Source organism: Pseudophryne corroboree, chromosome 11 (assembly GCF_028390025.1).
Source record: "Pseudophryne corroboree isolate aPseCor3 chromosome 11, aPseCor3.hap2, whole genome shotgun sequence".
Taxonomy (NCBI): domain Eukaryota; kingdom Metazoa; phylum Chordata; class Amphibia; order Anura; family Myobatrachidae; genus Pseudophryne; species Pseudophryne corroboree.
Window position 1 is genome coordinate 234,569,647 of NC_086454.1, and position 72,089 is coordinate 234,641,735.

Genomic DNA, 72,089 nt, shown 5'->3' on the forward strand with positions numbered 1-72,089 from the left:
CACAAAGAGTTCCTTTCTTTATTTTGGATCAGGTAAGTTCCCTGGGCCTGTGTTGGTGCCTGTTTTGTTTATTGGTCTGTATGTTGTTTTTGACTGTCATATTTGCTCTCTTGTAGGAGTTTTTTTTTGGGTGACGTAACCCTAGTTGATTTTGTATCTTTGGTGTGCTGTATAACACAAAGAGTTCCTTTCTTTATTTTGGATCAGGTAAGTTCCCTGGGCCTGTGTTGGTGCCTGTTTTGTTTATTGGTCTGTATGTTGTTTTTGACTGTCATATTTGCTCTCTTGTAGGAGTTTTTTTTTGGGTGACGTAACCCTAGTTGATTTTGTATCTTTGGTGTGCTGTATAACACAAAGAGTTCCTTTCTTTATTTTGGATCAGGTAAGTTCCCTGGGCCTGTGTTGGTGCCTGTTTTGTTTATTGGTCTGTATGTTGTTTTTGACTGTCATATTTGCTCTCTTGTAGGAGTTTTTTTTTGGGTGACGTAACCCTAGTTGATTTTGTATCTTTGGTGTGCTGTATAACACAAAGAGTTCCTTTCTTTATTTTGGATCAGGTAAGTTCCCTGGGCCTGTGTTGGTGCCTGTTTTGTTTATTGGTCTGTATGTTGTTTTTGACTGTCATATTTGCTCTCTTGTAGGAGTTTTTTTTTGGGTGACGTAACCCTAGTTGATTTTGTATCTTTGGTGTGCTGTATAACACAAAGAGTTCCTTTCTTTATTTTGGATCAGGTAAGTTCCCTGGGCCTGTGTTGGTGCCTGTTTGTGTTTGTTCAAAGTGTTTTGATTATGTTTGTTTTCCATCTTGATAATAAATGTTATGTTTTGTACCGGGATTGATCAGCAAAGTAGTGTTGTTCTTGGCTGGGCTAGCTACTAAAGGGCTAACTTTTTATTTTTGTAATTTAAATTTTTTTAACCAATTATTCTTAATTTTGTAGTAGTTGTTTGTGATGTGTTTGATGTTCTGTTTTTTTAAATAATAGTATTTTTAACAATTACAATTTAACATATGTAGCTTTCATTATAATAATGTTTTTTTTTTTTTTTGTTTTTTTTTATAATATTCTTTTTGGTCCTGAATTGAACCCAGAAAAAAATGTCTTACGCTCCTGCAGTAAGTTGACACACCCTTTTTGTAATAATTTTTTGTTTGCATATTTTTTGGACTTTGTTTTTGTCTTATTCATTTTTGTTTTTTTTGTTTTTATAAAAGTGTGTGATGTCTATATTTATCGCAGCAGAAGCCCTACCTCCCCAACCCACGCCAGCACTCCCACCCCAACCGCCAGCCCCACAACCACAACCGGCTCCTCATCAACCAAGGCAACGGAGGCGTGCTAGGCCACCAATTTTCCGACCCCGTGTCCTACTTTTTGGGATGCCAGATGATGTGGTTGTACGTAGATACAGGCTGCCACCACATCTAATCCTAGACACTCTCTCCATAATAGAGAGTGATCTGGAGTCTGAAATTCGGTATCCTACAGCAATACCACCATTGACACAATTCCTTGCTGTGTTACATTTTTTGGCAACAGGGTCTTACCAGCATGTGGTTGGAGACCTGGTTGGCATGTCGCAGGGCCAGTTCAGTAAGGTCCTGCGGCGTGTCTGCCAGGCTTTCCTCAAGCGTGTGAAGCAATTTATTGCTATGCCTTTGGATGTTGGTGCCCTAGATGTGGTGAAGCGGCAATTTGCGGAAGGTGGTAGTCGCTTCCCACATGTTATTGGGGTTGTGGATGGCACACATGTAGCTATTCAGCCACCAAAACATAATGAAGAAATTTATAGAAACAGGAAACTGTTTCATTCTCTGAATGTAATGGTTGTTTGTGGGCCATCCCTCCAGATCCTTTCCCTGAACGCTAAGTTTACTGGAAGTTCCCATGATGCGTATGTCATTAGACAATCAGGGATATGGCACAGATTAAGATCAAGTCAACGAGCAGACATGTGGTTATTGGGTGAGTTGTAGCACATATTTTGTTCAAAATTTTGTATATTTTTCCAAATTGACTATTTCTAATTATTTTTTTTGCCTCAAACAGGAGACCGTGGATATCCTTGCACCCCCTGGCTCATGACTCCTTACCGTAATCCCAGGCCAGGACCACAGACGGCATTTAACTCCACGCTTACTGCCACTAGGCAGCTGGTGGAGCGCACAATTGGGGTCCTTAAAGGGCGGTTTCGTGTGCTCCACCGCACTGGTGGCGACATCATGTATTCGCCGGAGATGGCAAGTAAAATAGTGGTCCTGTGCGCTATACTCCACAATATCGCGGTAAGGAATAGCGTAGAGCTTCCTCAGACAGAGGAATTGCCTGATGAGGAGCCAGGGGTTGTCCGACACTTCGGTGGGGGGAGTGTTACAAGGAGGGGGAGCCAAGTCAGGGCAAGCATTGTTGCTGAATTTTTCAGGTATAGTGTTTTTTTTTACTCTATTGTTACCAAAATAAAAGCACAGTATGCATCATTTTGTATTTAAATGTAGAAATTGTGTTTGCTATTGTAAGGTCATTGTGTAATGCTTTTTGTGTGTTTGAATCTGTTTTTTTTTTTATCTTCAAAAAACAATAACACGTTAAGCTGACAATTTAATTTTGTGTCAAACAATACTGTGATGTTGCTAAATAGTGTCCTTATTTTTTTACTATTCTAACATCATGATTATTTAAACAAAAACACAAACAAATGAAACTGAATGTTGCCCACTTTGTGAATGTCCAGCTGAAAGACCACACAAACTGAGGTGAGTACTCAGATATGTTTATACATTGATCTAAAACTGTGTGCGTGTCTGTGTTTTTTTGTTTTTAAAATTATGGTTGTGTTTTGCTTAAAATTTGCTTATGCGAATGCGTAGATCCGCTCGTGCGAAATAACACTCTGCTCTTCACAGCATTGCAAAGATCAATAAAGTTATTATAAATGACATATGACAGCATAGATTGTGGACCAATCACATGCTAACAGACATTATAAATATATGCCCAAATAAGGAAAACGCCATTGCCATGATGCGTGCGGCACCTTTCACCAGGCGGGAGCTCCGCGTCCTGGTTGCGGTGATGGACCGCCGCGTAGGCCGCGTTGGGCGATTCATCCCCAATCGTGTTAAGCGCGAGGCCTACGCGGAGGTCTGTCGCCTGCTGCGGTCTCGCGTCCGCAGCAGGCGGACCATCATCCAGTTAGAGCGGAGATGGAGTGATCTCCGAAGGAGGACTCCAGAGCTGTTGGCGGAGATCCGCCAGCAAATCCGCACTATGCATGCACGCAGTAAGTAACATTACATAAGATTATTAGCATAAATAGTGCAAATTTTCACTAAGTGGTAGGCTAATTGCAACACTGAGTGAACATTTTGAAAAAATAGGACAGTGTGTGTGGTTAGGGCAAACATTACTGACTGTAGCAAAGTGTCCCTAAACAAGCGCATGTTTTACATAATTAGTAACCAGGCAGGAAACTGTACCAAAACACTTGATCAGTGCTGTCTATATAATAAGGTAGCTTGAATAGTGATCTGGTGATGTTGGCTAGACAAATCAATATGTCTCAATGGAATAGATACAGGAATGACCGACAAAATTTTTAAATTTCATAATTTTGTTTGCAGTGGGCAACATGAAGAGGTTTGAATAATTATTTTGTAAAAATTCTTACAAAAACTTTCTTTTACATGGAACCGAACAGTGAAAATTACAATTGATTAGTATGTAATTTAACATGCCAATTGAAATATATTTTACCAATCATTCTAGGACGACCACAACGGCAAGCACCACATGATGCACCAGCTCAGCACCCTTCCCCTTCTCACTCCCCCTCCACTTCCCAGTCCCCCTCCCCTTCTCACTCCCCCTCCCCTTCTCACTCCCCCTCCCCTTCTCACTCCCCCTCCCCTTCTCACTCCCCCTCAGCTTCCCAATCCCCCTCAGCTTCCCAATCACCCTCAGCTTCACAATCCACCTCAGCTTCCCAGTCACCCTCAGCTTCCCAGGCCCCCTCAGCTTCCCAGGCCCACTCCACTTTCCACTCCCCTTCTCAGCCAACCTCTCCTTCTCTTTCTGTGACCCCTTCTCCTCCTTCCCATACCCCTTCTCCTTCTACTTCCAACTCACCTTCTCAGCCCCCCTCACCCTCTATTGGCCTAACATTTTCACCGCCCCCCTCGCCCTCTCAATCAGACCCACCCTCTGAAATTACATCCCCAATCCAACCTCCTTCCCCCATCCAGCCTCCTTCCCCCATCCAGCCTCCTTCCCCAATCCCTCCTCCTTCCCCCATCCAGCCGCCTTCCCCCATCCAGCCGCCATCCCCACCCAGTGAATGGGCAGAGGAAGCCCCTGAAGACAGTTCAGGGAGTCTTCATGTTGCCGAGGAAAGTAAGTGTTTTAACATTTTGTTAAAAATGATTACCTACTTACACTTACAATGACAAAACATGCAGTGTTGTACTGTTGGAATTCTTGTACCAAGGAAAATTAATTGTGTTTTTCTTCATGGTGTACATGTTGCATTTACATTTATTTGAGTGTCATTATATGTCCAGTGTTTATGTGTGCCATGTTTTGTGTGTCCACTCTAGGTCGACACTCATTAGGTCAACAGGGTTGGCAGGACAACAGGGTTTATATGTGTTAGGTTTTCTGGGAAACAGTTAGACCTGAGTGGAGTTTAGTATGTTGTTGTTCTTTTACACTTGTGCCTGTGTATTCTTAATATTTACACTTACAAATCACATGCTTCACTTTGTTAGGCAGCCTAACGACCCAATGATTTGTGGTGTGAAAGTTACACTCACAAAATGATTATTGGATAAAGTCAAACCTGTTTGACCTTATTTAGTAAGGGCAGCTTTCATGGAGTGTGGGCATGCTAGGATATGTTGTCCTTCTGAAGATGTTGATATGCAGTGTGATGATGCAGGACCAACACCCTTAAAAAAAAAAAAACAATAAAAAAAAAACCAAATGGGAATGAATGCCAACATGGTGTAACATTGACGAAGATGGTAGTTATCTTTAACATGGGATGTCGGCCATAGCAACCAATAAGATTATACTTAAAAAATTGGGAACCACTTCTACAATATAATATTCATATTTTTGCTTGTTTGCTATGGGCAACGTTCCATCTTAAATATAACTCACATAGTAGTAAATGTAACCCATGGTCTGGAACACTTTAAAATCTTAAAAAAAGGCTGAGCAGGCTTGTGTGTTGTTCTGCTAATGATTGTACCATAAAACAGGCAGGATGTAGTAACTTTGCCATTAAAGCAGGCCTGTCCAAACTGCGGCCCTACAACTGTTGAGAAACTACACATCCCAGCATGCCCTGACACAGCTTTGGCATTCCCTGACCACAAAACTGTGTCAAGGCATGCTGGTATATGTAGTTTCACAACAGCTGGAGTCCAGCAGTTTGGACATGCCTGCATTTAAGTGTGCTTTGCGCCTTGCTTGGCTAATAAGTAATGTAATTAAGTTATTAATGTTTGTGTTGCATCTTAATTTCAGATGTTGCAGTTGGAGATCCCACAAGTTTTGGAGGCATTCTTTACACCATGCGCCAACACCTGCAAGGATTAATGCATTGTGTTGACAATTTGCAAAAATATGCATGATATTGTTTATTTTCAGAAAAAAAAACCTGATTTATTTTAAAAAATAAAATAAAAAAAGTTGATTAAAGTTAACCGGGTGTTGTGTTTATTAATGCAAAAAAGGATCAGCTGATTGGCAGGCAGAAATTGTTTGCAAAAAACATTACACACATCTTGCGTTAGATTATTAACCAAAAAAACAGGAGATTATTGTGTTAAGAAACATGTAAACACCTTCATTCACAAACAACACCTTTAAAAACAAACAAAGGGAAAAAAACAAAAAAAAAAAAACACTTTTACATGTTGATGGGCAATTATGGCAACAAAGTGTTAATCTGGTTTGTTTTGCAGACTTAATTGTTTAGGAACATTATCAATCATTACACTAATTGGATTCGTTATTGAAAAGGGCTTGTTGACTTTAAAAGGAATGGTGTAATTTCACTTAATAGCTTTAAAAAAACATTTTTGAGCGTTTTTCCTTAAAAGTGTGCACTTTTACGGTAAAATGTGTAAATCTACTAAAACTTAGTATTTTTACGATTAAGTATGTGTTATTGCGATGGATTCGCAATGCTGCGATGGTTTCGCATTACTGCGATGTCATTTGGCGTACGCCCACTTTGTGTAATACTGCGTACGAATGTGCAAAAATACGTTGGGGGCGGAGGTTCGCATATTTACTACATTAACGCAACTTTGCGAATATGTTGTGCGACCGAAAAACTTAGCGATCAACTCGGAATGAGGGCCTATATCTTATATGATCCTAAATAAAGGTTAATTTTTATTGTCTCATTTTTTCATAAAGAGTGCCCAGCACAGAGTCTTTCTTTTTTCCTCCTCTTTTCAATGTAAACCCACTGACTCTGGGAGTACCGCCGACGGCATATTTACACATCAGTGTTACATTTCCGATGTCGGTCACGGACACATTTCCTCATAATAAGGTCTTGTCTGTTATCATTTACCAGTGCGGAACACCCTCTTTTTCTTTTTGCATTAAATATTTTATGCAATTCAGAATATAATGTGTTTAATGTCTTCATAGTGTCTCCGAATTAATATAACTTTTAATTTTTCTTTCTTATTTTTTTGGTATCATTTTTTCTTGTAAATTATTGAAAAATGTGACTGAATTCTCTTTGGATACGTTCCCCTCAACTCACTCGGGACGATTCAGTTAGCTGTGAGAGAAGTGTGCCATGGTGTGGAAAAGTCAGCAACGACACCTTATCTCACCTCCTTCACAGCCAAATCTTGCCTTAGGGCGATAACACAGGCTCCGTTTTCCCCGGATGGCAAAAAGCCGGACAAACGTTGTCCGGCTTTTTGCCATCCGGCAGAGTCTTTCACACACAACGGCTTTGGGCAGTGTGTAATGCTGTGCGCATGCACAGTAGCAGCGGCTAAAAAAAAGTTGTGTGTGAAAGCACCCCTTCACACAGACGGTTCACTGACTACAAAGACGGCACGGCCCCGGCCCGGCAGCTGGACATTCCATTGGTTATTTCCGTCTGCAACCCGGCAGCTGTGCCGTGTGAAAGGACACATTGCTCTGAATGTGTCTCAGCAGCACGGCCGCGTCAAAAAGCCGTCAGGGATTTTGCCATGCGGCAGGAGCTGGCGCGTGTGTTACAGCCCGTAGGCTCACTGTTTTTTATCCATAACCTCACTGGGCATATAACCACACTTACACACTCAGATTTGTGGGGTGACTCTAATTAAATTGATCCCTAAAATTGTTATAAAGAAGGAGAAAAGTGGATAAAAGCAGAGTAAGACCGTAGATGTTATTATCAACTTTCCTTAATTTCTTACATACAGTAGTACAAATACTGTATAATGTTTCCCTGCCACTTCTTGGTCACATATTCCTCAGAGGCAGCTATGTTCTCAGCCTGCAGATTTCATACCTTTTCCTACTGTATCTAAGCAAAACTTTCATCCTCCCCACACTGCATTACTTTCCATTACCATCTCTGCTCTCATTTACCTTGCTAGACCTCACTGCCGCCCTTCTCACTTTTGAGAGCATTTATTAATAAAGACAACAGTCAAAATGTATTTCAAAAATAGATTTATTAAGAGTTTTACAAGTAAAATGTTAATTTTTACTCTGCTTTATAAAGCAGGGAATCCTGAACCAAGACCCCAAATTCTTACAAATTTTACCTGTAAGAGGGACAATATGGTGATCGCCCTATGACTTACAAAGAGTCATGTTCTAACAAACTTGTCCTATAAGGGGAACAATATGGTGTAAGCCTATGACTCGCAAAGTGTCATCCTTTGGCACTCAGGAGAAGAAACCCCTCTGTGAAGAAAACCACTAGGGACCCATGGTTGAAGGACTGCCCATCCCTCAGGCCACCCACCCCAAATCTGCTATTTTTCCTGGCCTGTGGAGAATGCACCTGCTAGTGTGCACTGACAGAGACAGTAAAAAGGTGGGAAGAAAGAAAAGAGCAGCAGAGACGGGGAGGGACGTATGGCCCTCATTCCGAGTTGTTCGCTCGCTAGCTGCTTTTAGCAGCTTTACTAACTCTAGGCCGCCGCCTCTGGGAGTGTATCTTAGCAGAATAGCGAACGAAAGATTAGCAGAACTGCTACTAAATAATTCCTTGCAGTTTCTGAGTAGCTCCAGACCTACTCCTAGACTGCGATCACCTCAGTCCGTTTAGTTCCTGGTTTGACGTCACAAACACGCCCTGCGTTCCCCCGTTTCTCCAGCCACTCCTGCGTTTTTACCTGGCACGCCTGCGTTTTTTAGCACACTCCCTGAAAACGGACAGTTTCCGCCCAGAAACACCCACTTCCTGTCAATCACACTACGATCACTCGAGCGATGGATAAACGTTGCTCGAGCTTGTGTAAATCTACAAAGTTTTGTGTGAAAGTACTTAGCGCATGCGCATTTTTGCAGTTTTTTCACTTGATCGCTGCACTGCGAAAATCGTCAGCGAGCGAATAACTCGGTATGACCACCATAGAGATGGATACAAGGGAAAGCAGAGGAAGGAGAGATTGGGGAACATGTGGAGAGAGATACGGAGAAGAGGCTACATTTAGAAAGAGTGATAACCCCTTTAGCACTTATGCTAAAGGGGGTTATCACTGTGACCCTATATTAGCAAGCAGGTCACTGCTGTTTCTAAATAAACTCCTATAGCATCTATAGATACTGTCGCCAGTGGATCCCAAACTCACTCAGTTTGAGGCACTATTAGGGTCTCCATATTTTTTTCAAGACACCCATAAGCCACAGTAATTACATAGCAGTCACATTTTTTAAGTAGCTGGGTCAAAATAATGTAATAAGTCCCTTTCCATTTCTCTCATTGTAGCCCCCTCCATGTTTCTCCCATTTCCCCTCTCCATGTCTCTCATTGCATCCCCCTCCATGTTTCTCCCATTTCCCCTCTCCATGTCTCTCATTGCATCCCCCTCCATGTCTCTCCCATTTCCCCTCTCCATGTCTCTCATTGCATCCCCCTCCATGTCTCTCCCATTTCTCCTCTCCATGGGGTAAATTTACTAAGATTCGTATTTTCCCATTTCAGGTCAAAGTTCAATCACGAATGACATCGAAAGTGTAAAACTGCAACTTTTTGAATTTATTACGACTAATTTACTAAGCTGTCGTATTCGGATTTTTCTTTTGTTCCGATATCGATGTCATTCGTGTTTTTATTTTTATTTTTACGGCAGTGATTAGCAAAACACTGCCGACTTTTTAAAAATGAATCTCGGCCGGATCTGTGTGATCCGTGCTGGGGTTCATTTTTTTTAAATTAAACCCTGTAAAATCACACACAAAAAATGCGTGGGGTCCCCCCTCCTAAGCATAACCAGCCTCAGGCTCTTTGAGCCGATCCTGGTAGCAAAAATATGGGGGGAAAAATGACAGGGGTTCCCCCATATTTAAGCAACCAGCATCGGGCTCTGCGCCTGGTCCTGGTTCCAAAAATACGGGGGACAAAAAGAGTAGGGGTCCCCCGTATTTTTAAAACCAGCACCGGGCTCCACTAGCTGGACAGATAATGCCACAGCCGGGGGTCACTTTTATATAGTGCCCTGCGGCCGTGGCATCAAAAATCCAACTAGTCACCCCTGGCCGGGGTACCCTGGGGGAGTGGGGACCCCTTCAATCAAGGGGTCCCCCCCGCCCAGCCACCCAAGGGCCAGGGGTGAAGCCCGAGGCTGTCCCCCCCATCCAATTGGCAGCGGATGGGGGGCTGATAGCCTTTTGTCAAAATGAAAAGATATTGTTTTTAGTAGCAGTACTACAAGTCCCAGCAAGCCTCCCCCGCATGCTGGTACTTGGAGAACCACAAGTACCAGCATGCGGCGGAAACACGGGCCCGCTGGTACCTGTAGTACTACTACTAAAAAAATACCCAAATAAACACAAGACACACACACCTTGAAAGTAAAGATTTATTACATACATCCACACAAACATATACACATACTTACCTTATGTTCACACGCAGGTCTGTCCTCTTCTCCAGTAGAATCCAAGGGGTACCTGTTGAAAAAATTCTACTCACCAGATCCAGGGTCCCAGGCTCCTCGTAGCATCCTTTTGTAATCCACGTACTTGAATAAAATAACAAAACGGAGACCCGAGCCACGAACTGAAAGGGGCCCCATGTTTTCACATGGGACTCCTTTCCCCGAATGCCAGAAACCCACTCTGACTTCTGTCTAAGTGGGTTTCTTCAGCCAATCAGGGAGCGCCACGTTGTAGCACTCTCCTGATCGGCTGTGTGCTCCTGTACTGACTGACAGGCGGCACACGGCAGTGTTACAATGTAGCGCCTATGCGCTCCATTGTAACCAATGGTGGGAACTTTCTGCTCAGCGGTGACGTCACTTTAGGTCAACCGCAGGGCAGAAAGTTCCCACCATTGGTTACAATGGAGCGCATAGGCGCTACATTGTAACACTGCCGTGTGCCGCCTGTCACTCAGTACAGGAGCACACAGCCGATCAGGAGAGTGCTACAACGTGGCGCTCCCTGATTGGCTGAAGAAACCCACTTAGACAGAAGTCAGAGTGGGTTTCTGGCATTCGGGGAAAGGAGTCCCATGTGAAAACATGGGGCCCCTTTCAGTTCGTGGCTCGGGTCTCCGTTTTGTTATTTTATTCAAGTACGTGGATTACAAAAGGATGCTACGAGGAGCCTGGGACCCTGGATCTGGTGAGTAGAATTTTTTCAACAGGTACCCCTTGGATTCTACTGGAGAAGAGGACCGACCTGCGTGTGAACATAAGGTAAGTACGTATGTATGTTTGTGTGGATGTATGTAATAAATCTTTACTTTCAAGGTGTGTGTGTCTTGTGTTTTTTTGGGTATTTTTTTAGTAATAGTACTACAGGTACCAGCGGGCCCATTTTTCCGCCGCATGCTGGTACTTGTGGTTCTCCAAGTACCAGCATGCGGGGGAGGCTTGCTGGGACTTGTAGTACTGCTACTAAAAACAATATCTTTTCATTTTAAACAAAGGCTATCAGCCCCCCACCCGCAGCCCATTGGATGGGGGGGGACAGCCTCGGGCTTCACCCCTGGCCCTTGGGTGGCTGGGGGGGGGGACCCCTTGATTGAAGGGGTCCCCACTCCCCCAGGGTACCCCGGCCAGGGGTGACTAGTTGGATTTTTGATGCCACGGCCGCACGGCAGTATATAAAAGTGACCCCCGGCTGTGGCATTATCTGTCCAGCTAGTGGAGCCCGGTGCTGGTTTTAAAAATACGGGGGACCCCTACTCTTTTTGTCCCCCGTATTTTTGGAACCAGGACCAGGCGCAGAGCCCGATGCTGGTTGCTTAAATATGGGGGAACCCCTGTCAATTTTTTCCCCATATTTCTGCAACCAGGATCGGCTCAAAGAGCCCGAGGCTGGTTATGCTTAGGAGGGGGGACCCCACGCAATTTTTTTTTAAAAAATAACCACTTTCCCACCCCTTCCCACTGATATACATGCACGGATCTCATGGATCCGTGCATGCCTATCCAATCACGGATATAAAAAGCAGGTCTGTTTTTTTTTTTGCACTTTTTTCCGAGTTGTAATTTTTCACGGCAGTGTTTTTTTTTTTGCTTTGCACTTCTTAGTTAATGACCGAGATTCATACTGAAACAGCCGCGTTTTGACCGATGGTGTATTCATTCGTATTTTTCTGGATGACCTTCCAAAAAAATACGAATGCCCTCATTACTGCCGTGATTTAAGTTTAGTAAATGACCGAGATGACACTTTGAAGAAAAAACGGCATCTCGGTCAAAATCGGGACCTTAGTAAATTTACCCCCATGTCTCTCATTGCATCCCCCTCCATGTCTCTCCCATTTCTCCTCTCCATGGGGGTAATTCTGAGTTGAACGCAGCAGCAAGTTTGTTAGCAATTGGGCAAAACCATGTGCACTGCAGGGTGGGCAGATATAACATGTGCAGAGAGAGTTAGATTTGGGTGGGTTATTTTGTTTCTGTGCAGGGTAAATACTGGCTGCTTTATTTTATTTTTTTTTAAATAAAGTATTTTTATTTCGAAGGAGAGTAGATTGCATACAGACATTGCATAACAGGAACACATTAAACACGTAATGACATGTCCTCATCGGGGAACAGCATTCACTTTCGACTTATTTTCAAACTATGTCATTTGCTCATAGGCGCATAGGAATGTACAGTTATATATACCATTATTTTGCATTATCCGTACACTCTAGTATTCATGAAATCACATTATACTTTGTTTTGTCCCCCCCCCCCCCCCCCCCCCTCAAATATAACTCTTACGGACAATCCGTCCGAGCAAAACCCTTTAAAAGAGAAGAAAACAATCAGAAACCAAACACAGAGAACCCCAGAAATAAAAAAAATTGAAAAAAACAAAGAGACAAAAAACATTATGGGGAAGAGGACGCATTGGGGGATACTAGCACTCTAAATCCTACCCTGTCCAGATGGGCACAGAGCCACTCTCTCATTCACAACCCATTGGGTGAGAGGGAAGCCTATGGCCCTAGAAGATCATAACTTGGCAAATCCAGGACCTGTTAGTAACCCTATCACCATTAAGTTGTAGGGTCTGGGACGGAGTATATGGATTCCAGCCATGGAGACCAAATTCTTTCAAATTTAGCGGAGGCATTGTGTTTCATATAAATGTATCGTTCCTTAAAAACAGTGTCGTTTATTAGTGCCTTAAGAGCGGGGAGTGTAGGGCCCTTACATAGTAAGTAAGTGTAGGGCCCATCCATAGCCTCGCAATGCTCACCTTCGCCATTGCACATATGTTGCGAGCATATAGGCCCTCTGGACCAGACACAAAGTCAGAGCTACCCATTCCCAGGATGCAAAATTGCGGAGTAAGCATGGCCTCGTCCACCCCTGTGTTCCCCAGAATCGATCCGACCCCCGCCCAGAAAGCCCGCAGCACCGGACAATCCCAAATGAGGTGCCAAAAAGTACCTGCAGTCATCCCACACTTAGGGCAGTCACCCACACGACCCGTCCCGAATTTGGCCAGTCTGGCCGGGGTCATATATATTCTATGCAAAAGGAAGTATTGTATCTGTTGATACCTGATGGATTTGGTAACCGTGCACGGAGTTTCCAAAGCAAGGGCCCAGTTCTCTTCATCTATGGGGCCCAGATCCTGCTCCCATTTGACACGGAGACGTGTCAAAGGATCTATATGGAGTTTGGCGAGTAGATAACCATAAGCATGGGAAATCATCTTAACTCGACCCAGCATACTTACAAAGGTCTTAATGGGAAATGGTATAATTTTAGGGGGGGAATTGGCGAATTGGGACTGCAAGGCATGTCTGAGCTGGAGGTATCTAAAAAAATAGGAGTTAGGCAAATTAAACTCATCTTTTAGTTGTTGGAAGGATTTGAGCGTATTATCCGTATAAAGGTGATTTATGGAAATCACTGATTTAGGGGCCCAAACTTCCCTCCCCTCGAGCGCATACAGTTCAGGGAGCCATTTAGAATACCAGAGGGGGGTGTCCGGGTCCAATCCATCAAATTTCAAAAGAATTTTTAGTGCCTGCCACTCCTTCATGGCTTGGTATATAAGAGGAGGGAGGAACCGGGCCAAGCTCCCACTCAGCAACACCTGCAGGGGGGATAAGTCGGGGAAGTAGCATTGGACAAATACCCAGTGTAGAGAAGTGACGCCAGTATCCTGTACCCATGCACTAATATGAGACAGCTGAGCGGCATAGTAGTACATCTGAAAGTTTGGCAAGGCCAGACCTCCGTCGCTGCGCAGCCTGGTGAGAGTGTTCAGTTGTATTCTAGGACGTTTGCTAGCCCATATTAAAGAAGACAGGACACTATTCAATTTTCTAAAGAAGGATGGATGAATATATACAGGGGATTGCAGAACCACATATAGAATCTTAGGTAGTATTATCATTTTTACGAGGCTGACCCTGCCAGATACAGTCAATGGAAGCTTACACCAAGTCTTGGATTTACGAGTAATTTGTTGCATGATCGGATCAAGGTTCAAAGGTGTAAAGTCAGAGGGGTCATTGGTTACCTGAATCCCAAGATATTTAAATTTCGCCGTCCAACATAGCGGTAGGGAGATTTTAGGAGCAGCAGGGGGGGGGGGGGCAATCACAGGCATAATAGAGGACTTAGACCAGTTAATATGAAGGCCTGAATATACACCGAACTCCTCAATCAATTGCAACACTGTAGGCATAGACCTGGTGTAATCCTGCAGAAACAACAGCATGTCGTCAGCGTAAAGGGCAATCCTATCCTCACGAGGGCCGGTATGAATGCCCACCACGCCTGGGTGGGACCTTATTAGACAGGCCAAGGGTTCGATGGCCAGGGCAAACAAGGTTGGGGACAGAGGACATCCCTGCCTGGTCCCGCGAAACAGGCGGAACGAGGGAGAGATATAGCCATTCACTGAGATCCTGGCAGTCGGGTGCTGATAAAGCAATTTAATCCATTTTATAAAATTAGGCCCGAAACCCATAGCTGTCATGACCTCCCATAGATAGGACCACTTGATACTGTCAAATGCCTTGGCGGCATCCAGTGAGACCACTACCGAGTCAGAGGGGAAGTCATATGGGATTTGTAAAATGGTATATAATCTACGTAGGTTAATAGAAGTGGACATCCCTGGCATAAAGCCGGTCTGGTCGGAGTGGATAATGGAAGTAATTACGGTGTTGAGTCGAACTGCTAAAATCTTTGCCAGGATCTTAGCGTCAGTGGGAATCAATGATATCGGTCTATAGGATTCTGGGGATCGAGGGTCTTTTCCGGGCTTCGGGATCACTATAATAATCGCCTCCGCCATAGAGGGGGGAAGTTGATCATTAACAAAAATATCAGAATACAGGGCGTGAAGCCTAGGACCGAAGAAATCAATGTGGGTCTTGTATACCTCTGAGGGGATGCCGTCATAGCCCGGTGCCTTGCCGCTGGGAGACAAGCCAATAGCCGCCGTTACCTCTTCCAGAGTTAAGGGTGCCTCCAGCATCTCAGAGGCCTCCGGGGGGAGTGTGGGTAGGGGAATATTACTTAAATAAGCGGAGAGGTCTGATGTCGAGTCTACCAGTTGTGAACTGTAGACCTCAGCATAGTAGGAGCGGAATAGCTGCGCAATTTCCGGCGTGGTGTTCACAAGGGCGCCATCGCTACCGGTCATCTGAGCAATTGTAGAACCTGGGCGGTCACTGTGCACCAATCGAGCCAACAGGCCACCTGGCCTATCGCCCTGCATGTAAATATTAGTAGCCTGAAATAGAAGCGAGCGCGAGTTTTTATCAGACAGATGAGCCACCCATACCGACTGGGCCGCCAGCCAGCGTACCTTCAGCGCAGGGGTGCCATCCACCAAGTATCTAGATTCCAAATCCCTGGCGTCACTCTCAAGGGCTCGCTCTCTCTCCCTGCAGGACATTTTGAGGACAGAAATACGTCTAATATACGTTCCCCTTAGGAATGCCTTAAATGAATCCCAAACCACTGTTCCGGGGGCCGAGCCTACATTGTCAGTAAAGTATCCCTCCCACTGAGTCACCTGGTCAGAGCAGTCACCTATTTGCAGCAGCCAGGAAGGATGCAGTTTCCAATAAGATTGACCCCTCTGGCTCACCATAGCGAGAGTCAACACCATAGGGGAGTGATCAGATATACCCCGGGCCTCGTATTGGACGTCAACCACCATAGGGAGAAGAACGGGGGAGAGTAGGGTCAGATCGATCCTGGAGAACGAACCATGCGTGCCAGAGAAGCATGAAAACTGTCTAGTCGTAGGGTGCCGAGCTCTCCACACATCCACCCACTGCAAATTATTCAGAAAATCAGCAAATTTAGTAGGACTAGAGCGGACCCCAGCAGCCTGCGGAGAGCGCCATCTGTCTAAAGCTAAATTCATGACATTGTTAAAGTCACCCAAGCAGATTACCGGGGTGTCCGGAGAGGAGGCTATGAATGAAGCGGCCTGCTGTAGTACATCGTACGAGAATGGGGGGGGGATATAAACCGCCAGTATGTAGTAGGGTTGGGAACTTAGTCTACATTCAAGGAACACAAATCGACCGTATTTGTCAGTCTTGACCGATACCAGCTCAAATTGGACCGATTTCCTTATCAGGATTGACACACCCCTGGAGGAAGAGGAGTGAGAAGCGTGATAGGCCCAGCCCACCCAGGGTCTTCTAAGTGACAGTAACCTATTCCCCTCCAAGTGAGTCTCGCAGAGACATGCAACATCCGGGCCATATTTCCGAAGTGTAGTTAATACTAAGGAACGCTTTATCTTATTATTTAAACCTCGAACATTCCATGTCAGAAATTTCAAATTAGCCATAGATCTGGTAATATTCTATGTAGTAACCTAAAGATACAGTCCAGCGAATATTCCTGGAAATTGTTAGTGAGGGTAATAACAGTGCTATACTACTCAATCCCTGATTCTTAATCGACAGTATCCAATGCATCAGACATACTTCCCACATCAAAATGAATGTACTCCAAAACAAATTTAAGCATGAGAAAAATAACAAACTATAGAAAGAAAAAAAACTTGTGTAAGGCACAGCAACAAGCTGTTCGCTGAACTCTCCCCCCCTCCCCGTATACCACCCCTAACTTCGGCATACTTAAATCCCAAACTATCGTTTCTATCTCTCAAGGGCTAAATACTAAACAAAACCCTTAACCAAAGTCAAGCGATCAAGAGAAAGAAAAGAAAAGTCCTGAGCCACCAACGCCAAGGGGGGGCTCCCTGGACAATGGGTAGATGCCTCTGGTGGTCCCAACCGATCATTAGACAGTGCAGGGCCTCAATCCGGGGCCATCTGGCGCGCTCCCGGAGCATATCTGTCCAGCCATTGGGCCGCCTCTCTAGGGGAATTGAAGAATTTGGTTTCCCCGTCCGCTACCACCCGGAGTCGGGAGGGGAATAGCATAGAGTAGGAGACGTTCAGGTCTCTGAGGTGCCTCTTGATAGGCATAAACTGGGCTCGATCCTTCTGGACTTCCGCGGCAAAATCAGGAAAAGCAGACACGGTAACCCCGTTTCTGGTAAGGGGGCCTTTTGTGCGTCCCAACCGGAGGACCGAGTCACGGTCCTTATAATGCAGAAATTTGGCGATGAAGGTGCGCGGAGGGGCGCCAGGAGGTAGAGGACGAGATGGTATCCGGTGTGCACGCTCCACCGTAAACTGTGCCGTGAAGGATTCAGCGCCGTACAGTTCCTTAAGCCATGACTACAGGAAGACCTCAGGCTGGGAGCCCTCCTCCTTCTCCGGCAGGCCCACAAATCGCACATTATTTCTACGCAGCCGACCCTCCATGTCTAGTAATTTGGATTGAAGGGATGTTACTTGCTGGGTTGCCGTGGAAATAGATTGTTTCATAGGACCGCACATATCCTCCAGATTCGAGACACGGGTTTCTGCCTCTCCCACTCTCTCTCGTATGCACTGGACGTCCTGCCGAAGCAGTGAGAGATCACACTGCACTTTCTCCATCTTATCTGAAAGACGCTGTTCCGATCCAGCTATTGCCTCCAGCACTTGTTGAAGAGATGGAGCTGCGGGTGTGTTAGGGGATTCAGCAGCTGTTGCAGATGGGGAGTAGGAGTGGGACGGAGAGGCCCCCTGCGAAGCGGCCTGCGAGGCCCGTTGGTTTAGTGGGTTAGGTTGTCTGGCAAATTTCTCCAGCTTCGCCGCAGCCGTGCGCTGGCCGTCCCGAACCATGACGGACAATAGGTAGTAACAGACACTCCGGTATAATCTCAGGTCAAAAGCGTAGAAGGAGACTTCAGCAATGAGTGAATTTTAGGGTTGTAATAAGCAGAAACACATCCGCAGCTGGTCTCCAAAGTAGTAGGCAAATGTAAAAGAAAGTACTGGCAGCGTCCCAGAATATAGGTGAGAGCAGGAGCGATGCAGTTATTTAGTATGTAAAATAAGACAGCAACTGAAGTCAAAGTGTAATTTGATCCCAGGAGGTAGAAGTCACTCACCAGTTACATATCAGTCAGCCTTTAAGTGAGAGTGTTCCCTCTATGACTGGAAGCAGCAGTCCAGAGCAGTGGGGCCGGGAATCTCCAAAATTGAGGCCGGGGATCCGGAGGAGGTATAGGCCGCAAATCCGGAAGTATGTCTCCTCGGCCGTACAGACCCCGGGGAGAGCGGGGAAATCGCCTGCCGGTGCCCTGCAGCGTAGGGAAGAAAAGCAGGGTATTCAGGCACACCAAAGGGGCCAGGATATTACAGGAGGATGTTTAATCCAGGGAGCTCCCGGGATCTGCTTCCTACTCCTGTGCTGCCGTGGCCACGCCCCCCCTGGCTGCTTTATTTTTACACTGAAATTTAGATTTCAGTTTGAATAAACCCCACCCAAATCTAACTCTCTCTGCACATGTTACATCTGCCCCACCTGCAAGTTGATCGCAGCAGGAAATTTTTTAGCAGTTGGGCAAAACCATGTGCACTGCAGGGGAGGCAGATATAACATGTGCAGAGAGAGTTAGATTTGGGTGGGTTATTTTGTTTCTGTGCAGGGTAAATACTGGCTGCTTTATTTTTACACTGCAATTTAGATTGCAGATTGAACACACCACACCCAAATCTAACTCTCTCTGCAAATGTTATTTCTCTAACGTCCTAGTGGATGCTGAGGACTCCGTAAGGACCATGGGGAATAGCGGGCTCCGCAGGAAACTGGGCACTCTAAAGAAAGATTTAGTACTATCTGGTGTGCACTGGCTCCTCCCTCTATGCCCCTCCTCCAGACCTCAGTTAGAATCTGTGCCCGGCCAGAGCTGGGTGCTCCTAGTGGGCTCTCCTGAGCTTGCTAGAAAAGAAAGTATTTTGTTAGGTTTTTTATTTTCAGAGAGCTTCTGCTGGCAACAGACTCTCTGCTACGTGGGACTGAGGGGAGAGAAGCAAACCTACTCACTGCAGCTAAGTTGCGCTTCTTATGCTACTGGACACCATTAGCTCCAGAGGGATCGAACACAGGTACCTAACCTTGATCGTCCGTTCCCGGAGCCGCGCCGCCGTCCCCCTCGCTGAGCCAGAAGTACAGAAGCAGCAGAAGCAAGAAGACATCGAAATCGGCGGCAGAAGACTCCTGTCTTCACTTTAGGTAGCGCACAGCACTGCAGCTGTGCGCCATTGCTCCCACAGCACACCCGCACACTCCGGTCACTGTAGGGCGCAGGGGGGGGGGGGGGGGGGGCGGGCGCCCTGGGCAGCAATTAAGATACCTTTTGGCAAAATTATACATATATACAGTCAGGCACTGTATATATGTACGAGCCCCCGCCATTATTTTTACACAGAAACGGGGCCTTCTTCCTCAGCACTCACAAGCGCCATTTTCTCGCTACAGATCCGCTGAGAGAAGCTCCCCAGGCTCTCCCCTGCAATAAAAGAGGGTGAACAGAGAGGGGGGGCATATAAGTTTGGTGCAAAAACAATATATACAGCAGCTACTGGGGTTAACACTAAGTTACTGTGTGATTCCTGGGTCATATAGCGCTGGGGTGTGTGCTGGCATACTCTATCTCTGTCTCTCCAAAGGGCCTTGTGGGGGAACTGTCTTCAAATAGAGCATCCCCTGTGTGTGTGGTATGTCGGTACGTGTGTGTCGACATGTCTGAGGTAAAAGGCTCCCCTAAGGAGGAGATAGGGCAAATATGTGTGTGAGAGGGTGTCTCCGTCGACAACGCCGACACCTGTTTGGATATGTGTAAGTGCTGAGGTGAATGTATTGCACAAAAGATTAGAGAACAGACAGGAAATCTACCCATGTCTGTCCCTATGTCACAGAGACCTTCAGAGTCTCACAATGCTCACTATCCAAAATAATAAACACTGATATCGACACAGAGTTTGACTCCAGTGTCGACTACGATAATGCAAAGTTACAGCCAAAATGGTTGAAAGGTATTCAATATATGATTATTGTAATAATAGATGATTTGCATATCACTGATGACTCATTTGTCCCTGACACAAGGGTACACATGTTAAGGGGAAGAAAGCTGAGGTAAATTTCCCTCCTCTCAGGAGGAAAAAGAGCGGGAATCTCCAGACAAGAGACTGCAGCTTCCCACAAAAAAAAATTCTCAGGCAGTATCCTTTCCCCACTAGGGCCAGGATGTGATGGGAATCTTCCCTTAGGGTGTCACGTTTGCACAGAAGGTAGCACTAGCTATTCTCAGGTATCCTGCAGATAGCGTGCACATTCTAGTACGCTACTCAGACCGGCAATTGTGTCGGCATGGGTTTATAGCGCGGTGGCAGCGTGGACAGGTACCTTATCAGCAGAGATTGAGACCCTAGTAGGCATATAGTTTTATATATATATATGTATATATAGAGATATATATATATTGAAGATGCTGTCTTAAGAGATAGGTATATATATATATATATATAAAACATGCCCAAAGAGGCATGAGTATACTGGGTCCTAGAGTCAAAGCTATGTCGATTTCTGCTTGACGTGTCCTGTAGAATAAGCAATGGAACAGCTAGTTCCCAGGGAAGTCCTCCCCAAACTCTGAAAAAAATCCACCGCATGTTACTGGAGCTCCACAGGCGGAGCTAGGCCCGGTGGGGGCGCGCTTTCATAAGTTCAGCCACAAATAGATGTTGTGTCTCCGGGATACAAGCTGGATTTGGAGAAGATGCCTCCTCACTGACGGCCCTGGCGGCTTCCCCCTGCGAGAGGGTAACAGGGTTAACTGCAATTCACAAGTTGTATTTTCAACAGGTGGTGGTCAAGGTTCCCTTCCTTCGACAAGGAGGGGGTCATTATTCCACCAGGTTGTAGTCCCGAAACCGGAAGGTTCGGTCAGACCCATATTGAATTTAAAATCCCTGAACATATACCTGGAAAGGTTCAAGTGCAAGATGAAATCGCTAAGAGCGGTCATTGCAAGCCTAAAAAGGGGGAGATTTTATGGTGTCTCGGGGCAAAAGGGATGCATACCTTCGTGTCCCCATTTATCCACCTAATCAGGCGTACCTCAGAATTGCGGTACAGAATTGTCATTACCAATTTCTGACGTGGCCGGTTGGTCTCTCCATGGCCTTGAGAATATTCACCAAGGTAATGGCGGAAATGATGGTGCTCCTGCGGAAGCAAGGTGTCACTATTATCACGTACTTGGACGATCTCCTCATAAAAGCGAGATCAAGAGAGCAGTGCTGAACAGCGTATCGCTTTCTCCGGAAGTGAAACGGCAACACGGCTGGATTCTATATATTCCAAAGTCGCAGTTGGTTCTTACAGCTCATCTGCCTCTTCTAGGCATGATCCTAGACACAGACCAGAAAAAGGTTTATCTCCCGATAGAGAGAGCTCAGGAGCTCGTGACACTGGTCTGGAATCTATTAAAACTAAAACAGGTGTCAGTGCATCACTGCACTCGAGTCCTGGGAAGGAGGGTGGCATCATACGAGGCCATTCCCTTCGGCAGGTTCCATACCTTCCAATGGGACTTACTGGACAAGTGGTCCAGATCACATCTTCGGATGCATCGGTTAATCACCCTATCCCCCAGAGCAAGGGTGTCTCTCCTGTGGTGACTGCAGAGTGCTCACCTTCTCGAAGGTCGCAGATTCAGCATTCAGGACTGGGTCCTGGTGACCACGGATGCAATCCTCCAAGGGTGGGGGGCAGTCACACAGGGAAGAAATTTCCAAGGGCTGTGGTCAAGGCAGGAGACTTGCCTTCACATCAATATCCTGGAACTAAGGGCCATATACAACGCCCTAAGTCAAGCGGAGACCCTGCTTCGTGACCAACCGGTTCTGATCCAGTCAGACAATATCACCGCAGTGGCTCATGTAAACCGCCAAGGCGGCACAAGGAGCAGGGTGGCGATGGTAGAAGCCACCAGAAAGCTTCGCTGGGCGGAGAATCACGTAAGCACACTGTCAGCAGTGTTCATTCCGGGAGTGGACAACTGGGAAGCAGACTTCCTCAGCAGGCACGACCTCCACCCGGGAGAGTGGGGACTTCACCAAGAAGTCTTCACGCAGATTGCAAATCGACGGGAACTGCCACAGGTGGACATGATGACGTCCCGCCTCGACAAAAAGCTAAAATGGTATTGCGCCAGGTCAAGGGACCCTCAAGCGATAGCTGTGGACGCACTAGTAACACCGTGGGTGTTCCAGTTGGTCTATGTGTTTCCTCCTCTTCCTCTCATACCAAAGGTGCTGAGAATTGTAAGAAAAAGAGGAGTGAGAACAATACTCATTGTTCCGGATTGGCCATGAAGGACTTGGTACCCGGAACTGCAAGAAATGCTCACAGAGGACCCATGGCCTCTGCCTCTCAGACAGGACCTGTTGCAACAAGGGCCCTGTCTGTTCCAAGACTTACCGCAGCTGCGTTTGACGGCATGGCAGTTGAACGCCGGATCCTAGCGGAAAAAGGCATTCCGGATGAAGTTATTCCTACGCTGATAAAGGCTAGGAAGGACGTGACAGCAAAGCATTATCACCGTATATGGCGAAAATATGTGCTTGGTGTGAGGCCAGGAAGGCCCTACAGAAGAATTCCAGCTGGGTCAATTCCTGCACTTCATACAGTCAGGAGTGACTATGGGCCTAAAATTAGGGTCCATACAGGTCCAGATTTCGGCCCTATCCATTTTCTTTCAAAAAGAACTGGCTTCACTGCCTGAGGTTCAGACGATTGTTAAGGGAGTGCTGCATATTCAGCGCCCTTTTGTGCCTCCAGTGGCACTTTGGGATCTTAACGTGGTGTTGGGTTTCCTGAAATCCCACTGGTTTGAGCCACTTAAGACTGTGGAGCTAAAGTATCTCACGTGGAAAGTGGTCATGCTGTTGGCCTTAGCTTCGGCTAGGCGTGTGACAGAATTGGCGGCTTTGTCATGTAAAAGCCCCTATCTGGTTTTCCAGATGGACAGGGCAGAATTGCGGACTCGTCCGCAATTTCTGCAAAAGGTGGTGTCATCTTTTCATTTGAACCAACCTATTGTGGTGCCTGCGGCTACTCGTGACTTGGAAGATTCCAAGTTGCTTGACGTAGTCCGGGCTTTGAAGAATTATGTAACCAGAACGGCTGGGGTCAGGAAGACTGACTCGCTGTTTATCCTGTATGCATCCAACAAAGTGGGTGCTCCTGCTTCAAAGCAAGCTATTGCTCGCTGGATCTGTAACACGATTCAGCAGGCTCATTCTGCGGCTGGATTGCCGCATCCAAAATCAGTGAAAGCCCATTCCACAAGGAAGGTGGGCTCTTCTTGGGCGGCTGCCCCGAGGGGTCTTAATATTACAGCTTTGCCGAGCTGCTACTTGGTCGGGTTCAAACACATTTGCAAAATTCTACAAGTTTGATACCCTGGCTGAGGAGGACCTTGCGTTTGCCCATTCGGTGCTGCAGAGTCATCCGCACTCTCCCGCCCGTTTGGGAGCTTTGGTATAATCCCCATGGTCCTTACGGAGTCCCCAGCATCCACTAGGACGTTAGAGAAAATAAGATTTTACTCACCGGTAAATCTATTTCTCGTAGTCCGTAGTGGATGGGCGCCCGTCCCAAGTGCGGACTTCTTCTGCAATACTTGTATATAGTTATTGCTTAACTAAGGGTTATTTTATGGTTGCATCAGGTTTATCTGATGCTCTGTTTATGGTTATGTATCATCAGTTGAGTGATGCTCAGTTGTTGTTCATACTGTTAACTGGGTAAGTTTATCACAAGTTGTACAGTGTGATTGGTGTGGCTGGTATGAGTCTTACCCTGGATTCCAAAATCCTTTCCTTGTAATGTCAGCTCTTCCGGGCACAGTTTCCTTAACTGAGGTCTGGAGGAGGGGCATAGAGGGAGGAGCCAGTGCACACCAGATAGTACTAAATCTTTCTTTAGAGTGCCCAGTTTCCTGCGGAGCCCGCTATTCCCCATGGTCCTTACGGAGTCCCCAGCATCCACTACGGACTACGAGAAATAGATTTACCGGTGAGTAAAATCTTATTATCTGCCTCCCCTGCAGTGCACATGGTTTTGCCCAACTGCTAAAAAATTTCCTGCTGCGATCAACTTGGAATTACCCCCATGGTTTTGCCCAACTGCTAACAAATCAACTCAGTATTAGGCCCCATGGGGGTCATTCCGAGTTGTTCGCTCGGTAATTTTCTTCGCATCGCAGCGTTTTTCCGCTAACTGCGCATGCGCAATGTTCGCACTGCGACTGCGCCAAGTAAATTTGCTATGCAGTTAGGTATTTTACTCACGGCATTACGAGGTTTTTTCTTCGTTCTGGTGATCGTAATGTGATTGACAGGAAGTGGGTGTTTCTGGGCGGAAACTGGCCATTTTATGGGAGTGTGTGAAAAAACGCTACCGTTTCTGGGAAAAACGCAGGAGTGGCTGGAGAAACGGAGGAGTGTCTGGCCGAACGCTGGGTGTGTTTGTGACGTCAAACCAGGAACGACAAGCACTGAACTGATCGCACTGGCAGAGTAAGTCTCGAGCTACTCAGAAACTGCACAGAGAAGTCTTTTCGCAATATTGCGAATCTTTCGTTCGCAATTTTGAGAAGCTAAGATTCACATCCAGTAGGCGGCGGCTTAGCGTGTGCAAAGCTGCTAAAAGCAGCTTGCGAGCGAACAACTCGGAATGACCCCCCATGTCTCTAATTTCAGCACCCTCCATGTCTCTCCAATTGCCCCTCTCCATGTCTCTCATTCCAGCCCCCACCATGTCTCTCCCTTTTCTCCTCTCCATGTCTCTCATTGGATCCCCCTTCATGTCTTACCCATTTCCCCTCTCCATGTCTCTCATTGCATCCCCCTCCATGTCTCTCCCATTTCTCCTCTCCATGTCTCTCATTGCAGCACCCTGCATGTCTCTCCCATTTCTCCTCTCCATGTCTCTCATTGGATCTCCCTTCATGCCTGTCCCATTTCCCCTCTCCATGTCTGTCATTGTATCCCCCTTCATGTCTCTCCCATTGCCCCTCTCCATGTCTCTTATTGCAGCCCTCTCCATCTCTCTCCCATTTCTCCTCTCCATGTCTCTTATTGGATCCCACTCCATGTATCTTCGATTTCCTCTCTCCATGTCTCTCATTGCAGCACCTTCCATGTCTCTCCATTGCCACTCTCCATGTCTCTCCATTTGCCCCCTATATGTCTCTCATTGCAGCCCCCTACATATATCTCCCTTTGCTCCTCTCCATGTCTCTCATTGCAGCAACCTCCATGTCTCTCCCATTGCCCCTCTCCATGTCTCATTGCAGCCCTCTCAATGTCTCTCCCATTTCCCCTCTCCATGTCTCTCATTGTATCCCCCTCCATGTCTCTTCCTCTCTCCATGTCTCTCATTGCAGCACCTTCCATGTCTCTCCATTGCCCCTCTCCATGTCTCTCATTGTATCCCCCTCCATGTCTCTCCCATTTCTCCTCTCCATGTCTCTCATTGGATCTCCCTTCATGTCTTACCCATTTCCCCTCTCCATGTCTGTGATTGTATCCCCCTCCATGTCTCTCCCATTGCCCCTTTCCATGTCTCTCATTGCAGCCCTCTCCATCTCTCCCATTTCTCCTCTCCATGGCCAATATTTACTAAGAATTCGAGTTTGTCAGATTTGTGTGTTTTTTTCTAAGTCCCAATCCGGGAATTCACTAAGCACCAATCTCGGCAGTGTTTGGACTATTCGTAATGGTTTGATTTGCAAAGTTCCGAAATAAGAAATGAATAGACCATCGGTCAAACACTTTGCGGTCAGCGGTGAGGTTACTTTCGGTCAACCGCTGACCGCAAAATTCCCACCATTGGCTACAATGGAGCGCATAGGCGCTACATTGTATCTGTGCCGTGTGCTGCCTGACAGACAATACAGGAGCACACAGCCAATCAGGAGAGTGCCACGACGTGGCGCTCCCTGATTGGCTGAAGGGACCCTCTTTGACAGGAGTCAGGGGGGGTCCTGGCAGTCGGGGAAAGGGGTCCCATGTGTAAACATGGGACCCCTTTCAGTGCGTGGTCGGGTTTCCGTTTTATTATTTTGCCAAGTACGTGGATTATTCAAAGGTCTGATTCTACACTGGATTATGTGAGTATAATTTTTTTCACAGGTACCCCAAGGATTCTACATGGAGAAGAGGACCGAGCCTCGTGGGAACATAGGCCCTCATTCCGAGTTGTTCGCTCGGTATTTTTCATCGCATCGCAGTGAGAATTCTCTTAGTGCGCATGCGTAATGTTCGCACTGCGCATGCGTCAAGTAACTTTACTAAGAAGAAAGTAATTTTACTCACGGCTTTTTAGTCGCTCCGGAGAACGCATTGTGATTGACAGGAAATGGGTGTTACTGGGCGGATGTACGGCGTTTTAGGGGCGTGTGGCTGGAAACGCTACCGTTTCCGGAAAAAACGCAGGCGTGTCTGGAGAAACGGTGGGAGTGCTTGGGCGAACGCTGGGTGTGTTTATGACGTCAGCCGGGACCGAAAAGCACTGAATTGATCGCACAGGCAGAGTAAGTCTGGAGTTACTCAGAAACTGCTAACTCGGTTTTGATCGCAATATTGCGAATACATCGGTCGCACATTTAAGATGTTTAGATTCACTCCCAGTAGGCGGCGGCTTAGCGTGTGTAACTCTGCTATAATCGCCTTGCGAGCGAACAACTCGGAATGAGGGCCATAGGTAAGTATGTGTGTATGGAGGTGTGCATGTATGTAATAAACTTATACTTTCACGGTGTGTGTGTCCTGTTTTTTTGGGGGTATTTTTTTAGTAGTAGTACTACAGGTACCAGTGTGCCCGGTTTTCCACCGCATGCTGGTACTTGTGGTTCTCCAAGTACCAGCTTGCGGGGGAGGCTTGCTGGGACTTGCAGTACTGCTACTAAAAACAATATTCACATTTTTTCAAAAGACTATCAGTCCCCATCCGCCGCCCTTGGATGGGGGGGACAGCCTCGGGCTTCACCCCTGGCCCTTGGGTGGCTGGAGGGGGGGACCCCTTGATTTAAGGGGTTCCCACTCCTCCACGGTACCCCGGTGACTAGTTGGGTATGTAATGCCAGGGCCGCAGGGACCAGTATAAAAGTGTCCCCCGGCTGTGGCATTATGTACCTGGCTAGTGGAGCCCGGTGCTGGTTTCAAAAATACGGGGGACCCCTACGCTTTTTGTCCCCCGTATTTTTGGAACCAGGACCAGGCGCAGAGCCCGGTGCTGGTTGATTAAATATGGGGGAACCCCTGTCATTTTTTCCCCCATATTTTTTCAACCAGGACCGGCTCAAAGAGCCCGAGGCTGGTTGTGCTTAGGAGGGGGGACCTCACGCAATTTTTTTCAGAATTTTTAAGACTTTAATCAACTTTTTAAGGTACACAATGAAGCCCTGCACGGATCTCACAGATCCGGCCGGGATTCCTTGTGTTTTGTCAGGCAGTGTTTTACTCATCACTCCCGTAAAACACTGCCTGATATTACGAATCACATTGACATCGGAAAAAACGATTGTGCAAAACTCGGCAGCTTAGTGAATGATCGTATCAGGATTCAAAAAGTTGCCGTAAAATGCACCCGATACCATTCGAGTTCAAACACCCTTCAAAACGTCCAAAACACGAATCTTTGTAAATATACCCCCATGTCTCTCATTGGATCCCTCTCCATGTCTCTTCGATTTCCTCTCTCCATGTCTCTCATTGCAGCACCTTCCATGTCTCTCTATTGCCACTCTCCATGTCTCTCCATTTGCCCCTATATGTCTCTCATTGCAGCCTTCTACATATATCTCCCTTTGCTCCCCTCTATGTCTCTCCCTTTGCCCACTCCATGTCTTTCCCTTTACTAACCTCTATGTCTCTCATTGCAGCCTTCTAGCTCTCACTGCAATGAGAGAGACAGTGTTAGGCGCCGGGGTCCGCTTGTCTGCGCGGCCCGGCGCCTAGCAACTAGAGACGCCGTGCGCGTACAGCCGCCGGCTCCCTAGCAACGCTAGACGCCGGGCGCGCTGAGCCGCACGGACCCTAGCAACGGGGACGCCACTGGCGGACCGCGTTCCCCGTTGCTAGGCTTTAGGAAATTAAGAAAAGCAAGGCAGCTGCACGGCATTTATTCTAATCAGCCTTTAGCAGCTGATTGGAGGACTCCTTGTTAAATACACTCCCAGGGCTTCTCACAGACGCCGGTAATAGCTTCCTGCATGCTGCCTTTGTTTGCTGAGAGTCTGTTTCCAGTCCTGCTGTATCCGGTCATTCCAGTCCTCAGAAGTCCGGTATTCGGGAGTTGTCATCTCATCCCAAGAGGTCGTTTGGTTCCCTGGAGTCCTGACTGATCACCGTTTTATATCCAGTGGTGTTCGTGAGTTGCGGCTCTGCCGTGTGTTGCGGCTCAGCCGCTTTACCTTTTATATTTTGTGTTTGGAGCATTTGCGGAGGGTTCCGCTTCCACAAGTCCTCTCTGGTACTCGGCGGTGCCGGGTAGGAGAATTGGACAAGTGGATATTTTGGTTGTCCTTTTCCCTGGCGGTTTCTCCGCACATATTATAGTTTTGAGTTTGCTTAGCCCCTGGCCTGGTTGTTTAGTTAGAGGGCCTCTTGTTATCACCCTGTCTCGGGTTTCCCTTTGTCTCTCATTAAGACCGGGGGGCATCGAAGTTGGGCAGACATAATCCGCCCTTCAAACGCGGCTGCCAAGGGCTCAAGAAACCATAGTCTCGCAGGGGATTTCTGACAACACGGGTGAGACAACAGAGTTAGGGCGCCAGGGGCTATTTTCCTGTCCTGCTCCCTTCCCCAGCATTCCGTTCCAGTGCTCCGGTCCTTGCCATAAGATCTCCTCTGACCAGAGTGCTGGAATCATAACATTATTACCGGCCATACCAAAACTTAAAATTAAACGGGGTTTAATTTTTTCTCATTCAGTTTTGTGAGAGTTTATCGGCCTCATGAATCGAACAGGTTTAGGGCCAAATCCTGGTCAGCTCTTAGTCAGCCAGATTCAAGAACTTACTCAGATGGTTCAGGATCTTTCTCTTCGGGTGAAGTCGCAGGAAGGTCTTTTGCGAGCTTCCCCAAGGGTAGTCCCTGAACCAAAGATGCATTTGCCTGACCGTTTTTCTGGTGATAGAAAAGATTTTTTTAATTTTAAAGAATCCTGTAAGCTTTATTTTCGTTTAAGACCGACTTCCTCGGGTACTGAATCTCAGCGGGTCGGGATTATTATTTCTTTGCTCCTGGGGGATCCTCAGACCTGGGCATTTGGTTTAAGAGCAGAGGATCCGGCATTGTTGTCAGTTGACGCTTTTTTTGAGTCTTTAGGGCTCTTGTATGATGACCCTGATAGAGAGGCGTCCGCTGAAAGTCAGTTGCGCGCTCTCAGACAGGGTAGAAATCCTGCGGAGGTTTATTGTACGGAGTTTCGCCGTTGGTCGAACGACTGTGGCTGGAATGACCCAGCCCTGCGCAGTCAGTTTCGCCTCGGCTTATCAGAGTCTATAAAAGACAGTCTCCTTCAGTACCCCGCTCCTGAGGCTCTCGATAAACTCATGGAGCTTTCTATTAATATTGATCGTCGTCTCAGAGAGCGGAGGGCTGAAAAAGGAGCACCTGTAAGGTCAAGTCCGTGTGTATATTCCATTCCTGAAGACGTAGAGGAGCCCATGCAGATGGATCTCTCCCTGCTGTCTCCTGAAGAAAGAGCCAGAAGGCAAAATTCTGGTCTTTGTCTGTACTGTGGGGGTAAGGGACATTTTGCTCGTAATTGTCCGAACAAGTCGGGAAACGCTTTGACCAGGTGAATTGTGAGGGGGTTCACCTAGGTCTGCAGCTTATCTCCTCGAATAACTCCCTTTTAGTCCCAGTTAAAGTTTCCTTTGGCAGCCTCAGTTCTTCGGTGTCGGCTTTTGTTGACAGTGGAGCTGCAGGAAACTTTATGGATTTAACTTGGGCTAAGGCCTTAGGCATTCCTCAGTTACCTTTGGGTAGGTGTGTCACCATGCATGGCTTAGATGGGAGTCCGCTGTCTAATGGGATTATTTCTCTCCATACACCCCCTGTACTACTTACAGTAGGAGCTCTACATTCCGAGAAAATCGAGTTCTTTCTTACACATTGCCCAGCAGTTCCAGTTGTTCTGGGTCACCCTTGGCTGGCCTTTCATAATCCCACCATTGATTGGCGGTCGGGGGAGATTTCACAATGGGGTACTTTTTGTGATAAGGAATGTATCACGTTTCCAGTCAGAGTAGCAGCTATCATTCCAGAACTCATTCCGGTGGAATACCAGGAGTTTGCTGATGTTTTCTCCAAAGGCAATGCGGACATTCTGCCTCCTTATCGGCCTTATGATTGTGCTATTGAGTTAATTCCTGGTGCCGCATTGCCAAAGGGAAGATTATATGCTTAATCCGGGCCAGAAACTGCGGCTATGAATGATTATGTAAAGGAGAGCCTTGAGAAAGGATTTATTAGACCATCAAAATCTCCTTTAAGTGCAGGCTTCTTCTTTGTGGAGAAAAAGGATGGCTCGCTTAGACCTTGCATTGATTTTAGAGCCCTGAATAAGATCTCAGTTAAAAACACCTATCCTTTGCCGTTGATTTCTGTACTCTTTGATCAGTTACGTTCTGCTGTGATTTTTTTTCTAAAATTGACCTTAGAGGAGCGTACAACCTCATCCGAATTAAATCTGGAGATGAGTGGAAAACGGCCTTCAGTACTCAGTCGGGTCACTACGAATACCTGGTGATGCCGTTCGGCCTGTCCAATGCTCCGGCAGTTTTTCAAGACCTCATTAACGATGTGCTCCGTGACTTCCTAGGGAAATTCGTGGTCGTTTACTTAGACGACATCCTGATTTTTTCTGAATCAATGGAACAACATGTTACCCAGGTGCGTCTGGTTCTTCAAAAGTTACGCGAGAATCATTTATATGCCAAGCTGGAGAAGTGTGAGTTTCATGTCACGGAAATATCTTTTTTAGGGTACATAATTTCCCCTCAGGATTTTCCATGGAACCAAAGAAACTCCAGGCCATCCTTAGTTGGGCGCAACCCACCAATTTAAAAGCAATTCAGCGCTTTTTAGGGTTTGCGAATTATTATAGGAGGTTCATTCATTCTTTTTCTGACCTGGTTGCTCCCATTGTAGCTCTGACAAAGAAAGGAGCGGATCCTACCAACTGGTCGCGTGAAGCTGAGTTGTCGTTCCGGGCCTTGAAACAAGCCTTTGTCTCGGCTCCAGTCCTCAGACATCCTAATCCGGAATTGCCCTTTGTGGTGGAGGTTGATGCCTCGGAGGTTGGAGTGGGGGCTATCCTTTCTCAAAAGGATCCGGAGTCTCTGGAGTTACATCCTTGTGCCTTTATGTCCAGGAAATTCTCCTCCGCTGAATCCAACTATGACGTTGGTAATCGGGAGTTACTGGCGGTAAAGTGGGCTTTCGAGGAGTGGAGGCATTGGCTGGAGGGAGCAAAACATACTATTTCGGTATTGACTGACCATAAGAACCTGCAATACATTGAATCGGCTAAGCGGCTTAATGCCCGGCAGGCACGTTGGGCATTATTTTTTATGCGTTTCAAATTTATAATCACTTTCAGGCCTGGTTCCAAGAATACTAAGGCTGATGCCCTGTCACGTAGCTTTCTTCCGGTTCACAATAACAATCCTGTTACCCCCATACTTCCATCTTCGGTCATCTGGGCGGGCCTCACACAAGATTTATTTACCCAGTTAAAACAGCTTCAACACCAAGCTCCTAGAATTACTCCTGCTGGTCGTCTTTACGTCCCTGAGTTTTTGAGAGCTACTGTTTTAACGGAATTCCGTGATAACAAAGTTTCAGGGCATCCAGGAGTCTCTAAGACATTGGAGTTAGTCTCTCGCTCAGTATGGTGGCCTGGTCTTTCTAAAGACGTCAAGGAATTTGTTTATTCATGTCAGGTTTGTGCACAGCATAAGGTTCCCCGTTCCTTGCCCATCGGGCAACTTATGCCCTTAAATGTTCCTCTCAGGCCGTGGTCTCATATTTCCATGGATTTTGTGGTTGACCTTCCCCTTTCAGCCGGATTCCGAGTCATATGGGTGGTAGTGGACCGTTTTAGTAAAATGGCTCATTTTATTGCTCTTCCCCGATTGCCTTCTGCCCAAGGGTTGGCAGTTTTGTTTCTCCGCCATGTATTCAGGCTTCATGGGTTGCCTACTGATATTGTTTCTGATCGGGGTCCACAATTCATCGCACAATTCTGGAAATGTTTTTGTGCCTCATTGAAGATGAAATTGTCGTTAACATCCGGTTACCACCCACAATCCAACGGGCAAACCGAACGAGTTAACCAATCATTGAAACAATATTTGCGCTTGTATTCAGCCAAACTCCAGAATGATTGGTCCGAGTTTCTTCCGTTGGCTGAATTTGCTTACAATAATTCTTGTCATTCCTCCACTAAAGAGTCTCCATTCTTTTCAGTTTTTGGTTTTCACCCCAGAGCTAATTCTTTTTTTCATCATTCCTCAGTCTCCTCGCTAACCTTAACCTCCCATCTCAGAGCCATTTGGAAAAAGGTGCACCTTGCTCTCAGAAAAACGGCCTTTCGAGAGAAGAAATTTTCTGACAGGCTCCGACGTCCTTGCACTTTTAAGGTGGGAGATAGGGTGTGGTTGTCGACTCGCAACATCAGGCTTCGACAATCCTCGGCTAGACTGGGACCCAAATTTATTGGGCCATTTCTTATTATTAAAAGAGTCAACCCAGTTGCCTTTCGGTTACGTTTACCAAGATCTCTCAGGATTGGAAATACGTTTCATTGTTCCCTGTTGAAACAATACGTTTCTTCCAGTAGATTTCCTCGGAAGATCTCTCAGGGTAGATCTCCAGTGGATGTACAGGGACAACAGGAGTTCTTGGTAGAGAAGGTTCTCGATTCCAAATTGTCCCGGGGTCGGCTGTATTTTCTAGTTCACTGGAAAGGCTATGGTCCGGAGGAAAGGTCTTGGGTCCTGGATAAGGATCTTCATGCCCCGAGGCTCAAGAGGGCATTTTTTCGGGAATTTCCTCAGAAACCTGGCTTTAGGGGTTCCTTGACTGTTAGGCGCCGGGGTCCGCTTGTCTGCGCGGCCCGGCGCCTAGCAACTAGAGACGCCGTGCGCGTACAGCCACCGGCTCCCTAGCAACGCTAGACGCCGGGCGCGCTGAGCCGCACGGACCCTAGCAACGGGGACGCCACTGGCGGACCGCGTTCCCCGTTGCTAGGCTTTAGGAAATTAAGATATTCACCTGCTCTCTGGCCGTGCAGCAAGGCAGCTGCACGGCATTTATTCTAATCAGCCTTTAGCAGCTGATTGGAGGACTCCTTGTTAAATACACTCCCAGGGCTTCTCACAGACGCCGGTAATAGCTTCCTGCATGCTGCCTTTGTTTGCTGAGAGTCTGTTTCCAGTCCTGCTGTATCCGGTCATTCCAGTCCTCAGAAGTCCGGTATTCGGGAGTTGTCATCTCATCCCAAGAGGTCGTTTGGTTCCCTGGAGTCCTGACTGATCACGTTTTATATCCAGTGGTGTTCGTGAGTTGCGGCTCTGCCGTGTGTTGCGGCTCAGCCGCTTTACCTTTTATATTTTGTGTTTGGAGCATTTGCGGAGGGTTCCGCTTCCACAAGTCCTCTCTGGTACTCGGTGTTGTCGGGTAGGAGAATTGGACAAGTGGATATTTTGGTTGTCCTTTTCCCTGGCGGTTTCTCCGCACATATTATAGTTTTGAGTTTGCTTAGCCCCTGGCCTGGTTGTTTAGTTAGAGGGCCTCTTGTTATCACCCTGTCTCGGGTTTCCCTTTGTCTCTCATTAAGACCAGGGGGCATCGAAGTTGTGCAGACATAATCCGCCCTTCAAACGCGGCTGCCAAGGGCTCAAGAAACCATAGTCTCGCAGGGGATTTCTGACAACACGGGTGAGACAACAGAGTTAGGGCGCCAGGGGCTATTTTCCTGTCCTGCTCCCTTCCCCAGTATTCCGTTCCAGTGCTCCGGTCCTTGCCATAAGATCTCCTCTGACCAGAGTGCTGGAATCATAACAGACAGTAATCATTGCGGCACCCCCATAGTTATCTATGTGGCCCACTCCTTATAGTTATCTATACATCTTCCATATAGTTTTCTATGCAGCCCCTCCCTCTAGTTATCCATACAGCCCACCTACAATGCTTACCTTTAGTTGCGATTGCCAGCACCGTTTTGCATCATCGCTCTTCAGATCAGCCAGGAAGTGAAATCAGACATGCACTGTGCTGTGGGACCCCATTCAGCAACAGGCTGTCTGTTGCTTTCCACTGACAGGACCACTCCCACATGCTACCCCGCTCATCACCCCCTTTGTACCACTGCCCTTTCCCACCGTACACAAAAACATTTTTAAAATGCATTAATTAGTAAATGAGGCTGCCTCTGGTTAGAGCGCTACAGCATCCCAGGGAGCCACAGCACACAGTTTGGGAGCCACTGGCACAAGCAATATTGTCCTCTCTGCTGGTATTATGGACTCAAAGAAAATTGGTTTACAGAAGACTCTTGTGTGGGTGCACTCTTGTATTGATTTGTTTATATGAGAATATTAAAACATAACTTTTATTATCTAATTATTTTAAGAAAAGATCCACACTTCCATATTCCACCACAGTTAATCAGTAAAGTATAATGGTATCTGTGTGTACACATATGGAGCAGTCCACATATGTCTCTAAAGGGTACCGGATCATCAATAGTACAGATGGAGCCATCTTTATCTTGGCCTTTAATAGGATTAACTGAGCCTGGGCAATCAGACTTAATCCCCTGCTGTAATGAGTTAATCCCTTGATGTATTGTTCTCTCTGTATTGTATTACATCTGAGAACAAAAGATGAAGGGTTTATGCTAATAAACCATGGTGTGCCTAGGCGCAGCAGAGAAGTCACGATAAACGTGGCTCCATCTGTATGGCTGATTAAATATGAGTGGAAAAACTAGAGCAAATATAAAAGATAATCCAATCAATTAGTTAATTGGTTGAAAAAAGTTGGAAATGTTCTGGTTAGTCTATGCTAATAGACTTGTAGGGGGATGCAGACACTGTGGCTCTACACCCTGACCCTATCCAACCAGCACAAGCACGGCTTGTGTTAATGAGACCTCAATGGGTCGATGGACTATACTGTTATTGGGAGTATAGATCCTTGTTAATGATAATAAGACTTGTCAATTTTTCAAAGTATCAGGAAGAAACGGTACTTAAGAGAAACATCCAATGTAGAAGTAAGAAGGTGAACTAAAGAGATGATTAAAGAAAAAATGTGGTGATCCTGCTGTTGGTGTATAGTCGAGACAGGTCATGAATTACAACACTGGGTATTCTCTGGGGGTCCCCCTCACAGGTACTGACCCAGCCCACCACCGTTTAGCTTCCAAGATCGGACGAGATCGGGCTCTGTCGGTGGGGTATGGTAGTAATTTCTTGGACCCACTTTGGCCGACTTACCAATGAGAGTGCACCTAAGGAAGAATTAGGAAGATGAAAGAAAAGATTGCGGATCTGCTGTCTTCGTTAGGCACAGGATTGCCCCATGGATCATAGATGAGAGTCCGCGGATATAAATAGATGGGAAATAAGGAAATGGAAAAGCAAAGAAATTAGTCAATTGGGACTGTATCAAGTGTCAGCATATAGTGTTATGCCGGCACTGCGTCGGAATTGGGGTTGTTATGCATAAGACAGAGCGATTACAATATCAGGTATGCTTGGCAGTCACCCTCTTTCCAAAGCATAAAAGGGGCACACAGGCCCTAATGGGTGCTGATTGATCCAATTACTCATGCATATATAAACATTGAATCCCTGTGCAGGATTATCAAGGTTCTATTGGGTAGTTGCTGGAAAAATTATAGCCAGAAAGAAATCAGTGTCCATCAACGCTGTTAGTTGGTATAGGTTCTATTCCAATGATGCCCTATACCGTTGATTATACCTCGTTGTCCACTAGTTATTATCGGCTTATTGCTGACAGTATACTACATAGGGTAACTGAAAAATAACTGAGGAATAACAGTCCCTGCCCAGATCCCTGGGTCACCCTCAATATAGTCAAATTGGTTTTAATGTAGGGCTGAAGATCTATATTAGACAGCCTGCTGGAGAAAAAATAATGTAAATGTCCAGAAAATGTCCAAATCCCTGAGTTCTTCAATTACGTGTGAATTAGGAATTAGTATAGGTTTTTATACTGTTGAGAGATTACATGCATATACCGATATCAATGTCATTTGTGTGTGAAGTCTAATGGCTGGGTAAAAAAATACCGGTCCCTGCCCAGGTCCCTTGGTCAGTCTGGAGTTAACAGGATCTAGAGAGTGCTTCTCACGTCCTTAGTCCACGCTGGAAAACGCGTCTCACCCGTCCTGCGGGTTTGTTCACAGGATCTAGAGAGTGAGGAGTACTCAGGGATTTGGACATTTTCTGGACATTTACATTATTTTTTCTCCAGCAGGCTGTCTAATATAGATCTTCAGCCCTACATTAAAACCAATTTGACTATATTGAGGGTGACCTAGGGATCTGGGCAGAGACTGTTATTCCTCAGTTATTTTTCAGTTACCCTATGTAGTATACTGTCAGTAATAAGCCGATAATAACTAGTGGACAACGAGGTATAATCAACGGTATAGGGCATCATTGGAATAGAACCTATACCAACTAACAGCGTTGATGGACACTGATTTCTTTCTGGCTATAATTTTTCCAGCAACTACCCAATAGAACCTTGATAATCCTGTACAGGGATTCAATGTTTATATATGCATGAGTAATTGGGTCAATCAGCACTCATTAGGGCCTGTGTGCCCCTTTTTTGCTTTGGAAAGAGGGTGACTGCCAAGCATACCTGATATTGTAATCGCTCTGTCTTATGCATAACAACCCCAATTCCGACGCAGTGCCGGCATAACACTATATGCTGACACTTGATACAGTCCCAATTGACTAATTTCTTTGCTTTTCCATTTCCTTATTTCCCATCTATTTATATCCGCGGACTCTCATCTATGATCCACGGGGCAATCCTGTGCCTAACGTAGACAGCAGATCCGCAATCTTTTCTTTCCTCTTCCAAATTCTTCCTTAGGTGCACTCTCATTGGTAAGTCGGCCAAAGTGGGTCCAAGAAATTACTACCATTCCCCACCGACAGAGCCCGATCTCATACGATCTTGGAAGCTAAACGGTGGTGGGCTGGGTCAGTACCTGTGAGGGGGACCCCCAGAGAATACCCAGTGTTGTAATTCATGACCTGTCTCGACTATACACCAACAGCAGGATCACCACATTTTTTCTTTAATCATCTCTTTAGTTCACCTTTCTTACTTCTACATTGGATGTTTCTCTTAAGTACCGTTTCTTCCTGATACTTTGAAAAATTGACAAGTCTTATTATCATTAACAAGGATCTATACTCCTAATAACAGTCCAGTCCATCGACCCATTGAGGTCTCATTAACACAAGCCGTGCTTGTGCTGGTTGGATAGGGTCAGGGTGTAGAGCCACAGTGTCTGCATCCCCCTACAAGTCTATTAGCATAGGCTAACCAGAACATTTCCAACTTTTTTCAATCAATTAACTAATTGATTGGTTTATCTTTTATATTTGCTCTAGTTTTTCCACTCATATTTAATCAGCCATACTATTGATGATACGGTACCCTTTAGAGACATATGTGGACTGCTCCATATGTGTACACACAGATACCATTATACTTTACTGATTAACTGTGGTGGAATATGGAAGTGTGGATCTTTTCTTAAAATAATTAAATAATAAAAGTTATGTTTTAATATTCTCATATAAACAAATCAATACAAGAGTGCACCCACACAAGAGTCTTCTGTAAACCAATTTTCTTTCAAGCTTTCTTCTGACTCTGGGTGCACCACCAGGTATAAATAACAGGAATTGTTCCTGTACATTGTATTCTATTCTGGTACTATATAATTTTGACTGAACCTTTTGGACTGGTGCGGAATCATACCCCTTTCTTTCTGAGGTATTTGGGACTCGGCAGAGCCTTCCAGACTTTGCGAAGTCCCTGCCAGGTTTGAACATTGGGGGTCATTCTGACCCGATCGCACGCTGCAGTTTTTCGCAGCGTAGCGATCGGGTCAGAACCGCGCATGCGCCGGCGTCGCAGTGCGCCGGCGCATGGCTGCCCGTCGCTGTACTACGATCGCCTCTGCGAGAGGCAGAGGCGGTTGATGGGCGGGAGGGGGCAAAACGGCGGCGTTTGGCCTCCATTCCGTGGGCGAGGTCCGGCCAACGCAGGCGTGGCCGGACTGTGCGGGGAGTGGCCCGCAGCGGCTGCGTGACGTCACACGCAGCCACTGCGGGCCGGGGAGCAAAGAGTAACTCCCGGCCAGCACACTAATGCTGTGCTGGCTGGGAGCTACTCTTGAAGTGCAAAGGCATCGCCGCTGTGCGATGCCTTTGCACTTCTGCGGGGGGGGGGGGGGGGGGTCCGGCACTGACATGCGGGGCGGACTAGCCCAGTGCTGGGCGTCCCCCCGCATGTCTGAGGTCATGATTGTAGCTGTGCTAAATTTAGCACAGCTACGATCAACTCAGAATGGCCCCTATAATGCGCATTTGTACACGTGTGTACAGCGTTCGACTGCCGGCGGTACATCAGAGTAGACCATAGAGGGGGACACCACTAGACCTTGCTGGATATGTAAGTGATGGTTATTATTTGTATGCATCAGCAATACTAAACTAAATATGCTACCTGTTGGTAATGCAGTGCGCTCCTGCGGTATCTGGACTTTGCCTTTACTGAGACAATAGGCCCCTTTACCAAAACGAGCACTGACAGTGCTACTGTGCATAAGTGGTGCCATCTTGTTACTGTGTTTGTGCACCACAGTACTACACGGACATGCTCTGGGGAGTCAGTCACTGTGTTTATCCTGCACTTACCGCTATTAATACATGACCGGATGGTCCTCTGTATGTTCCGCTCCATCTCTGCTCTGTGCTGTTATTACCATGAATACTGCTGTACATTGTCACACTACAATAAACCTGAACTCCTGGTCACTGTGTGACCCACTACATATGCTGATTCCACTGGTGTCTACTATAATCCAGCTTGTGTATACCACAAATAGTACACACATATCAACACCACGACAATTAGTATCACTAAATGGAGTCCAATGGGGCCTAGTCATCATTACTAATGGGAATGTTACACATGCGGAAACGCTATTTCTGCAGCAGGTTATGTTGGTTTTCACAGGGAAACATCAGGGGGTAGAGTGGCTCTTGATCCAGAGGCACCAACAGGCTAAAGCTTTTGGCTGTTCCAGGCTGCATTGGGGTCTCCTATATAACCCTGCCTCCAGGCACTATGAGCTCAGTTTCAGTTGGTGTCTGTAGCAGCAGGTCACTTAACAGGTGGGCTGCACTGGGCAGCCCTGAAAAAGCTTTCTCCAACAGAAAATGTCTTCAAAACTGGGCTGTCAGCGCTGTATGTCTGTGTGACATTCAGCGCTGTCTCCAGAAAAAGTCCTGAGACTTCAAGACAGGATAAGATGCTTCCTTTATCGCCCCAGAGTGTCGATACACTCAGCAATGCAAGTACTTGGCCTGATGGTGTCGGCATTCGACATGGTAGAGTACGCTCAATTTCATTCTCGCACACTGCAGAGGTTAATCCTTTCCAAGTGGGATGACCAACCTTATCGGATCAGATCTCACATGATCACTTTGACTCCGGAGGTTCGTCTGTCGCTGACCTGGTGGCTACAGGACCAGCAATTGAGCAAGTGCTGTCCCTTCTGGATCCCCAACTAGGTCCTGCTGACAGTGGACGCCAGTCTGTGGGGATGGGGTGCGGTGTTGGAGCAACACTCTTTTCAGGGTCGCGGGACCAACGAGGAGTCACTCCTCCCAAAAAACATTCTGGAGTTGCGGGTGGTGTTCAATGCGCTATCACTTACCCTGCCTTTGATGCAGAACAGGCCTGTTCAAGTACGGTCAGACAACGCCACCATGGTGGCATACAAAAACCATCAAGGCGGCACACGAAGCCGTATGGCAATAATGGAAGTGTCAAAAATTCTTTGTTGGGTGGAACGCCATCTGCCAACAATATCGGAAGTGTTCATTTCGGGCTTCCTGAACTGGGAAGCAGACTTCCTCAGTTGCCAGGACGTGCACGCCGGCGAGTGGAGTCTTCATCCAGAAGTCTTTCAACACCTAGTGGACAAGTGGGGCCTACCAGACGTAGACCTTATGGCGTCTCGACACAATCACAAAGTTCCGGTCTTCGGATCAAGGACCAGGGATCCTCAAGCAGCGTTCGTGGATGCAATGGCGATTCCATGGAACTTTCGGCTGCCTTACATGTTCCCTCCAGTGTCACTCCTGTCCAGGGTCCTTCGGAAGTTCAAACAAGAAGGAAGATTTTTACTTCTACTCGCTCCAGCATGGCCCAGACAGCATTGGTTCTCAGACCTGCAGGGTCTATCAACAGAGCGTCCTCTTCTACTTCCTTAATGTCCAGACCTCCTTGTACAGGGCCCTTATCTTTATCCGGACCTAGCCGGGCTGGCTTTGACGGCGTGGCTCTTGAAGCATCACTCCTGAGAGTCAAAGGATTCTCTGAGGCGGTCATCCAAACTATGTTAAAAGCCCGTAAACCGGCTTCAGCTCGGATTTATTACAGGGTCTGGAATTCTTACTTCACCTGGTGTGCTGATAAGAATTATGATGCTAAAAGGCCTGGACTTAGGCCTTCGTCTGGCCTCCTTCAAGGTTCACATATCTGCCTTGTCAGTATGGTTTCAGAGAAAAACTGTAACCTATACCTAACGCTCATACATTTAGGGTGTCTTACGGATTCAGCCTCCCTATGTCCCTCGTATGGCTCCATGGGATCTGTCGGTTGCACTGAATGCTCTGCAAGAGTCTCCGTTTGAACCTCTTGAGACGGTGGACCTTAAATGGCCCACAGCCAATGTCTTGTTTTTACTGGCAATTGCCTCTGCTAGAAGGGTGTCGGACTTAGGCGCATTGTCCTGTCATCCACCATTTCTAATATTTCATTGTGACTAGGCAGTTATTTACCTAAGGTGGTCTCATCTTTTCACCTAAACCAAGAGATTGTGGTTCCGGACTTTATCTCTTCTGATTTGTCCCCAAAGAGCGATCTTTGGATGTGGTGCGGGCTCTCCGTATATATGTGGAGAGGACTGCCCCAATCATGAGGGCAGACTCCCTTTTTGTTTTTCACAAACGTGGCTGGCCTGCGAAAAAACAAACCTTGGCCAGATGGATTAGAATGGTGATTGCACATGCTTATGCGCAGGCTGGTCTCCCAGCTCCTGCTGCTATTAATGCCCATTCTACTCGGTCTGTTGGACCTTCTCGGGCGGCTCACCATGGCGTGTCCTCAGAACAGTTGTGCAAAGCAGCTACGTGATCCTATGTGAACACGTTTATTAGGTTCTATGCCTTTGATACTTCTGCCTCACAGGATGCTTCCTTTGGACGCGGGGTTCTCATACCCGCTAATGCGCTTCCCCTCCCTTGAGGAACTACTTTAGGACATCCCCGATGTTTCGATGTGGAAACCAATGTAAACTGCTGCAAAAAGGGATAGTTATGGTAGACTTACCATTGTTTACTCTCTTTCTGCGAGGTACATTGGGTTCCAAAGGGCGCCAGCCCTGACGCACCTAGGGGGTAATTCTGGGTTTATCGCAGCAGGAACTTTGTTAGCAGTTGGGCAAAACCATGGCCCTCATTCCGAGTTGTTCGCTCGGTAATTTTCTTCGCATCGCAGCGATTTTCCGCTAATTGCGCATGCGCAATGTTCGCACTGCGACTGCGCCAAGTAAATTTGCTAAGAAGTTTGGTATTTTACTCACGGCATTACAAGGTTTTTTCTTCGTTCTGGTGATCGGAGTGTGATTGACAGGAAGTGGGTGTTTCTGGGCAGAAACTGTCCGTTTTATGGGTGTGTGTGAAAAAACGCTGCCGTTTCTGGGAAAAACGCGGGAGTGGTTGGAGAAACGGGGGAGTGTCTGGGCGAACGCTGGGTGTGTTTGTGACGTCAAACCAGGAATGACAAGCACTGAACTGATCGCACTGGAAGAGTAAGTCTCGAGCTACTCAGAAACTGCACAGAAAAATCTTTTCGCAATATTGCGAATACTTCGTTCGCAATTCTGCTAAGCTAAGATACACTCTCAGAGGGCGGCGGCTTAGCGTGTGTAATGCTGCGAAAAGCGGCTAGCGAGTGAACAACTCGGAATGAGGGCCCATGTGCACTGCAGGGTAGGCAGATATAACATGTGCAGAGAGAGTTAGATCTGGGTGGGTTATTTTGTTTCTGTGCAGGGTAAATACTGGCTGCTTTATCTTTACACTGCAATTTAGATTGCAGTTTGAACACACCCCACCCAAATCTAACTCTATCTGCATGTTATATCTGCCCCACCTGCAGTGCACATGGTTTTGCCCAACTGCTAACAAGTTTTCTGCTACGATCAGGTCTGAATTACCCCCACAGTTACTTGCTTATTTTACTTTACTTACCTCCTCCATAAACAACACTGCACGTCTATATCTACACAGACACCCTACAACCTTCAGCCTGTATACTACACACTGTACATATACAGCACTACAACTTCTATACCAACACCCCACCTTCAGCATCTCCAATGTACAGGAACACTCCACAGTCAACCTGCTCACTACAGCCTACCACACCTAATCCCTCAGCCTGCCCACTACCACCCATCCACAGCCCCCTACTATCCATCTCCAGCCCACAATGGAGGTGCCGCAGTTTAAGGGTGCAGGCATGACTTATGGGGGTGCTAGTTGGGTGACATGAACGAGTTAGCTGGTCAGCTCTTTCAGGTCACCATATGGTGTACATCTGCTCAGAGGGGGGGTGGCTTGTTATAAGTTAGGGCAGAACATAGTAGACTGGGTTACAGTGGGCTGAGGGGGAGGGGCTGTGGGCTGGCTGAGGGATCAAGTGTGGTGGGCAGGGTCACACTCACCTCATCTGTTATTAGTTACTGGGGAGTACCAGCTCCCCTCACTCTGATTATACACAGCACTGCCCAGCCCATCTATGAGATCCAGAGTGCCCTGTGCACTTACTGCATAGAGTGCACACCGTTCTCTACCCTGTCTCCACCACGCAGCTAGAGCCCCATCCACCCAAACCTACATCGGGGGTCCACAAGGTAGAATCTATGTCCCCTTTGCTGAAAGGACCCACATGTGACATCAGGTGAGGATGGAAGTTTGCTTATGCTCTTACAGCATTTTTATTTTTTCTCCAAACTAGGTTTGTTGTAGGTCATTTTGTTGTATTTAGGCTTCATTGTATCCTCGCGGCCGGTGTCTCGCTCTGCTCACCACAGGTTACTATTCTGAATAGATGGTAACATTGACCCAGTGCATTATGGGAAAGGTCCTCTCGGCAAAGGGATCTAGGCGCTACCGGCTCCGCAGTTCCCAGTGCTGCTCCTAGCCAGTGACCGCCCTCTTCTGCTGACCTGGCCTGTGACTCGTCACCTCCGGTCAGCAGAGAATGTTGCAGGCTGCAGCACATTTATATAGAAGCTTCCATTATTGGTCACTCAGGGCTACATCTGGTCACCACAGAATTTAGGAACCTGGAGGAAACAAGCATGCGATGCCAGGCAAGCGCTGAAGGCAGGTCGCAGGTTGCAACTCTGGAGAGTTGCTGGGTCCTAATGTTCAACGGCTTCAGCAAGAAGAGGCAGGTAGCAGCGCAGACCACAGAGTTGTTCGCTCCCCACCTCTCATCACCCTGCATCCTTGGCCCAGCTCACCCCTTGTCAGAGAGGGGCCCAGGTCATATCTGAGCCAGCCCACCGGCCTGGTGGCCCAATCTGCCCCTGGAACCCACAATGGCCGATATCCATTGGGTGGCTTCCTCTTCTGCAGTTGAGTCCCACTATAACTTTGTCTTTCATAGCAACGATGTGGAACTGTAGCAGAGAAATTCTAAAGTAGATAGTGGCCACATCTTTGGTTTTGATCACCTGGCCACTATTAGCAATAAGATTCACCATATGATTGTTGTCAGTCTGTACATTGGAATTGGTGCGGTTAAACTTGGCACAGTGTCAATATTAAATCTGATGGCATTATGGGTCTCTTTATCAGTAATGATGGCAAACATCTCACCCTTTTGGTTCTGATGTCTTCACTTTCACAATGGAACCACGTGACTGGCACAACATATGGTGTGGGCTCTATGGTGTTACCTCTGTGGTGGACTATGTGACCTTACTGTGCATGGCTGTCTGTCCTTATTTTTAGTCTTAGTTGGTTGGAACTAAAATCTGGTAATGCATGGAAGCAAATGTCAAATGACAATTGACCATTTGCTCTCAAACACTGGAAAATGGACAAAAACAGTCATTCAGACAAATTGGTAAAATCTGAGCAACAATCTGAATGCCAATTTTTGTTCATTTTCCAGTGTTTGAGAGCAAATTATAGATTGTCACTTAAGGTGCATACACACTTGCCGATAAAATGAACGACGTTGCTCATTTTCACCCTTCCTGAGCGACGTTCACTTTCTCGGCAAGTGTGTATGCCAGCGACGACTACCGATGTGCGGCCCCATGGGTCGTTAACAACCCTCACTGTCAGCCATGCATGCATGCTCAATCTGGACTGTCGTCCAAGAGCTGCCTGCACTGCCCAGCCGCAGCATGACCTCACTGAGCAATATGGTCGTCATAGCGCTCAGTATGTATGCACTGCCGCCGACCGCCCGGCTCGGGAGTGGGAAACACTAGTAGACAATGTCGCTCATAGAGCATGTCGTCTAGTGTGTATGCACCTTTACTCCCATACAGTACCAGATTTTCATTCCAATCAGCCAGATTGGACAGATAATTGTACAGTGTGTAGCTAGCTATACACTTCCTTTAACCGGTGACGTCTGAACCAATCTTTAAAAAAATGCATAAAAGGTATGCCTACTAAAAGCTAGATCTTAAAGAAAAATGCAGGTCAGGATAAAACACATCTCTCAAAACGTTGTGTACATGATGTTTTGTTTTGTTGCATGAGGTCCTAGGAGCTCTGTTAAAAATGTAATGAGGATATGTCACAGGATATTTTAGTATATTTTGGGCATGCTGCTCTTTATTCCCTTATTCACAAGCATTCTACAGTATATAATGATCCCATACTGTAATGTAATAGGAAGATGTGGTTGCTTCCTCACCACAAGATGCTACATTTGTAGTCCCTTCTGTTCACATAAATGTAAATCGCTGCTCACATAAATGTAAAGAATGCTGTTGTACAATGGGTCACCACACCCACTCATATTTGATCCTCAGGCAACAGTTGCCAGCTGCCTCCTGATATCTGTATATAATGTGTAAAAAATCCACCTGCTGAACAGCAAAGTGTGCCTGGATATTATTTTCAAGTGCAGGAAAGGATTACCTAGGATAAAGAAGTCTGCTGTTACATGCACATTGCTAAATACAGGCAATTCATTCAAGCATCCTCAATACTTTGGATTTTCCATAATATGGGAATTGAGTATGAATAGATAGGGGTCAGATTTGTGCAGATTGTAGTTGGGGGCTAAGCCTAATTAGATCCTGATTTTGCATGCCTAAAGCTGGACATACACGTACAGATATAATGCCTGTCAGACCGAAAGCCATTTTATCTAGCAGCCTAAGACCCTGAAGATACCGTGGTCTGGGACGTGCGGTGAGGTACTGGCTAGTACCAGAGCCAGATTTACACATAATATATGAGCCCAAGAGTACATGTGGGCATTAACCATAGGTGCATCAGTACGCACTGCTAGAAATTTGGTGAGTTTTGATAAGAGATGTGCGGAAAAGATAGGTGCTCACCTGCCATAGACTTTTTACTCAAGAGTTTTCTAAAAATGATTAGAATAATACAAAGAAGGTATTTATAATATATTCTTTGTATTTCTCTAGCCTCCATAAGGGATATTGGGGACAGATTAGTACGATGGGTATAGACGGGTCCAAAGGAGCCAGTGCACTTTAAATGTCTTCCACTGGGTGTGCTGGCTCCTCCCCTCTGCCTCCTCCTACAGGTCAGTTTAGAAAAAAGTGTCACACTCTGCAACTCCAGAGTTTTTTCTTCAATTTCTTTTAAACTTTTATTTCTTTCTGTTTGGGCAACAGCATACCTGCGCCGTGGAAGTTAGGGGGGGGGGGGGGAGGGGGCTGTCATCGGCCTCTTGAGGTGCAGAGCCGCTTCCCCGCTGCAGGGCCACCGTCCTGAGGGGCTGTTTGTTCAGCGGGGCATGGCGCCTTGGCTGTCGCAGCCGCAGCATGCCGCCCACCCCTAACACTGCCTGAAGGTGATCATCGTTGGTGAGTACTCATCGGGGACCCCGCTATGGGCGTCCCCCTATTCACTGTGTGGCAGAAGCGTGGGTGAGGCGTACGGGTCCCTCCTGGGGGGGACCCGCTGTAGCCTCTGCGTGAGACTGGCTAAATATTCTTATACCAAGTATTTATGTGAGGCTACAAACACATAGTGAGACATGGCCAGTATAAATATTACACAGTAGCTCCGGCACCATTATGGGGGGCGGGGCTACATCAGACCAGGCTCAGTAGCATTTTGGCGCCTTCCTCTGTATTTCAGGCTGTGTTGTATGTGCATTGTACCTGTTATTCTTTTTCACAATGGTAAAACTGTAGTTATGCAATATTTGTATTGTAATGCTAGATTCTCCCCTATCTCATCTGGCTCAATATCATGTGAGCAGTGTAGTCAGTCATAACAAAATGCTGATAACAATGTGGGGGAGAATCAAGAGCCCTCCAGGCTGGAGGCTGTCAAAACTATGATGTCTGATATGTCATCTCAACTCACTGCAAATGCCAATAAAACTCTGAATCTCAGGAACTATAACAAGCAGTGGCGAATCTAGCTGCTAAACATCCCCCCCCCCCCCCCCTGTCTACTGCAGGTGCACAAAAACGTGCTTTACCTGCACTACTGTCAGATACTGATGATGATATACAGGATGATGTGGATCCCATAAGTGGGGACGCCACACCTACAAAGGGTATTGAACCACTCATATTGGCTATTCGGGATGTGTTAAAGCTCCCCCTGGAGGATGCCAATAATCAGCAGTCATTTTTCCTCCCACAAGACAAAATGACAGTCACATTTCCGGACTCCAAGGAATTGGATGATTTATTTAAAATAGCATCGAAAAATCCAGATTAAAAATATCAGGTGTCCAAGCGGTTTTTGGATACCTTCCCCTTTGCCCCTGAAGGCAGGAAATTGTGAGAAGAATCTCCAGCAGTAGACGTCTCAGTCTCTCGACTTTCTAAAAAGGCGGTATTTCCTGCTTTGGGCTCCTTTACGGTAAAGGACCCGGCAGATAGGAAAATTGAGACCACTCTGAAATCTGTCTACACTGCTGCAGGTGTAGCTCAAAGACCGGCCATTGCAGGTTGACACATGCAATTATTTCCTGGGCTACTCAAATTCAGGAAGGTCTCTCGGGGATATGACCTTAGTTACTACTGTAACTTTCCTAAAACACATTCAGGACATGGCAAGAGTCCTCTGTGACTCCCTTAAAGAGATTGGCAATATTAATGCTAGGACCATGGCTATGGTTGTGTCTGCGCGCAGAGCCATATGGTTGCGTCAGTGGATTGCTGATGCTGACTCCAAACGTAATGTGGAATCTCTTCCCTTCACAGGTGAATGGCTTTTTAAAGGTGAATTGGACGCATGGATTTTCCAAAGCTCCACGTTTCTCCCTTCGGGGGCTCCGCCTGCTAGACGTAACTACGCGGGACCGTCTACTCAGTCCTTTCGGTCCTCCAGATTTCGATCTAGGGCCAGGGGGGCCTCCAATGCAGCTAGAAGCTCCAGAGGAAAACCTATAAATCAGCCGTTGCCAGATCTCAGGACCAAAGCACCAGTTCTGCTTCCGCAAAGACTTCAGCATGACGGTGCCCCCCCCCCCCCCCCTCCCCGAGGGGATCTCATGGTGGGAGCTCGGTTAGGTCACTACAGCCACATCTGGGACGGTTCCTGCCAAGATGCTTGGGTAAGGAACCTTATCTCTCAGAGTTACAAGCTGGAGTTCAACGGTGCTCCTCCCCAACGATTTTTCAAATCAGGCTTAACAGCTTTGGAAAGTATGCATGGTACGCTACTACTGGCCATAAACAAGTTGGTCCAGTCCCAGGTCATTGTTCCAGTACCCCTACAACAATGAGGACAGGGTTACTACTCCAGTCTGTTCGTAGTACCAAAACCAGATGGGTCTATGAGACCCATTCTGAATCTGAATATCTCCCAACCCGACCTCTTCGCTCTTCACAAGACCTGCGTCTCTCATCCACACTCATTACTCGCTCCCACTCACGACTGCAGGACTTTCATTGGGCTGCACCCACTCTGTGGAATGCCCTACCACGCACAATAAGACTCTCCTCTAGTCTCCAAACCTTCAAGCGTTTCCTCAAAACTCACCTCTTTAGGCAAGCGTATCAAATTCCTGAACCACCCACATAACTTTCATAAACCTTCCTATCAAATTACATCCACTCTGTACAGTCCACACATATCCTCACATGTCTTCTCATTCTATGCAATAGATAGCACCTTTCCTTGTGTACATATGCCTATTTCCCTATAGATTGTAAGCTTGCGAGCAGGGCCTTCCTACCTCTATGACTGTTATCACTAGAGATGAGCGCCTGAAATTTTTCGGGTTTTGTGTTTTGGTTTTGGGTTCGGTTCCGCGGCCGTGTTTTGGGTTCGACCGCGTTTTGGCAAAACCTCACCGAATTTTTTTTGTCGGATTCGGGTGTGTTTTGGATTCGGGTGGTTTTTTCAAAAAACCCTAAAAAACATCTTAAAACATTGAATTTGGGGGTCATTTTGATCCCATAGTATTATTAACCTCAATAACCATAATTAACACTCATTTTCAGTCTATTCTGAACACCTTACACCTCACAATATTATTTTTAGTCCTAAAATTTGCACCGAGGTCGCTGGATGACTAAGCTCAGCGACCCTAATGGCCGACACAAACACCGGGCCCATCTAGGAGTGGCACTGCAGTGTCACGCAGGATGTCCCTTCCAAAAAACCCTCCCCAAACAGCACATGACGCAAAGAAAAAAAGAGGCGCAATGAGGTAGCTGTGTGAGTAAGATTAGCGACCCTAGTGGCCGACACAAACACCGGGCCCATCTAGGAGTGGCACTGCAGTGTCACGCAGGATGTCCCTTCCAAAAAACCCTCCCCAAACAGCACATGACGCAAAGAAAAAAAGAGGCGCAATGAGGTAGCTGACTGTGTGAGAAAGATAAGCGACCCTAGTGGCCGACACAAACACCGGGCCCATCTAGGAGTGGCACTGCAGTGTCACGCAGGATGTCCCTTCCAAAAAACCCTCCCCAAACAGCACATGACGCAAAGAAAAAAAGAGGCGCAATGAGGTAGCTGACTGTGTGAGAAAGATAAGCGACCCTAGTGGCCGACACAAACACCGGGCCCATCTAGGAGTGGCACTGCAGTGTCACGCAGGATGTCCCTTCCAAAAAACCCTCCCCAAACAGCACATGACGCAAAGAAAAATAAAAGAAAAAAGAGGTGCAAGATGGAATTGTCCTTGGGCCCTTCCCACCCACCCTTATGTTGTATAAACAAAACAGGACATGCACACTTTAACCAACCCATCATTTCAGTGACAGGGTCTGCCACACGACTGTGACTGAAATGACGGGTTGGTTTGGACCCCCACCAAAAAAGAAGCAATTAATCTCTCCTTGCACAAACTGGCTCTACAGAGGCAAGATGTCCACCTCATCATCATCCTCCGATATATCACCGTGTACATCCCCCTCCTCACAGATTATCAATTCGTCCCCACTGGAATCCACCATGTCAGCTCCCTGTGTACTTTGTGGAGGCAATTGCTGCTGGTCAATGTCTCCGCGGAGGAATTGATTATAATTCATTTTAATGAACATCATCTTCTCCACATTTTCTGGATGTAACCTCGTACGCCGATTGCTGACAAGGTGAGCGGCGGCACTAAACACTCTTTCGGAGTACACACTTGTGGGAGGGCAACTTAGGTAGAATAAAGCCAGTTTGTGCAAGGGCCTCCAAATTGCCTCTTTTTCCTGCCAGTATAAGTACGGACTGTGTGACGTGCCTACTTGGATGCGGTCACTCATATAATCCTCCACCATTCTATCAATGGTGAGAGAATCATATGCAGTGACAGTAGACGACATGTCCGTAATGGTTGTCAGGTCCTTCAGTCCGGACCAGATGTCAGCATCAGCAGTCGCTCCAGACTGCCCTGCATCACCGCCAGCGGGTGGGCTCGGAATTCGGATTTGGGATTTCGAAGAATGCACAGTTCTTTGCTGTGCTGCTTTTGCCAGCTTGAGTCTTTTCATTTTTCTAGCGAGAGGCTGAGTGCTTCCATCCTCATGTGAAGCTGAACCACTAGCCATGAACATAGGCCAGGGCCTCAGCCGTTCCTTGCCACTCCGTGTGGTAAATGGCATATTGGCAAGTTTACGCTTCTCCTCCGACAATTTTATTTTAGGTTTTGGAGTCCTTTTTTTTCTGATATTTGGTGTTTTGGATTTGACATGCTCTGTACTATGACATTGGGCATCGGCCTTGGCAGACGACGTTGCTGGCATTTCATCGTCTCGGCCATGACTAGTGGCAGCAGCTTCAGCACGAGGTGGAAGTGGATCTTGATCTTTCCCTAATTTTGGAACCTCAACTTTTTTGTTCTCCATATTTTATAGGCAGAACTAAAAGGCACCTCAGGTAAACAATGGAGATGGATGGATTGGATACTAGTATACAATTATGGACGGACTGCCACGGTTAGGTGGTATAAAAAAACCACGGTTAGGTGGTATATAATACAATTATGGATGGACGGACTGCCTGCCGAGTTCCGACACAGAGGTAGCCACAGCCGTGAACTACCGCACTGTACACTGGTTGATAAAGAGATAGTAGTATACTCGTAACAACTAGTATGACACTATGACGACGGTATAAAGAATGAAAAAAAAACCACGGTTAGGTGGTATATATTATAATAATAATACAATTATGGATGGACGGACTGCCTGCCGACTGCCGACACAGAGGTAGCCACAGCCGTGAACTACCGCACTGTACACTGGTTGATAAAGAGATAGTAGTATACTCGTAACAACTAGTATGACACTATGACGACGGTATAAAGAATGAAAAAAAAAACACGGTTAGGTGGTATATATTATAATAATAATACAATTATGGATGGACGGACTGCCTGCCGAGTTCCGACACAGAGGTAGCCACAGCCGTGAACTACCGCACTGTACACTGGTTGATAAAGAGATAGTAGTATACTCGTAACAACTAGTATGACACTATGACGACGGTATAAAGAATGAAAAAAAAACCACGGTTAGGTGGTATATATTATAATAATAATACAATTATGGATGGACGGACTGCCTGCCGACTGCCGACACAGAGGTAGCCACAGCCGTGAACTACCGCACTGTACACTGGTTGATAAAGAGATAGTAGTATACTCGTAACAACTAGTATGACACTATGACGACGGTATAAAGAATGAAAAAAAAACCACGGTTAGGTGGTATATATTATAATAATAATACAATTATGGATGGACGGACTGCCTGCCGAGTTCCGACACAGAGGTAGCCACAGCCGTGAACTACCGCACTGTACACTGGTTGATAAAGAGATAGTAGTATACTCGTAACAACTAGTATGACACTATGACGACGGTATAAAGAATGAAAAAAAAACCACGGTTAGGTGGTATATATTATAATAATAATACAATTATGGATGGACGGACTGCCTGCCGACTGCCGACACAGAGGTAGCCACAGCCGTGAACTACCGCACTGTACACTGGTTGATAAAGAGATAGTAGTATACTCGTAACAACTAGTATGACACTATGACGACGGTATAAAGAATGAAAAAAAAACCACGGTTAGGTGGTATATATTATAATAATAATACAATTATGGATGGACGGACTGCCTGCCGACTGCCGACACAGAGGTAGCCACAGCCGTGAACTACCGCACTGTACACTGGTTGATAAAGAGATAGTAGTATACTCGTAACAACTAGTATGACACTATGACGACGGTATAAAGAAAGAAAAAAAAATACCACAGTTAGGTGGTATATATTATAATAATAATACAATTATGGATGGACGGACTGCCTGCCGACTGCCGACACAGAGGTAGCCACAGCCGTGAACTACCGCACTGTACACTGGTTGATAAAGAGATAGTAGTATACTCGTAACAACTAGTATGACACTATGACGGTATAAAGAATGAAAAAAAAACCACGGTTAGGTGGTATATATTATAATAATAATACAATTATGGATGGACGGACTGCCTGCCGACTGCCGACACAGAGGTAGCCACAGCCGTGAACTACCGCACTGTACACTGGTTGATAAAGAGATAGTAGTATACTCGTAACAAGTATGACACTATGACGACGGTATAAAGAAAGAAAAAAAAATACCACGGTTAGGTGGTATATATTGTAATACAATTATGGATGGACGGACTGCCTGCCGAGTTCCGACTGCCGACACAGAGGTAGCCACAGCCGTGAACTACCGCACTGTACTGTGTCTGCTGCTAATATAGACTGGTTGATAAAGAGATAGTATACAATACATACAACAATATACTACTATACTGGTGGTCAGGCACTGGTCACCACTAGTCACACTGGCAGTGGCACTCCTGCAGCAAAAGTGTGCACTGTTTAATTTTAAATTAATATAATATTATGTACTCCTGGGGGCTCCTGCTATAACAACCTGCAGTGCTCCCCAGTCTCCCCCACAATTATTATAAGCTTTGCCTTTTATACATTGATGTGCAGCACACTGGGCTGAGCTGAGTGCACACAGACTGAGTCACACTGTGTGACTGGCTGCTGCTGTGTATCGTTTTTTTTCAGGCAGAGAACGGATATAGCAGAGAACGGATATATTATATTAAAATAAATAAAAGTTAACTAACAACAACTGCACTGGTCACTGTGGTAAACTCTGTCTGACTCTGCACAATCTCTCTCTCTCTTCTAATCTAATTTCTAATGGAGAGGACGCCAGCCACGTCCTCTCCCTATCAATCTCAATGCACGTGTGAAAATGGCGGCGACGCGTGGCTCCTTATATAGAATCCGAGTCTCGCGAGAATCCGACAGCGTCATGATGACGTTCGGGCGCGCTCGGGTTAACCGAGCAAGGCGGGAGGATCCGAGTCTGCTCGGACCCGTGAAAAAAACATGAAGTTCGTGCGGGTTCGGTTTCAGAGAAACCGAACCCGCTCATCTCTAGTTATCACCCAGTTTGTTATTGTTATTTCAAATTGTAAAGCGCAACGGAATTTGCTGCGCTATATAAGAAACTGTTAATAAATAAATAAATAATCTGAAGTCCTTGAATCCTTACCTGAAGGTTTTCAAATTCAAGATGGAATCTTTGAGAACAGTGATCGCAGGCCTGGACCAACAGGAATTCCTAGTGTCCCTGGATATCAAGGACGCTTACCTCCATATCCCAATTTGGCCTCCTCATCAGGCCTATTTGCGGTTCGCCCTACTGAACGATCACTACCAGTTTCAGGCGTTACCCTTCAGCCTCTCTACAGCTCTGAGGGTGTTCACGAAGGTGATGGCAGAAATTATGTTTCAGCTCTGGGTCCAGGGGGTCAACGTAATTCCATACCTGGACGATCTCCTGATAAAAGTGAGTTCCAGGAAGCTTCTATTGCTCCATATAGATCGCACTATCCAACTTCTGTCTCACCATGGGAGGATCCTCAATCTGCAGAAGTCCCACCTGGAACCGTCTCATCGGCTCCAGTTTCTGGGGATGCTCCTGGATACGGTAACACAGAAAGTGTTCTTCCCAGAGGAAAAAGTGAGAACACTTCAAGAAATGTTTTGCATGGTGCTCCGACCTGCTCGAGTATTCATTCATCTTTGCATAAAATTGTTGGGAAAGGGGGTGGCCTCGTACAAGGCGATACAGTTTGGAAGGTTTCATGCCAGACCATTCCAATTGTATATCCTGAACAAGAGGTCCGGCTCCCATCTTCAGATGCACCAGATGATTCGGCTGTCACCACAGGCCAGGACTTCACTCCTGTGTTGGCTACAGTCTTCCAACCTGCAGGTCGACGCTTTGGGATTCAGGATTGGATCCTCCTCACGACGGATGCGAGTCTGAGAGGATGTGGAGCTGTCACCCAGGGGGCGCAGTTCCAGGGCAGGTGGTCTGCCCAAGAGGCCCTCCTTCCGATCAACATCCTGGAACTTCATGCCATCTACAATTCTCTGATTCAGTCCTCCCCTCTACTCAGGGATCAGGCGATCCAGGTCCAGTCGGACAACGCCACGGCTGTGGCGTACATCAATCGACAAGGAGGGACAAAAAGCAGAGCCTGCATGCGAGAAGTGTCAAGAATACGTTCTCTTACGTCCTAGAGGATGCTGGGGTCCACATTAGTACCATGGGGTATAGACGGGTCCACCAGGAGCCATTGGCACTTTAAGAGTTTGAGAGTGTGGGCTGGCTCCTCCCTCTATGCCCATCCTACCAGACTCAGTTTAGAAAATGTGCCCGGAGGAGCCGGTCACAGCTAGTGGAGCTCTACAGAGCTTTTCTAGAAAAGTTTAACTTAGAGTTTATTATTTTACAGGGAGGCTGCTGGCAACAGCCTCCCTGCAGCGAGGGACTAAGGGGGGGGGGAGCAGTGTCCACCCTGCGGGGTCTGAGCCACTGTCTCCACTGACTGGACACTGAGCTCCAGAGGGGTTGGATCATTCTCCGCCACAGGGGACCGCTCACCCCAGCAGCATGCCGCCAACCGCTTGCAGAGCTGAAGAAGTGGTGAGTGAGACACCGACCCGCCTAGCAAGCGGGGGGCCGCTGTGAAGATGGCGACAGAGGGGAGGGAGCGCAGTATTAACTGCACTCCTGGGAAGGCACAGCGGTACATAGTGCGGCGCTGTGAGGGGCGCCCTGGGCCAGCTCTTACCCCCTACACTGGTCCAGAAGCCTGTCGGGGTCCTCGGATCTCAGCCAGCACATATTCCTCAGGCCAATATAATCCATGAAGAGCGGGAAGACAGCGCCATTAAGGGGGCGGAGCTTCTCAGTGTGGACCCAGCAGCGTTTCAGCGCCATTTTCCAGCGCTGAGAAGGAGAACAGGTCCCTACACAGCAACTCTAGCTATCTGTACACGGTACCAGGGGGTTGTAGAAGGGGGGGGGGGGCTAAAATACGACTGTGTGTCCTATTAAGGTGCACAGTCAGCGCTGACAGGGGGGTCTCCCTTTGTTAAAAGCGCTGTGTGTGGGTTGGCTCCAATCTCTGTGTCTCTCTTGCCATTCTTGGGGGGGGAAACTCTGTCTGCCCCCACCTGTGTGTGTGTAGAGTGTTTGGTGGTCTCCTTTAGCTATGTCCAGGGACACTGGCCCTCATTCCGAGTTATTCTCTCGTTGCCGATTTTCTCTATATTGCGATTAGTCGCTTACTGCGCATGCGCAATGTTCGCAGAGCGCATGCGCTTAGTTATTTTACTCAAAAGTTAGGTATTTTACTCAACGGCTTTACGAGGATTGTTCTGGTGATCGGAGTGTGATTGACAGGAAGTGGGTGTTTCTGGGCGGAAACTGGCCGTTTTATGGGGGTGTGTGAAAAAACGCTGCCATTTCTGGGAAAAACGCGGGAGTGGCTGGAGAAACGGGGGAGTGTCTGGGCGAACGCTGGGTGTGTTTGTGACGCAGTGGCAGAGTAAGTCTCGAGCTACTCAGAAACTGCTTAGAAATGTCTATTCGCAATTTTGCTAATCTTTCGTTCGCAATTCTGCTAAGCTAAGATACACTCCCAGAGGGCGGCGGCTTAGCGTGTGCACTGCTGCGAAAAGCGGCTAGCGAGTGAACAACTCGGAATGAGGGCCACTGTGTCATATGCTGCAGAGGATTTATCCTCCCAGGATGATCCCATTCCATGTAATTAGGATAGCACTGGTTTAGCACAGATACCAGCAAGGGAACCTGAGTTGTTTTCCTCTATCAAATCTTGGATTTCTCAGATTTCTGACAGGGTTGCAAGTAATGAATCTGCAACCCAGGTATAACAGAGCGCTACGGCAGTATGGACGGTTTCTGGTACCTCAGGACGCCCCGCTACATACCCCCACGAACGTGCGCTTGTGCGATTCTGATACCACAGACGGTGATGGGGATGTGTTGCGGGGGTCCGCATCTCTTGCAAAGGGGGTGCAATTGTTGATAGAGGCTATCAGGGATGTGTTGAATGTTAATGATACCACACCTGAGCAGGTTGAGGAGGCTTTTTTCACTGAAAATAAAAAAGCCTCGCTAACCTTCCCTGCGTCAAAGGAATTGAATGCTATATTTGAAAAAGCATGGGAAAAGCCTGAGAAGAATTTCCAGGTCCCTAAAAGGGTCCAGGGGGCGTTTCCTTTCCCTGAGGAGGATAGAAAAAAATGCGAAAACCCGCCGATTGTTGACGCATCTGTGTCCAGACTCTCAATGAAGGTGGTTTTGCCTGTTCCAGGTTCTACCGCCTTAAAGGAGCCGGCTGATAGAAAAATTGATAACACACTTAAATCAATGTACACTGCTTCAGGGGCCATATTACGTCCCACTATTGCTACGGCATGGATTGCAAAGGCAATATTAAAGTGGTCAGCTACCTTACTTGAGGATTTGGATACGATGGATAGGGATGACGTTGCATTATATTTACGCAACATACATGATTCAGCAGGTTTTATGGTAGAATCCATGAAAGACCTGGGTTCCATGGCTGTAGGGATCTCTTCCATGTCTGTTTCAGCTCGTCGGGGACTGTGGCTGCGCCAGTGGTCGGCCGATGCAGAATACAGAAAAAGTGTATATATACCTATACAGGTCAGGCTCTCTTTGGGGAAGCTCTAGACGCGTGGATATCCGCGGCTACAGCGGGTAAGTCTCCGTTTCTACCCTCAGCAGCACCTGCTCCGAAGAAATCCTTCTCTTCATCTGCAACGCAGTCCTTTCGGCCTAACAAGCCTAGAAAGGCCAGACCGTCCAATACCTTCTTTAGGGGAGGTCGAGTTAAGTCCAAGAAACCTGCCGCTGCAGGTTCCCAGGAACAAAAGCCTGCTTCAGGTGCACCAAAGCCCTCCGCATGACGGTGGACCACGCGGCCTGGCGGTGGGGCCGGTGGGAGCGAGACTCAGACACTTCAGTCACGTCTGGGTATCGTCCGGCCTGGATCCCTGGGTGATAGATATTGTATCCCGGGGATACAGGCTGGAATTTCAAAGTCTCCCCCCTCATCGTCTTTTCAAATCAGGCTTACCAACTCTGTTAGCAGACAGCAATGTACTACAAGAAGCTGTCCAGAAGTTGGTGGAGGCACAGGTTATTGTGCCAGTACCACCTCACATGCAGAACAAAGGTTACTATTCGAACCTTTTCGTGGTACCGAAACCGGATGGTTCGGTCAGGCCCATTCTGAACCTAAAATCATTGAACCCCTTTCTAAAGGAGTTCAAGTTCAAGATGGAGTCTCTCAGAGTGGTTATATCAGGTCTGGAAGAGGGGGAATTCCTGGTATCCCTGGATATCAAGGATGCGTACCTCCACATTCCGATATGGCTGCCGCATCAGGCTTATCTCCGTTTCGCATTGCTGGATTGTCATTTCCAGTTCCAGGCCCTGCCATTTGCCCTCCCCACAGCACCAAGGGTGTTTACCAAGGTGATGGCAGAAATGATGGTTCTCCTCCGCCAACAAGGGGTGAACATCATTACATATCTGGACGATCTGCTGATAAAGGCATCGTCCAAGGAGAAGCTGCAGCAGTCCATTGTTCTCACAACACGCCTCCACAAGAGTCATGGTTGGATTCTGAACCTTCCAAAGTCACATTTGGAACCAACCCAGAGGTTGTCCTTTCTGGGAATGATCCTGGACACAGGTGTTTCTTCAGCAGGAAAAGGTGTTGGTGATACAGACTATGGTCCGGGATGTCCTGAAGCCAGCCCGGGTGTCGGTTCATCAATGCATTCGCCTGTTGGGAAAGATGGTGGCCTCTTACGAGGCTCTCCAGTATGGGAGGTTCCATGCTCGGACCTTCAAACTGGATCTTCTGGACAAGTGGTCGGGATCTTATCTCCACATGCAACAGAGAATTTGTCTGTTCCCAAAGGCCAGTATTTCACTCCTCTGGTGGATCCAATTGCCTCACCTTCTGGAGGGCCGCATGTTCGGGATTCAGGACTGGGTCCTTTTAACCACGGATGCGAGCCTTCGGGGCTGGGGTGCAGTCACTCAAGGGGAAACCTTCCAAGGAAGGTGGTCAAGTCTGGAAGCCGGCCTGCCGATCAACCTCCTGGAACTAAGAGCCATCTACAACGGTCTTCTTCAGGCGGCCCATCTTCTAAGAGATCGGGCCACTCAAGTACATTCGGACAATGTAACGATGGTGGCTTACATAAACTGACAGGGCGGAATGAAGAGCAGCGCTGCAATGTCAGAGGTGACAAGAATCATCCTCTGGGCAGAAAGACACGCGTTGGCGCTCTCAGCAATCTTCATTCCGGGAGTGGACCACTGGGAAGCAAACTTCCTCAGCAGACACGATCTCCATCCAGGGGAGTGGGGTCTCCATCCGGAGGTGTTCAAGGAAATAACAGACCTTTGGGGGTTACCCCAAATAGACACGATGGCCTCTCGTCTCAACAAGAAGCTTCGACGCTATTGTTCCAGGTCGAGGGACCCACAAGCAGTGGCAGTGGACGCCCTGGTGTCTCCGTGGGTGTTTCAGTCGGTGTACATGTTTCCACCACTTCCACTCATTCCAAGAGTTCTAAAGCTCATAAGGAGAACAAGAGTTCAAACGATCCTCATTGCTCCAAATTGGCCAAGGCAGGCTTGGTACGCGGACCTTCTGAATCTCTTGCAGGAAGAGCCGAGGCCTCTTCCTCTTCGGGAGGACTTGATGCAGCAGGGGCCGTTCTCCTATCAACACTTACCGCGGCTATGTTTGGCGGCTTGGAAGTTGAGCGCCTGATACTGGCTCGGAAAGGCATTTCCGAAGAAGGTCATTCCTACCCTGATACAGGCTAGGAAAGGGGTAACGTCTAAGCATTACCATCGTATTTGGAATAAATATGTCTCTTGGTGTGAGTCCAAGAAGTTTCCTACGGTGGAGTTTCAACTGGGGCGTTTCCTGCAAGCAGGTGTGGATATGGGCCTGAGGTTGGGATCTGTGAAGGGCAAGATTTCGGCCCTGTCCATTTTCTTCCAGAAACAACTGGCTGCCCTCCCTGAGGTTCAGACCTTTTTGAAGGGAGTTCTGCACATTCAACCTCCCTCTGTACCACCTACGGTGCCTTGGGACCTTAACGTGGTGTTGCAGTTCCTCCAGTCGGACTGGTTTGAGCCTCTACAGGAGGCTGAGGTCAAATTTCTAGACGTGTCTCAGAAATGGGGGCTTTGTCCTGTAAAAGCCCTTACTTGATTATTCCACAAAGATAGAGCTGAGTTCCGGACACGTCAGCAGTTTCTTCCAAAGGTTGTGTTGGCATTAACCTGTTTACCCCCACATCCATCTACATCAAACCTACGGACAGGAACACACTACTAAGCCACCAGAGCTTTCACCCGTTGGTTCCTAAGAAAGGATTGCCTTACTCGCAATTCATGCAAGTTCGACGGATCACCTCGGACCCAGAAGAAACAATCATAGTACTTGACATTATGTTACGTAAATTTGCTCAACGAGGTTATCCAGTTAGAGAATTGCAGGCATCTATGGCCCAAGTTCTAAATATACCGCGCGAACAAACCTTTAGACCAGTCAAAAGACATGGTGAATTGAGTGATAATAGATTGGCATGGGTTAATAAGTACACCACCGCTAGTACATGGGTGGTTAAAAATCTAAACAATTGTGGCCTATCATTCAGACAGACCAGGCTCTCACAAATTTAGCTGAAACCCGTATTATGCCCAGCTTTACACAGGGTAGGAATTTGGGGGATTATATCATGAAATTGGATGTTGCTAATCTAACTAGGGGTAATGAGTCTCACTTTTTGCGACAAAAACAGGGATGCTTCAGATGTTTGGGGTGCGCGACATGTAACACCCTTATTACAGGGGCCTCCTTTAATCATCCTCACACGGGTCGCAAAATTAAAATCTGACACAGATTGATATGCACTACCACACATGTTGTGTACCTCCTTACTTGTCCTTGTGGCCTAGCCTATGTAGGCAAGACCATACGACACGTTTAGGGAGAGAATGTCTCTTCATCGTAATGCCATTAAAAAAGCCCATGAGAAGGGTCAAAGTGAACAACCATTTGCCGTCAATGCCTGGTGGCCGAACATGGAGTGGCGAGTATTAGAGCCACCTTAATTGACCACGTACCTAAGTACTTGAGAGGTGGCAACAGGGACAAGCTATTATTACAAAGAGAGTCAAGGTGGATTTATACCCTGGGAAAAAATTTCCCTAGGGGTATAAACGAAAACCTAGGACTTCAGTGCTTTTTGTAGTTAATCTAAAAAAGCTAGGATCATTAGTATGTGAGCTATAGTATAGTAATTTGTGACACTAGCAAATTCACCTGTCTGGGTTACCAGGATTTGATTCTAGTCAGTTTCCTATTTATGGTTTTCAGTACCCAGTACCTTTGCACTGCTGGACGTGACATTGGTGGCCCGTTGATGTCACACTTAGCCTTCATATTGTTTTTAATCATTGCATAAGTATTGTCTTAGGCCCTCATTCCGAGTCGTTCGCTCGGTATTTTTCATCGCATCGCAGTGAAATTCCGCTTAGTGCGCATGCGCAATATTCGCACTGCGACTGCGCCAAGTATCTTTGCTATGAAGAAAGTATTTTTACTCACGGCTTTTTCATCGCTCCGGCGATCGTAATGTGATTGACAGGAAATGGGTGTTACTGGGCGGAAACACGGCGTTTTATGGGCGTGTGGCTGAAAACGCTACCGTTTCCGGAAAAAACGCAGGAGTGGCCGGAGAAACGGGGGAGTGGTTGGGCGAACGCTGGGTGTGTTTGTGACGTCAAACCAGGAAAGAAAAGCACTGAAATGATCGCACAGGCAGAGTAAGTCTGGAGCTACTCTAAAACTGCTAAGTAGTTTGTGATCGCAATATTGCGAATACTTCGGTCGCAATTTTAAGATGCTAAGATACACTCCCAGTAGGCGGCGGCTTAGCGTGTGTAACTCTGCTAAATTCGCCTTGCGACCGATCAACTCGGAATGAGGGCCTTAAGTATTATGGCCCTCATTCCGAGTTGTTCGCTCGGTAAAAATCTTCGCATCGCAGCGATTTTCCGCTTAATGCGCATGCGCAATGTCCGCACTGCGACTGCGCCAAGTAAATTTGCTATGCACTTAGTAATTTTACTCACGGCTTTTTCATCGTTCTGGCGATCGTAATGTGATTGACAGGAAATGGGTGTTACTGGGCGGAAACAGGCCGTTTTATGGGCGTGTGGGAAAAAACGCTACCGTTTCCGGAAAAAACGCAGGAGTGGCCGGAGAAACGGGGGAGTGTCTGGGCGAACGCTGGGTGTGTTTGTGACGTCAAACCAGGGACGACAAGCACTGAACTGATCGCAGATGCCGAGTAAGTCTGAAGCTACTCAGAAACTGCTACGAGGTGTGTAATCGCAATATTGCGATTACTTCGTTCGCAATTTTAAGATGCTAAGATTCACTCCCAGTAGGCGGCGGCTTAGCGTGAGCAACTCTGCTAAAATCGCCTTGCGAGCGAACAACTCGGAATGAGGGCCTATATGTATTAGTTGGTGGTTCTGAACATTTTTGTATGTTTTAACAGCTGGCCGCAAGGATACACACTTTGTGTACCCTGGTTGTCATGGAGCTTGCCTGCGACGCGGCGCACCGTGACATTACTGCCGAGAGACGCGGAAGCGGACCGTAAGAACGGGCGTGTGGGCGCGGCGTGGAGCAGGTGAGTATGGTTAGGGCTTTTAGCACTTGATTTCATGTAGTATATATGTATGTTTATTTTTGTTAATGTGTTTGTCTGGCCCTGAGGATGGAGTGAATTCTCCGATACATGTCGGCTTTTTGTCAATAAGATGACACTTGCATAAATCGCTGGATTTGAGACTGCTGAGTGCCGCCTATAGACTCTCTATACATATGGTGGAGTAAATACCCCACGAGGAGGGCACCGCAGCACTATACACCATACTGGTATGAGTGCCGGACATTCTTTGGATAGAATATATATATATGATAGAGTGTTGAAAATGGATAGAAAGAATTTATTGGGTAAGACAGACAAAGATAAAAATCTTAAGAAAATTCCATGGGTCAGTAAATTTAACACTTGTTCACGTGATATTAATAGGGTCTCTAAAAAACTTTGGAGTATTGTTAAAACAGATAAAGAACTTCCCTTTAGTGATAAGGATCTGATGCCATGTTACACCCGCTCAAAAAACCTGAAAGATATACTAGTAAAAAATGATATCTCTAGGTCACGGTCAGAGGCATCTGGTAACTCTATAAGGGTAGCTAGGGGTTGTACCAGGTGCCCATGCACCACATGTAAATATTTGATTCCGGGTGATTCCTTTCTTCATCCTAATAGTGGTAAAAAGTATATTATCAGGGACCACCTTACTTGTAACAGTAGTTACGTTATTTACCAAATTATTTGTCCCTGCGGACTCTCATATATTGTAAAGACCCAACGAAAATTTAAAGAGCGAATGGCGGTACATCGCTCTAGCATCAAATTGGCGTTAGAGACCGGTGCAAGCGACCAACCAGTCGCGAGACATTTTTTAGAGGCACGCCATACTCTAGCTGGTCTTAGGTATCGTATGATCGACCATGTCCCAGCATCTAAAAGAGGTGGGGACAGAGGGGCATTGCTGATTAAAAAAGAAACAGAATGGATTATCCGTTTGGGCGTCATGGCACCCAAGGGGCTTAACGATAAATTAAACCTGGGTGCTATGTTATAATTATTTACATTTAAACTTAGTTGAGTTTTTCTCTTTTAGCTTGTCCGATAAGCTTGATGGGTATTTATGTAATAATCAAGTCCTATATGATCGTTAGTCATAACAGATAATGAGGTATTATTCTCTCTTTTTAGGACGGAGTGGCTCATATTTGTTTAATATATTGATAGGGATCTGGATATGTTATCATCTTTGTAGTCAGTACTGTACTATCTGTCTTGTTTCCAAACAGTTTACATTTCACTGTCTGGTTGTTATGGTGATGGGGACGTGCGTCGAGCCTGTGCGCGATGACGTCATCAAGCAGCGCTGTAGCCGGGGACTCCTGTGTTGTCTGACGGAAAGATGCGTAATGACGGCATCGGACCGCGGCGGCAAGGGTGGAACGCCGGCACAGACGTCATGCTCACATGGTGATGGTGGGGGATATAAGGTAGGATGTTTTAATGATTTGATTGTAACCTGATGAAAATCGAATAAGATTGAAACGTTGTTGCAGACTTGGTTGTCGTCTATTATTCTCTTCCTCAAGCCTGGAGTGCCGCGCTGTCGCCTGTTTACATTTTGTCTTTTGCGAGGGCACCGGGTGAAGGTAATTCACATTATAGGAGTGCCGGACTTATTGCTTTTCTATATATATTAGAGATGAGCGGGTTCGGTTTCTCTGAATCCGAACCCGCCAGAACTTCATGTTTTTTTTCACGGGTCCGAGCGACTCGGATCTTCCCGCCTTGCTCGGTTAACACGAGCGCGCCCGAACGTCATCATGACGCTGTCGGATTCTCGCGAGGCTCGGATTCTATCGCGAGACTCGGATTCTATATAAGGAGCCGCGCGTCGCCGCCATTTTCACACGTGCATTGAGATTGATAGGGAGAGGACGTGGCTGGCGTCCTCTCCGTTTAGAATAGATTAGAGAGACACTTGATTTACTAATTTTGGGGAGCATTAGGAGTACTCAGTACAGTGCAGAGTTTTGCTGATAGTGACCACCAGTTTTATTTATAATCCGTTCTCTGCCTGAAAAAAGCGATACACAGCACACAGTGACTCAGTCACATACCATATCTGTGTGCACTGCTCAGGCTCAGGCCAGTGTGCTGCATCATCTATTATCTATATATAATATTATATATATCTGTCTGACTGCTCAGCTCACACAGCTTATAATTGTGGGGGAGACTGGGGAGCACTACTGCAGTGCCAGTTATAGGTTATAGCAGGAGCCAGGAGTACATAATATATTATATAGTGAGTGACCACCAGACACACAGTGCAGTTTATTTAATATATCCGTTCTCTGCCTGAAAAAAGCGATACACACAGTGACTCAGTCAGTCACATACCATATCTGTGTGCACTGCTCAGGCTCAGGCCAGTGTGCTGCATCATCTATATATATTATATATCTGTCTGACTGCTCAGCTCACACAGCTTATAATTGTGGGGGAGACTGGGGAGCACTACTGCAGTGCCAGTTATAGGTTATAGCAGGAGCCAGGAGTACATAATATTATATTAAAATTAAACAGTGCACACTTTTGCTGCAGGAGTGCCACTGCCAGTGTGACTAGTGACCAGTGACCTGACCACCAGTATATATAATATTAGTAGTATACTATCTCTTTATCAACCAGTCTATATTAGCAGCAGACACAGTACAGTGCGGTAGTTCACGGCTGTGGCTACCTCTGTGTCGGCACTCGGCAGCCCGTCCATAATTGTATATACCACCTAACCGTGGTTTTTTTTTCTTTCTTTATACATACATACTAGTTACGAGTATACTATCTCTTTATCAACCAGTCTATATTAGCAGCAGACACAGTACAGTGCGGTAGTTCACGGCTGTGGCTACCTCTGTGTCGGCACTCGGCAGCCCGTCCATAATTGTATATACCACCTAACCGTGGTTTTTTTTTCTTTCTTTATACATACATACTAGTTACGAGTATACTATCTCTTTATCAACCAGTCTATATTAGCAGCAGACACAGTACAGTGCGGTAGTTCACGGCTGTGGCTACCTCTGTGTCGGCACTCGGCAGCCCGTCCATAATTGTATATACCACCTAACCGTGGTTTTTTTTTCTTTCTTTATACATACATACTAGTTACGAGTATACTATCTCTTTATCAACCAGTCTATATTAGCAGCAGACACAGTACAGAGCGGTAGTTCACGGCTGTGGCTACCTCTGTGTCGGCACTCGGCAGCCCGTCCATAATTGTATATACCACCTAACCGTGGTTTTTTTTTCTTTCTTTATACATACATACTAGTTACGAGTATACTATCTCTTTATCAACCAGTCTATATATTAGCAGCAGACACAGTACAGTGCGGTAGTTCACGGCTGTGGCTACCTCTGTGTCGGCACTCGGCAGCCCGTCCATAATTGTATATACCACCTAACCGTGGTTTTTTTTTCTTTCTTTATACATACATACTAGTTACGAGTATACTATCTCTTTATCAACCAGTCTATATATTAGCAGCAGACACAGTACAGTGCGGTAGTTCACGGCTGTGGCTACCTCTGTGTCGGCACTCGGCAGCCCGTCCATAATTGTATATACCACCTAACCGTGGTTTTTTTTTCTTTCTTTATACATACATACTAGTTACGAGTATACTATCTCTTTATCAACCAGTCTATATATTAGCAGCAGACACAGTACAGTGCGGTAGTTCACGGCTGTGGCTACCTCTGTGTCGGCACTCGGCAGCCCGTCCATAATTGTATATACCACCTAACCGTGGTTTTTTTTTCTTTCTTTATACATACATACTAGTTACGAGTATACTATCTCTTTATCAACCAGTCTATATATTAGCAGCAGACACAGTACAGTGCGGTAGTTCACGGCTGTGGCTACCTCTGTGTCGGCACTCGGCAGCCCGTCCATAATTGTATATACCACCTAACCGTGGTTTTTTTTTCTTTCTTTATACATACATACTAGTTACGAGTATACTATCTCTTTATCAACCAGTCTATATTAGCAGCAGACACAGTACAGTGCGGTAGTTCACGGCTGTGGCTACCTCTGTGTCGGCACTCGGCAGCCCGTCCATAATTGTATATACCACCTAACCGTGGTTTTTTTTTCTTTCTTTATACATACATACTAGTTACGAGTATACTATCTCTTTATCAACCAGTCTATATATTAGCAGCAGACACAGTACAGTGCGGTAGTTCACGGCTGTGGCTACCTCTGTGTCGGCACTCGGCAGCCCGTCCATAATTGTATATACCACCTAACCGTGGTTTTTTTTTCTTTCTTTATACATACATACTAGTTACGAGTATACTATCTCTTTATCAACCAGTCTATATTAGCAGCAGACACAGTACAGTGCGGTAGTTCACGGCTGTGGCTACCTCTGTGTCGGCACTCGGCAGCCCGTCCATAATTGTATATACCACCTAACCGTGGTTTTTTTTTCTTTCTTTATACATACATACTAGTTACGAGTATACTATCTCTTTATCAACCAGTCTATATATTAGCAGCAGACACAGTACAGTGCGGTAGTTCACGGCTGTGGCTACCTCTGTGTCGGCACTCGGCAGCCCGTCCATAATTGTATATACCACCTAACCGTGGTTTTTTTTTTCTTTCTTTATACATACATACTAGTTACGAGTATACTATCTCTTTATCAACCAGTCTATATATTAGCAGCAGACACAGTACAGTGCGGTAGTTCACGGCTGTGGCTACCTCTGTGTCGGCACTCGGCAGCCCGTCCATAATTGTATATACCACCTAACCGTGGTTTTTTTTTCTTTCTTTATACATACATACTAGTTACGAGTATACTATCTCTTTATCAACCAGTCTATATATTAGCAGCAGACACAGTACAGTGCGGTAGTTCACGGCTGTGGCTACCTCTGTGTCGGCACTCGGCAGCCCGTCCATAATTGTATATACCACCTAACCGTGGTTTTTTTTTCTTTCTTTATACATACATACTAGTTACGAGTATACTATCTCTTTATCAACCAGTCTATATATTAGCAGCAGACACAGTACAGTGCGGTAGTTCACGGCTGTGGCTACCTCTGTGTCGGCACTCGGCAGCCCGTCCATAATTGTATATACCACCTAACCGTGGTTTTTTTTTCTTTCTTTATACATACATACTAGTTACGAGTATACTATCTCTTTATCAACCAGTCTATATTAGCAGCAGACACAGTACAGTGCGGTAGTTCACGGCTGTGGCTACCTCTGTGTCGGCACTCGGCAGCCCGTCCATAATTGTATATACCACCTAACCGTGTTTTTTTTTTCTTTCTTTATACATACATACTAGTTACGAGTATACTATCTCTTTATCAACCAGTCTATATATTAGCAGCAGACACAGTACAGTGCGGTAGTTCACGGCTGTGGCTACCTCTGTGTCGGCACTCGGCAGCCCGTCCATAATTGTATATACCACCTAACCGTGGTTTTTTTTTCTTTCTTTATACATACATACTAGTTACGAGTATACTATCTCTTTATCAACCAGTCTATATTAGCAGCAGACACAGTACAGTGCGGTAGTTCACGGCTGTGGCTACCTCTGTGTCGGCACTCGGCAGCCCGTCCATAATTGTATATACCACCTAACCGTGGTTTTTTTTTCTTTCTTTATACATACATACTAGTTACGAGTATACTATCTCTTTATCAACCAGTCTATATATTAGCAGCAGACACAGTACAGTGCGGTAGTTCACGGCTGTGGCTACCTCTGTGTCGGCACTCGGCAGCCCGTCCATAATTGTATATACCACCTAACCGTGGTTTTTTTTTCTTTCTTTATACATACATACTAGTTACGAGTATACTATCTCTTTATCAACCAGTCTATATATTAGCAGCAGACACAGTACAGTGCGGTAGTTCACGGCTGTGGCTACCTCTGTGTCGGCACTCGGCAGCCCGTCCATAATTGTATATACCACCTAACCGTGTTTTTTTTTTCTTTCTTTATACATACATACTAGTTACGAGTATACTATCTCTTTATCAACCAGTCTATATATTAGCAGCAGACACAGTACAGTGCGGTAGTTCACGGCTGTGGCTACCTCTGTGTCGGCACTCGGCAGCCCGTCCATAATTGTATACTAGTATCCAATCCATCCATCTCCATTGTTTACCTGAGGTGCCTTTTAGTTGTGCCTATTAAAATATGGAGAACAAAAATGTTGAGGTTCCAAAATTAGGGAAAGATCAAGATCCACTTCCACCTCGTGCTGAAGCTGCTGCCACTAGTCATGGCCGAGACGATGAAATGCCAGCAACGTCGTCTGCCAAGGCCGATGCCCAATGTCATAGTACAGAGCATGTCAAATCCAAAACACCAAATATCAGTAAAAAAAGGACTCCAAAACCTAAAATAAAATTGTCGGAGGAGAAGCGTAAACTTGCCAATATGCCATTTACCACACGGAGTGGCAAGGAACGGCGGAGGCCCTGGCCTATGTTCATGGCTAGTGGTTCAGCTTCACATGAGGATGGAAGCACTCAGCCTCTCGCTAGAAAAATGAAAAGACTCAAGCTGGCAAAAGCAGCACAGCAAAGAACTGTGCATTCTTCGAAATCCCAAATCCACAAGGAGAGTCCAATTGTGTCGGTTGCGATGCCTGACCTTCCCAACACTGGACGTGAAGAGCATGCGCCTTCCACCATTTGCACGCCCCCTGCAAGTGCTGGAAGGAGCACCCGCAGTCCAGTTCCTGATAGTCAGATTGAAGATGTCAGTGTTGAAGTACACCAGGATGAGGAGGATATGGGTGTTGCTGGCGCTGGGGAGGAAATTGACCAGGAGGATTCTGATGGTGAGGTGGTTTGTTTAAGTCAGGCACCCGGGGAGACACCTGTTGTCCGTGGGAGGAATATGGCCGTTGACATGCCAGGTGAAAATACCAAAAAAATCAGCTCTTCGGTGTGGAGGTATTTCACCAGAAATGCGGACAACAGGTGTCAAGCCGTGTGTTCCCTTTGTCAAGCTGTAATAAGTAGGGGTAAGGACGTTAACCACCTCGGAACATCCTCCCTTATACGTCACCTGCAGCGCATTCATAATAAGTCAGTGACAAGTTCAAAAACTTTGGGTGACAGCGGAAGCAGTCCACTGACCAGTAAATCCCTTCCTCTTGTAACCAAGCTCACGCAAACCACCCCACCAACTCCCTCAGTGTCAATTTCCTCCTTCCCCAGGAATGCCAATAGTCCTGCAGGCCATGTCACTGGCAATTCTGACGAGTCCTCTCCTGCCTGGGATTCCTCCGATGCATCCTTGCGTGTAACGCCTACTGCTGCTGGCGCTGCTGTTGTTGCCGCTGGGAGTCGATGGTCATCCCAGAGGGGAAGTCGTAAGCCCACTTGTACTACTTCCAGTAAGCAATTGACTGTTCAACAGTCCTTTGCGAGGAAGATGAAGTATCACAGCAGTCATCCTACTGCAAAGCGGATAACTGAGGCCTTGGCATCCTGGGTGGTGAGAAACGTGGTTCCGGTATCCATCATTACTGCAGAGCCAACTAGAGACTTGTTGGAGGTACTGTGTCCCCGGTACCAAATACCATCTAGGTTCCATTTCTCTAGGCAGGCGATACCGAAAATGTACACAGACCTCAGAAAAAGAGTCACCAGTGTCCTAAAAAATGCAGCTGTACCCAATGTCCACTTAACCACGGACATGTGGACAAGTGGAGCAGGGCAGGGTCAGGACTATATGACTGTGACAGCCCACTGGGTAGATGTATGGACTCCCGCCGCAAGAACAGCAGCGGCGGCACCAGTAGCAGCATCTCGCAAACGCCAACTCTTTCCTAGGCAGGCTACGCTTTGTATCACCGCTTTCCAGAATACGCACACAGCTGAAAACCTCTTACGGCAACTGAGGAAGATCATCGCGGAATGGCTTACCCCAATTGGACTCTCCTGTGGATTTGTGGCATCGGACAACGCCAGCAATATTGTGTGTGCATTAAATCTGGGCCAATTCCAGCACGTCCCATGTTTTGCACATACCTTGAATTTGGTGGTGCAGAATTTTTTAAAAAACGACAGGGGCGTGCAAGAGATGCTGTCGGTGGCCAGAAGAATTGCGGGACACTTTCGGCGTACAGGCACCACGTACAGAAAACTGGAGCACCACCAAAAACTACTGAACCTGCCCTGCCATCATCTGAAGCAAGAAGTGGTAACGAGGTGGAATTCAACCCTCTATATGCTTCAGAGGTTGGAGGAGCAGCAAAAGGCCATTCAAGCCTATACAATTGAGCACGATATAGTAGGTGGAATGCACCTGTCTCAAGTGCAGTGGAGAATGATTTCAACGTTGTGCAAGGTTCTGATGCCCTTTGAACTTGCCACACGTGAAGTCAGTTCAGACACTGCCAGCCTGAGTCAGGTCATTCCCCTCATCAGGCTTTTGCAGAAGAAGCTGGAGGCATTGAAGAAGGAGCTAAAAGGGAGCGATTCCGCTAGGCATGTGGGACTTGTGGATGCAGCCCTTAATTCGCTTAACAAGGATTCACGGGTGGTCAATCTGTTGAAATCAGAGCACTACATTTTGGCCACCGTGCTCGATCCTAGATTTAAAGCCTACCTTGGATCTCTCTTTCCGGCAGACACAGGTCTGCTGGGGTTGAAAGACCTGCTGGTGACAAAATTGTCAAGTCAAGCGGAACGCGACCTGTCAACATCTCTTCCTTCACATTCTCCCGCAACTGGGGGTGCGAGGAAAAGGCTCAGAATTCCGAGCCCACCCGCTGGCGGTGATGCAGGGCAGTCTGGAGCGACTGCTGATGCTGACATCTGGTCCGGACTGAAGGACCTGACAACGATTACGGACATGTCGTCTACTGTCACTGCATATGATTCTCTCAACATTGATAGAATGGTGGAGGATTATATGAGTGACCGCATCCAAGTAGGCACGTCACACAGTCCGTACTTATACTGGCAGGAAAAAGAGGCAATTTGGAGGCCCTTGCACAAACTGGCTTTATTCTACCTAAGTTGCCCTCCCACAAGTGTGTACTCCGAAAGAGTGTTTAGTGCCGCCGCTCACCTTGTCAGCAATCGGCGTACGAGGTTACATCCAGAAAATGTGGAGAAGATGATGTTCATTAAAATGAATTATAATCAATTCCTCCGCGGAGACATTGACCAGCAGCAATTGCCTCCACAAAGTACACAGGGAGCTGAGATGGTGGATTCCAGTGGGGACGAATTGATAATCTGTGAGGAGGGGGATGTACACGGTGATATATCGGAGGGTGAAGATGAGGTGGACATCTTGCCTCTGTAGAGCCAGTTTGTGCAAGGAGAGATTAATTGCTTCTTTTTTGGGGGGGGTCCAAACCAACCCGTCATATCAGTCACAGTCGTGTGGCAGACCCTGTCACTGAAATGATGGGTTGGTTAAAGTGTGCATGTCCTGTTTTGTTTATACAACATAAGGGTGGGTGGGAGGGCCCAAGGACAATTCCATCTTGCACCTCTTTTTTCTTTTCTTTTTCTTTGCATCATGTGCTGATTGGGGAGGGTTTTTTGGAAGGGACATCCTGCGTGACACTGCAGTGCCACTCCTAGATGGGCCCGGTGTTTGTGTCGGCCACTAGGGTCGCTAATCTTACTCACACAGCTACCTCATTGCGCCTCTTTTTTTCTTTGCGTCATGTGCTGTTTGGGGAGGGTTT

General features: G+C 46.8%; 1 long non-coding RNA gene and 2 pseudogenes across 2 annotated transcripts in view; 2 read left to right on the forward strand and 1 right to left on the reverse strand.

The window, feature by feature from the left end:
- LOC134970130 (uncharacterized) overlaps window positions 1-5,645 on the forward strand; it is a 5,746-nt gene extending 101 nt beyond the window's left edge. Inside the window, exons 1-7 of one of the 2 annotated variants that reach the window (XR_010189682.1) lie at window positions 1-732; window positions 1,094-1,117; window positions 1,853-1,967; window positions 2,052-2,424; window positions 2,734-2,755; window positions 3,768-4,391; window positions 5,529-5,645. The exon at window positions 1-732 is cut by the window's left edge and continues 101 nt beyond it. This is a non-coding gene — a long non-coding RNA (uncharacterized LOC134970130). Of the gene's footprint in view, window positions 733-1,093; window positions 1,118-1,852; window positions 1,968-2,051; window positions 2,756-3,767; window positions 4,392-5,528 lie in introns of both variants that reach the window. The other variant, XR_010189681.1, reaches the window with a different exon arrangement.
- Window positions 5,646-35,482: 29,837 nt separating this feature from the next.
- On the reverse strand, window positions 35,483-35,601 carry LOC134971205 (5S ribosomal RNA; annotated as a pseudogene).
- A 1,705-nt stretch (window positions 35,602-37,306) lies between these two features.
- On the forward strand, window positions 37,307-37,425 carry LOC134971367 (5S ribosomal RNA; annotated as a pseudogene).
- Window positions 37,426-72,089: the final 34,664 nt, after the last annotated feature.